The sequence below is a fragment of the Colias philodice genome, chromosome 32 (genome assembly GCF_061535455.1).
Source record: "Colias philodice isolate Cphi_HAF_F1 chromosome 32, ilColPhil1 Martin Lab GWU primary, whole genome shotgun sequence".
In the NCBI taxonomy this organism is placed as follows: Eukaryota; Metazoa; Arthropoda; class Insecta; order Lepidoptera; family Pieridae; genus Colias; species Colias philodice.
The window spans coordinates 1,688,406-1,760,494 of NC_143117.1; the positions used below are offsets into that span (position 1 = coordinate 1,688,406).

At 33.9% G+C, this 72,089-nt stretch overlaps 2 protein-coding genes across 2 annotated transcripts; one reads left to right on the forward strand and one right to left on the reverse strand.

Annotated features, from left to right (window-relative positions):
- Window positions 1–25,261: 25,261 nt before the first annotated feature.
- On the reverse strand, window positions 25,262–26,704 carry LOC149474936 (uncharacterized). Its single transcript, XM_089714050.1, has one exon. The coding sequence runs from the start codon at window positions 26,401–26,403 to the stop codon at window positions 25,558–25,560; it is 846 nt and encodes a 281-aa protein (XP_089570176.1). The 5' UTR covers window positions 26,404–26,704; the 3' UTR covers window positions 25,262–25,557.
- A 16,613-nt stretch (window positions 26,705–43,317) lies between these two features.
- On the forward strand, window positions 43,318–45,395 carry LOC149474937 (uncharacterized). The gene is made up of 4 exons (XM_089714025.1): window positions 43,318–43,497; window positions 43,588–43,786; window positions 44,451–44,631; window positions 45,032–45,395. The coding sequence occupies exons 1-4, from the start codon at window positions 43,493–43,495 to the stop codon at window positions 45,280–45,282; spliced, it is 636 nt and encodes a 211-aa protein (XP_089570151.1). The 5' UTR covers window positions 43,318–43,492; the 3' UTR covers window positions 45,283–45,395.
- Window positions 45,396–72,089: the final 26,694 nt, after the last annotated feature.

A 72,089-nucleotide genomic window follows, 5' to 3' on the forward strand; every position in this document is an offset into this window, starting at 1 on the left:
GTTTTGAGCACTTTGTTGCTGCATTAAATAATTTGTAAGAAAACTGACCTGGGCATATAGTACGTCGATCCGAGGATCGGCGGTTACCTCAGTACTCGTTTTTTGTTTCTTGGTCGTCGGCACGTCGACCTCCGGGTCCGAGTCGCTGTCACTCGAACTTGAAGTACATTTCTTCCGTTTGTTGTCGCTCCGGCTCGCTGACGAGGGCGAAGCAGCAGAACGATGGCCTTCTGAGCCCGTCGGGGCCCCAGAAGGCGCCTCGAAGTCGTTGTTAGGTGGCGAATTCATTACGAACAGTAACGGTTGACTTTGAAAAATTATTAAATTATTCACACACTAGCACTTTTGAACACTTGTACACTAGTAATGCTTATTGAAACGACCGCCTATGGCGAGAGTACACAACGCTATGATTCGAAAAATGAATTTGGTTCCCCCATCACCTTGCTGGTGACAGCGACGACGTCTAGCGGAATAAATTGGAACTAGAGGTTGTATGTAGTCTATGGAAATCATTCCGTATCTATGGTTGAGTATACACTGCTTCTTCATAACAATGCTGTATGTTTTCCAGAGGCACATTAATACTAATATTATATACTTGAATAAAAACTAAAAATAAAATGTTGTTTTTTTTTATTTGCTGACCATACACTACTACAAACGCAAAAATTTCTCCAAGCTAATTTACCTGTAATGTAATAAAATAAAACTGCGTTTTATTGTAATCAATTTTGACATTATTTATTTTCCAAAATTAATGATGAATAAAATAGTTTACGCCAACAAATATGTATAACTTTTATTTTTATAACAATCGTTCATACCGTAGCAGGTAGCGTTTTGAGTCTCACGCAACGTTGCCGCATCGCATGACAGCAGAAATTGCGACGTTGCCATTCCTTTAGTATAAACAAACACTATGGATACCTACGCGTAGGTACGCTCGCGAATGCAAATTCGGTGATTTACTAATTATTGATTTGTCGTAAAATACGTTATTTTGTTATTAATTTGAATAATATTGTAAGGAATCTAATTCAGTGTTAGATTTTCAAAATTAGATTAAGGATAATTTGTAATCATTGAAATAAATATTTTTGGATGTACATACTGGTCTTTTTATTTTATTCCCCTGTGCTCATATTATGTCATGAAACCTTTCAGTAGATACATGGACGAAATCGCAGCCAGCTGCAGCGCCCAGCAGTAATTAGCTATAACATATAGGTAAGGTAATAAATAATAGCTCTATAGTTAATACGCACCTTGATACTTACCGTAGAGTTGTTTGATGTTGAATCCGTAATAAATAAAATTTACACAATTGAATGTTACTTTTGATAGGTTATTCAGATAGAAATAAACGAAAAAAGTTTGGAAAATCCAAAAGTGCACGCCTCATAATTTTTTTTTAATAATTATTTATTAATTATTATTTTTGTTTATTTAATAACAATTAAACCACATCGAATCAGACCCTGAAAAATGAAAGGGTTCTATTCCTGAGCATACTCAAGCGTAAGAGAAAAAAAAAGACTCGATTAGTAAAGTATTTCGGTCGCTATCGTGTTAACAAGAAAATCCTCCGCACATACAGACACACGGACGTCCAAGACAGAACTTTTTTAAACTGTTTTTTAACTAGTTTAAATAACAAAAATGACATCAAAAATATCATGAATGTTAAAAATAGTGTTTTTTTCTTAATATGTGTGTGTATTTATTATCTTACAAGTGCAATGTATGATACATAAAGACATTTTAAGTTTGAAAAATCAGATGTTTTGCGCGAAGTGACAGTAGTACCCACCTCAACGCTTCGCTTATGAGGCGTGCAATAAATAAATAGTTCCCGTTCCCGTGGGATTTACGGGATATAACCTATCCTATTTGTTAGTCCAAGTTACCTGTTGAGTATGAATATCATCGTTTACGCATGAAAATAAGTGGACGCGATCTCCACTTATGTTCATACAAATACAGACTTTACAGGGTGCTCCAAAATTACAACATTTCAAAATTTTTTGCTACTTGTTTTTATTTTTATTTTAATTAAAACTAGATAAAAACTAACAGTAATTTTTACTTTTTGAAAATATTTAGGTTTTTATTAATGTTTAAAAATCGTCTTATTCCTAAATGACGTCATTCTTATGGTGGACTTTGTTCTAACGTCTGTATGTATAACGTCGCCACATCAATTTTAATTTTAATTTATTTTCTCTTAAAATTTGCGATTAAGAAAATATTTTTTGTGGTAACAATAGCATTATGAAGAAATGCTTTTTTTTTTCTTTCATGCTCTTAATTTTATAATAGTACCTATAAAATGAAATGTTATCCAACTTCAAATCGAAAGGCACTGTATCCATACAGAAAAATGTCTAAGCTGTACAAAAGTGAAATCTACATTTAATTATACCATAACTTAATTATAAAACGTTACATAGAACTTATAAATCAAAAATTTCGAAAATTCGAGTTTTAAACATTTTTTATTAAATACAGCTTATGTAAAGGATAAAAATCAATAAACTTAAAGATTCAGAATAAATAAACAATTACACAAATTATGTTTCAGACAGCCGGAGGCCCCAAAAAAAACTACGAATTCACTTAGAAATACTTTAATATAAACTTATTACAATACGTCTTGCTCGATGCAAGTCTTAACAATTAATAACTATAAAGCTAATTGAATATAAAATGAAAACTTAAAATTACGTTGCGCCAATGGAATCTGCAGTGCTATTCTGTAAGGTTATTATAAAAACTCGAACGCGGAATCCGCGGTGAGTTTTCGATTTCGTATTCTGTAAAACTCGACAGTACTAGTGGCGCCACATCGTCGAGAGCGGCGACGCGGACGAGGCGAACTGTGCTAAGTGAGTATTTTGACCAATACGAATTCACCTGTCAGCAATTCACTCGCCTATTAGGTGCCGAGTTCGTGAGTGAGTTAGTGGTTGTGGAACAAATTTGATACAAATTTTATATATTTTTTTACTAAAATGGCGCGTTATTTTATATTAAGTGCTATAATACGAGAAGCTAATGCTGTGGATATAATAGAAAGTCGCCGGCAAAGTACCAGCATTCGGGAAATGCAAATTATTAATCGAAATAAAAATTTTGTTGAATGCTACCGTTTATCGGAAGAACTAGTTTCTCAAGTGATGGAAGACATTAAAGTTTTAGTTAAAAAACCTCAACGTCGACGAAGAGGATTAACTGCTAGAGTCAAGGTATGTATCTAAGTGCTTTATATGTGTATTCATAATGTCATGAAAAGTTACTGTTACAATAGTCATCGGTCCCGTGATTTCATCTGCGGAAGTCCCGATCCCGTGTGAATATTGGGATAACTTTCCCATAACTCTGTAAAACATTCCATTATGTATCAAATCAAATCAATCAAATCAGTTTATTTGCACGTATATGGTCATACAAAGGTGTTAATATACAATATTTATACACATATACTGCCATTATAGATGGCGTGCAAAAATTTTTTTTTTAAAGTACAATTAAATTATATTAAATTATCAATACTTAATATCTTTACACATTAATACATTCAATCAACAAAAAAAAAAACAATCAATTACAAAATACATACAAAAATTACAATTAAATTATATTAAAACTCATATTACATTAATGTCATTATCATTCAAGTATTCCTTAACACTATAATAATTTTTAGCTTGTAGCAGTCTATATACTTTATTTTTAAAAATATTCGATGTTAATTCCCTAATTTTTATTGGTAGGTGATTAAAAATAGTGATTGCCATGCAATACGCATTGTTTCTGTATAGCGCAAGGCGGATTTTAGGTAAGCGCAATCTTTCTCTATGTCGTGTGCTATTTGTTTTGTCATATTTATCAAAGAAGCTAATATTTTTTTTAACGAATAAACATATTTCTAAAATGTACAGACATGGCAAAGGCAAGATTTTTAATTTTTTAAATAGTGGCTTACAGCTATCCATAAAATGAACTCCACACATTGCTCTAATACATTTTTTTTGTATTTTAAATATTGATTGTATTGCTACAGAGTTACCCCATATTATTATACCGTATCTAAGTACCGATGATACGTACGCGTGATAAGCGATCTTGGCGACATCTAAATTAATTGTCTGTTTCAACTTTCTTAACACATACACAAAACGATCTAACTTATTTATAATTTTTGCAATGTGTGGTTTCCAGTTACAGAATTTGTCTAGTGTTATACCCAAAAATACACATTCATTAACAGTAGTCATTTGATTATTTTTGTAATTTATGTCAAGTTGTGAGTTTGTATTGTATGATTGGAAATTAATTATATTTGTTTTAGTCATATTAATTTGGAGATTATTTAGTTTTAACCATTTTATAGCGTCGTCTAGAGCTGTAATTGTATCCCTTTCTAAGTCTTCCTTATTTTTACTTTTTATTATAAGCGTAGTGTCGTCTGCGAAAAGTATACTGTCTACGTTTATTGCGTCTGGTAGGTCGTTAATGTATACCAAAAATAGGAGGGGGGCTAATATGCTGCCTTGTGGTGTACCATAATTGTTGCATGTATATGTAGACCTATACGATTTTTGGTGGGATTTAATGGTTTTAGTGATTTCCACGCACTGTTGTCTATTTTCTAGATAGCTTTTAATCCAATTATAGGCGTTACCTCTTATTCCATAGCATGACAACTTAGACAGCAGTGTTTTGTGACAGACAAAATCAAAAGCTTTTGTCATGTCTAGGAATACACAACTAATGAGTTTTTTATTATTAAGGCATTCTGTAATTTGTTTTATTAATGAAAAGCATGCTACGGTGGTGGAGCTATCTTTTTTAAATCCGAATTGTTCTTTTTTAAGAATATTGCAAGATGTAAAGAAATTCTCAATTTTCTGAAACATAACTTTCTCAAAGACTTTTGATAAAATGGGAATAAGAGTAATTGGTCGGTAGTTGCTCATATCTGTTTTTAATCCTTTTTTGTAGAGTGGCTTTACAATTGAGAATTTTAATTTATTGGGAAATATTCCTTCAGTCAGCGATAGGTTAATTATGTATGTTAGAGGGGTAATTAGGTAAATTGCACACAATTTTAAAACTTTAGTATCTATGTTATCATAACCTACGGAGTTAGTGTTTTTTAACGCCATTAATATTTTATAAATGTCTTCTTCGTTTACCGGTGACAGAAAGATGCTTTTAGAATTTTGAGGGAGATTAGGGTAAGAGTTATCATTGGTTTTATTTGTAATTTTTGATTGTGATGATAATGACGTAAAGTAGTTGTTAAATAGATCGCATATTTCGTTTGGTTTATCATACATTTTGCCATCAACGTGAATCTTATCAATTTCGGTCTTAAATATATTGTTATTCGTATGTCCATTAATTATAGTCCACGCAGCTTTACTTTTATTTTTAGCATTAAGAATATGTCGTTGATTATTTATTTGTTGTGCTTTGTTAATACATTTTTTGAGTATATAATTATATCTATCGTAAATATATTTGTTACGTTTTTTATTATGTTTACATTGGTGATATTTTAAATATAGAATCCTTTTTTTTATACAACATTTTTTAATACCTTTAGTTAATTTTTGGTTTTTTATGTGTTTGCATGTATGTTTTATTTTAAGTATGGGAAAACAAAGATCATAAAATAATGTAATCGTGTCATGGAAATTGTTAAACGCTTCATTGGTTGTATGATAGTTATATACTTCAGAAAACGATAAATTTGAGATACTATCTATGAATTTTGCAACATTTTCATTACTATGATCTCGTATGTTTTTATAATAAAAGGTGGGGTTGTCTTTTATTTGTTTGTTAATTTCTAGATTTACTGAAAGTGACTGTGCTGTCTCATGATCTGAAAGTGCTAAATAGTGTAGACCCGATTGGGCCCCTGGTATGTTGCTTACTATAAGGTCGAGAGAGGCGTTTTTACGTGTAGGTACTTGTATGTGATTATTTAGATTGTTGTTACTGAGAATAGATTGAAGATCATAAGCTTTTTTTGTATTTTTCAGTGTATCGATATTCCAATCACCGCAGATAATAACTTTTTTATTGTTTTTTTTACAAATTTTACTTAATAAATGTTCAAAGTTGTATAAAAATGTAGATACGTCTGGTGTAGGTGTTCTATATATACAAATTATTATGAGGTTAAATTTAATTATTTCAACGGCACAGTATTCAAATTGAAGAACTGTGGGGGGAATGAGGTTATGGATGAGTTTGTATTTGAGGTTATTTTTAATTAAAATGCAAGATCCTCCACGGCGTTGGTTTGGCCGAGAAAAGTATGAAACTAGTCTATAATTACTGATTCTCACATTTGGTTCTGATCCATGTTTCAGGAAGGTTTCTGTGAAGCAAATTATGTCAATATCACCTAAATCAGTATGTAAATTAGATAGAGCCATCTCAATTTGTTCTTGTTTACTGAGAAGTCCGGCTATATTTTGGTGAATTATTGTAAGTTTGGCATATTTATTTTGCTCCACGAAAAAATGTTTTATTCATATTGATATTATTGCCTAATATTTTAAAGTAGTTAGTTATCTTCGTTTGGATTGTTGTGGGTGAGGTTGTTTTATTTTTTTTGTTTGATTGAAATGTGCAGAAGTGTAAGTGGTCAATTTCAGTATTCAATGTATCGGTTAAATTTATTAGGTAATGTGCATGATAGCTTAATTTTTTATTAGTATCATAATATTGTGATGTGTGTATTTTTAGGTATTTACATTTTTTATAATTAGATATTATAGTTTTTAAGTAATAATTAATTAATTTTTCGTTTAAGTAAGGATTGTGTTGCACCTTTGTAACAAATACTGTTTGGTTTCGTAGTTGATGAAGTGTATTACATAAATTTGAGAACAGATTAAAAGGATTCTTGTCATTAGCGCCGATTGCAAGTATTACTATATCTTCTGAAGAGAGAGACTTTAAAAATTCGCTGTGGCAGCTACTTAAGATTCGTTCGCTGGTTGCATAGGGCTTGATGAATGCTGCTATTTTATAGTCATTATTTTCTAATTTTGATCTAGATTCTATTAAAGATTTTGACAATCCACGAGCGCTTTGATCTCCAAATATTATTATTTTCGGTTTTGAGTTTATAGATATTTTATCTTCTATTTTCGTGTTTTCTATACTATCGTTTACTGTAAGATTTTTTGATCCCGAAGCAATATTAATCGATATTATTTTCTTGTCTGGTAAGCCATTTTGGTTGTTGGTTTGGGAGGCTGTAGTATTAACTGGTTGTGTATTTTTCGGGGGATATTTTTGAGAGTGAATATCAGAAGAGCTTTTCTCTTTTTCCGGGGACTTGTTGGAGTTTGGATGCGCACTTTGTTGTTTGAGATGTATATTTTCCGATGTTAAAGACTCAATCTTTTTTAGGGCGTTCTGTAATTCAATATTTAGTTTTTGTATTTCATCTTTAAGAATCTCGATTTCATCGTAGCTGTTTGTAGAGATGTCTTGTAGGCTTCTTGATTGAGAGTTTGGTGTTAGTGATGTGAAAGAAAGGTTTAGGGATTCTGAGGATAAATTTATTCTCCTTTTCCTTAACGTTACGTTGCTGATACACAATTCCTTCTCTGCATTCTCCATTTCTGAGTGTTAATGAGCTTTTATATATATTTGGTTATTGAATTGAAGTTTTTATTGTAATTTATTAATTCATAAATTATTTATTTATTTTAGCGCCATCTACTGGGGAGTGGCTGTGATTCAAGTGTTTAATCTTTTATTATAGCGCCATCTATTGGGGCAGTTCTTATCACATATTACGGGTTTGAGTCTAAGTTTAATAAATAGATCTTCATTCGTTGTGAGAGAAGTTTTCGCTATTCGCCACTAGATGTCTCATTCAGCTATATAGTGTTGGAGGTATTTTGAAAAACTTGAAGAAATAACAGTTTTTATAGGAAATATTGTTTATAATTCACCTGTGAAACACTTCTGTACAACACTTCTTATTCTGGATTATCACACACAGATTTTCCAGTTATTTTTGGGTGTTAGATTCTAGTTATTATATTGTTTTCATAAACATATTTGCATCACAGCAGTAGTATATACGGTATTATAAAATGTTTAATTAATTCGCTTTAGAGTTCACATATTTCGAAGATAACATTTGCACTTGAAAAACACATATTTGTTAACAGTTTAATACGTATACTTTCAAACTTTATCCACTTTTAATATTTTTAATTTTTATTTTTAACGGAGCGTAATGTTTACTTTGCGGCAGCGCCACCTAGGTAGGTAACATAACTTCCTCGCATAGAACATAGAACCACTAACGATAACGTCATCTAATCCCCGATTATTTTTTATGATGTCACCCTTTCAAGTGGTAGGTACCCTATGTTAAAGTCCAAAGTTTCTCTCCCTTACGGTTTCTTTAAAAACGTTTTGAGTTATTAACCGACTTTAATTATGGATGGTTTCCTTATCAGATTAAGTACCTTTTATTTTGATAGTTTCAAGAAATTTCATTAATTTTTTTCAGTTGTTATGTGCACTTTCTTTCTTTGCGACTGGGAGCTATCAAAGGATATGTGGAAAACACATAAATTCGTTTGTGTCGCAGCCATCAGCATCTCGTAGTATCCACGAGGTCATAGAAGCCCTAAGCCATCCAAGTATAGTAAAAAAATACATAAGATTTCCCCAAAATTCTGAAGAAAGACTGAGACTCAAAACAAGGTTTGTGTACCTACCTAAATAAACCTATCATGTTAATGAAAAATATTTAATGATTTTTTTATTTCTTATTGCAGATTCTATGAGAAATTCAGTATTCCTGGGGTAATAGGATGTGTAGATGGGACTTTTGTGACAATGGTGAGACCAACTTGCCATGAAGAACGATACTACTGTCGCAAAGGATATCATGCAAGAAATGTACAAATGGTAAGCCTGATATAATAATGTCTGTATACGCTTTCGCACTTGAACCACAGAAAATCGATTTAATGAAATTTGGACCAATTCCATAGGATCATTAACGAAGCAGTATAAATCACAAGACGCTGCTAGTACCTATATTTTTTTTAACATTCATTAGAACAGCCACATAAAAATAGTTGTAAAATAATTCTTTTTGCAGTTCACAGATGCAGATTTGAACATAATACATGTAGATGCAACATATGGCGGAGCGACTCACGACAGCCTTATTTTTAATAATTGCATCATTCGGGACCACCTCGAACAATTAGTACAAACAGGCGAATCTGTGTACTTGTTAGGTGAGTTACCTCTTAGCTAATTAATTATAAAGACGAATCTTTGTTTGTTTGTAAATATTTAACTCAAAAACTACTGGATTAATTCCTTCAAAAATTCTTTCATCATTAAAAAAACTACTTTATTTCTGAGTAATTTAGGCTTTATTACCGAAGTTCACGGAATTCATAAAAATTGGAGAGCAGGCGAAATCATTGAAAACTCCTAACTCCTAATAAAAATATAATTGTTGATGACAAAACATTTTATTTTTTAACAATATTCATTGTTACAGGTGATTCTGGGTATCCGCAGCGTCAGTACCTAATGGTGCCAGTTCCAAATGCAGACGAGGGAACACCAGAACATCACTATAACTAGCTGCATGCTACTGCAAGAAACACCGTAGAAAGAACAATTGGGGTCCTTAAAGCCAGATTTAGATGCCTATTAGCACATAGAGTCCTACATTATGACCCCGACACGGTTTCGAAGATTGTAATAGCATGTTGCGTGCTTCACAATATTTGTAATCGTGCCGGCCTGCCAGCTCCAGCCATATTCAATTCAGAGCTAGAGGTTGAGGCTGGTTTTCATAGGACCAGACAAAGTGTAGCTTCAAATGAGGATGTACCTAATGAAACTGCACTTGGTCAGCTATGTAGACAAAGATTGATAAATGAATTATGGAGGGCAAGGAACACGCGGTAATTGTAATTAATTCAATCAAAAATCAATGCAAATTATTTATTCCGGAAAATTATATTCATAGGTGTTAGTAACTCAATTAGGGCTTATAAACTAATGTTAGTAAATTAAGAAACTATAAGTAAAACCACAGATAATTTTTTACTACTAAAATAAGTTAAGAACTAATAAATGTATTTAAGTATAAAAGTATTTTATTTTTTTAAATTTTCAGCTAATAATTTAAGACCTTCCCCGACGGCAATCAGGCCCTCTGCTGTCATTCTGTTGGTCTCCCTTTGTGAGTTGACCATCACCTCCTGTAACTCACAGTAGCGACGGTCAATCTCAATCCGTTGCTCTTCCAAGCTAAGAAACCTTTCAGTAAAGGTTGTTAATTGAGATTGCCGCCTTTGTGATGGAGGTGATCGTCTTCTTTGCCGTTGTTGTGGACGACTCGATGACCCTGAAACGTAAAATAAATATTAATTTATTATTATTTCCACCGGTCGCGGTGACGCATTTTTGACAAGTCTTCTGATGTTATTATTATTTCCTTAATTCATTATCAAGTATTATTTAGTTTTATTTGTATGTATTTCCAAATTTTTATTGTTGACTAGCTTTCCGCCCGCGGCTTCGCCCGCGTTTTCAAAGAAAAACCCGTTCCCGTAGGATTTCCGGGATAAAACCTATCCTATGTCCTTTCTCGGGTATCAAAATATCTCTATACCAAATTTCATGCAAATTGGTTCAGTAGTTAAGGCGTGATTGAGTAACAGACAGACAGACAGAGTTACTTTCGCATTTATAATATTAGTATGGATTATAAATATTGTAAATCAATTCATAAATCTCATAATTACTTGTAGTACGACGTGGTGATGGACCCGCGACGTTCAATAATTGACGTCGAGCAGGAAAGTTGCCTGAGCCAGAGGGGGTAACTGCTTGCAGAGGGCTCGTTACCTCCGCTCTCGGTGGTGTATGAGCAGGGGAAGGTTCGGGATTCGGGATACAGTTAACATATTGCTGAATTAGTTGAGGTCTCTGAAAAAAAAAACATAGTATTTCAAATACTGGAATCAATAAAAAAGTACCATTTTCATAATATCTTATTAATATATACCTCAGTATCTGCCATACTAACATTTTCCGTATTTATAGCAGTCTCATCCAAGACTTGGTATTCCTAGAACAATATAAGAAACATTTACTAATAAGTTGTTTATTATTAAGTAATATTTTATTAATACACTAGGTATTTACTTACAATAGTTGTGGTTTCATTTATCATAGATGAAGTCGGCAATGTGGGGCTTTCGTTGGCATCAGTAAGGACGGGGATTTCCTAAAAAAAGAACATGACATTGAATAATTATATTTTACATACATACATGTATCGGATCAACAAAATCGATAACAATAGCTTACTTCAAATGGATTAATTTCCAAATGCCTATCACCAATTGCAAAACCTTCCCCGCCCATTAATGTGAGTATTTTCTCCTCCACCTCTGAAAGCTCCACCACCGATTCACATCCACCACCAGTCTTATTGCGTGCCCGGTATCTTAGGGCAGCTTTTTTCTTCACGGCACTCTTTTTGTCAGACCAATACTAAAGCAAAATTAAAAGTTTATTAATAACTAGCAATGCCCTGCGGTTTCACCCGCATAGATAGCGATATCGTTACAGTGAAAAGTCTACTAATAGGTCGGACTATAAGTTTAATTTTTAAATTGTAATCACATGAAAATCACCTTTACCCCGTCCCGCACTACGGCCTTTTTTTTTTTTAGTGGGGAAATCTTTCATAGATACCCACGGCCTCCGGGGGAGGGGCCGTGGGTTATGTCGGATTCCTACCGACCAAAACCCCACTGTGTTCCGTCAAGACGCATATTGGTAGAATTCCTCCGTGACCCCCGCACTACGGCCTGCTCGAACAGTATACCTACCTACTATTTTCTGTAGATTGACACTTTTAAAAATTCGTTATATCTTTTGAATGGAATATCCAATTCTTTTCATTTAAAAAGTATTTTGCTGGTATTGAAACAGTCTATAATAAAACATCATAATGGGATAAGGATTAATATATATGTGTATGGATAACATGGTTTGATTACTGTCGGCACTTCTATTTACTTTGAAAACGTAATAAAGTTGTTGTAGTAACATAACTACTGAAGATGGACATATGGTATCGCGGACTTTCTTGTAGATATTGATCCATTCTATAATACCGTAGAACATTTTTTTGTTCTATCTTCAATAGATTCCGCAGCGCACGCGATGACAGAAGTTTTATTGAGGATTTTTTTACACCTTGGGTTACATTATTGCATTTTTGGTAAGGATCTCTATTTTTTTTGTAAATGCAATATAGCCTATGTTGCTCAGTAAAGATGCAGCTTTCTAATGGTGAAAGAATTTTTGAAATCGGTCCAGTAGTTTATGCGTGAAAACCATACATACATACATACATACCTACATACATACTTACAAACTTTTCCTCTTTATAATATTAGTATAGATATATAGGTAAGCCAGATACCTACACGGTATAAGATGAATAGTTTTCTATATGCCTATTGCCTACCTTTGTCCACTGTTTCCATGTTTTAGTGCAGCCTCCCAAGCTATTTAATTTGATAGTCAACTCCTCCCATGTTTTTCTAGCTTCGTCTCTAGCGCTCGGGACTTTTGAAAAACCCTTGGCTAAGCTAGGATGTTTGCTAAGATAGTCGACTAGATACTCTACTTGGGCACGGGAGGGATGAGACGACCTTTCCGAGGAGCTACAATGTTTAAGATTTTAAGTTAAATATTTCAATAAGCTTGTTGTATAAGATAATATTTTAGTTAAATACAAGAATCACATTACTCACCTCATAGTTGTTATTTTTGCAGTTTTCTCCTTTAAATAATTTATGCAACACGTTTAACACCAATTACACAACAACTTAATAAAGCCAAACTGAAACATTAACTAAAACTCCGGTTAAATATTTGATTCGATGTCCCCGAATTTCATTATTTTGTGCTGTTTAATCGATAGCTGGTAGTGGATTTTCTTAACAAACTGCTTTTCTTTTCCAACAAAAATGCGTAGTTTTTGTGAAAATCGAAAATGAAAATTATTTTTTTTAAGGTTATTTTTGTACTAAAAACGACACTTTTATACCATTGTCGTATTAAAACTTCTAGTAATCTCGCACACAGGCAATATTTTTAAATATAATGCCGTATTATTAATTTATTTATAACAATTTCTTAAATTATATTACCTGGAAAATGTAAGTTTGTATTTACCACGTATTTACGACATGCCATTATAGATAATAAATGTTATATGACGCGTTCACAATTGTAGATAATAAATATAATTCGAAAGTGATTTTTAAAATAAATTTGTCAAAAATAATTTTAAGGACAGCGCTAGTCGTCCGCTAAACGGATGAATAAAATAAATTAGTTGTCCGATTACCGGATGAATAAAATAATAATTCTTTAGAGAACTGCCGCACGTATTATAGGTTTTTTGTGGGGGGAGGAGAGGGGGGAGGAGGGCACACGTAGGTATTTGATTTTTTTTGCGCGTCGACGGAGCCCCGCTTCGCGGGGCTCCTATTTCTGTGTAGTTTTTTTTTTAAGAAACCTAACCTAACCTAACCTAACGGCTAACCTAACCTAAACTTGATTTTTTTTTGCGCGTCGACGGAGCCCCGCTTCGCGGGGCTCCTGTTTCTGTGTAGTTTTTTTTTTAAGAAACCTAACCTAACCTAACCTAACGGCTAACCTAACCTAAACTTGATTTTTTTTGCGCGTCGACGGAGCCCCGCTTCGCGGGGCTCCTATTTCTGTGTAGTTTTTTTTTTAAGAAACCTAACCTAACCTAACCTAAACCTAACCTAACGAATTGAGGGCGAATATCTCGGCCATTTTTGATTTTAGAGAAAAGTTGTTCCTATAAAACATGCTTATATTAGCGTAATCTTTACGATAAAACAATAATAAATAGGTGTTATAATGACACCAACTCCATCAAAAATTTTCTAAGTCCTGAGCCCCCTTTGCTTTAGTCCAACCCAACTAGCTTTAGTGTTAAAAGGTTATCTAGTAATCCGAATAATCGGACGATTAAATTATTTTATTCATCCGGTAATCGGACGACTAATTTATTTTATTCATCCGTTTAGCGGACGACTAGACACTTCGTAATTTTAATTTAGATAGCATTTGATAATAACAAAAATTTTACGATACATAAATAAAATACAAACAGGTTGTTTAAACCTACGTAGTTTTTTTTTGTTTGAGTGGGAATCGCCCTAAAGTCGCTTCTGGCACTCGCCGGCCGCTGCCGCGGCACGCTCGCTTCGCTCGCTCGGCTCGTGCGGCAGTTCAACAGTTAACCTAACACGCTCGTCGCTTCGCTCCTCGCTACCTATTTGAATACTAAAAGTAAAAGTTAATCGATTTTTAAAACTGAAGCAAGTGAGCTATAAAAAAAACGTTAAAAATTAAAATGTATCATTTATACTCTATGATAAGCTAGTATATTTGTATTGCTAATCTGTGATCTGCGTCATATTAACTAATCTGTGTTATCTGTGGCTTGTTGTGAATACAAAATATGGAACGATTTTTGGCTATACTAAATTGTTAAAATACTATTTTGACAAAATAAATTGTAATATGTAAATAAAGTAATAGGTACGTAGTTAAACTTTGCGGGAGCGATTTGACTTTTTTAAAAAAATAAAATAAAATTAAAATTAAACTTATTTAATTATTAACTATAACAAGTGGACGATTTGGAGTCACAAATGTTAATGCCAGAATTACATGCAATGATACAATCGATACCTTATTACGAAATAAATGTTTTTCAATAACTGCAACGCTTATGCTAAATTGCAAGAACTCTCCGGTGGTCTTGCTGAGGCCAGCGGAAGGCTATTGCTCAACCTAATACAGAGGGTTGGGGTGGATGCGTAACTCCTCCCTCCTTAAGTGCGAAATTATCGGTTTGTTCATTTTTAATAACTATCCGATGATTTCGCAGACATGTTACATTTAATATCTTATAACGAAGTAAGTAAAGTAAAAATAGAATTACAAGTACAAAGATTAAAAATAGAGACGTATAGCCTAAAGTAGCACTGAATCTAAAATTTCTTTCACTGTTAACCATTTCACTATCACTGAACACTGATTGCTTTAATATCGTTGACATATATTTAACTTCGTCCAAGTTGATGCCTCGCATATTGAGTACACGTGTACTGGATAATATTGGAGTTCTATTCACAGGTAATTGCGGCAAAACTATAATTTTTGTTGGTTCTACAGGATCACTCTCAGTGATTACTTGGTGAGGGCGAATCGTTATATTCTGGATCTCGATGCTACATGGTTCGTCGATGGTCATTATGTATGTGCCCACGACAGGATATTTGCTGACATCACCATTGCAAATTTGAGTCAGAGTATTTCTGTATTTTGAGAAAAGTATCCAACTTATAGGTGTGATTCTTTGAATTCTCACATTCTCTATATTGATTAGCTGTTGTTCGCAGTGCATTGGGTTTCCTTCAAATTTAAGCAGTTGTTCTATGCAAGTAGTTTCAGGATATGGCGTTTGATTTTGTTCATCGCATAAAAATTGTTCTCCAGCAGCGAGCGATCGGCACGGTTTTACGACCGGTAAGTATTTCATCCCCTTTGCCAACAGGTAAGGATATTTAGGAAAAATGGAAACGGTATTACTATCGGATTCACGGTACATAGGTATAGAGTATAATTTGTAATAGTTATAAGTATAATTATCTGTAATTGGAACCTCCATTATGAACGTAATCTGGTTTTGTTTAATATACGATTTAACATTAATAGTTTCTTCTAGTTTTACTAAATTTGCCTCACTCGCTTTAAACACTAAATTTTCAGTTTGGGATATAAGAATTAAATGTTGCAACAGCTCAGTAGAATTAATAATACTTTGATGTAATATGGATACTTTACTAAATGCTAGAGCAGTCTCTATTTCTCCTAATTTTATAAAAATAGAACGAAAATTACTAACAAATAAATTTAAAAGGCTTACAACATAAGTAGTATAAACCCAATGATTATCCTTAGATGCTAATTCCTTAATCATAGATTCTACAATTTTTAAACGCTTGTCTAATATATTAGAATTTTGATTTAAGACTTCAGTAGAATTGATAAAACTATCGAGCATTTTAGATATTAAGGTAATTTTATTTCTAATGATAGTCTGATCGTTTTCAAGTTTAGCTGTAAGTTTATCGTATCTAATTGCGTCACTATAGTCTAAATTTCCCGTTATAATTTTAATTAAGGAACCCAGAAGGTTGAGGATACCTCTTTTGACGCGTTTGTGTGGAACTAACTGTTCGTATTTCTGAACCGTTATGTCGCGAATATATTCAGCGTGATATTTTGCCACTTGAAAATCGTGTAAGTATGAAATATTCTTATTAATTAAACTATCGAATTCACTGTATTTGCTAATAATAAAATTTAAGTCATCATTTATCTTATCTAAATTTAAAACCTTAATTATAGTCCAATAGTCTGTTTGGAGATATGCTTGCCCTTCTTTCACAGGATAAATTCCCGGGTTATGTTGAAGAAGTTGTAGTTGAAGGGACAGCGCGGACCTCATCACTATCAGCCAACACCACAACGCGGAAGGCGTTTTACATTTTTAATAGGGACTATGGTCTTCCTTTTACCAATCTCTATCGGTATAACGTTCCTTGAACCTTGACCTATAACCTTAGCTCTATGGAATCGCGGCTTATCCTTGCTTTTTCGCTTATTAACGTCTTTCGCAAATATAATTTTTCCTGAAGGGAGACTGATTTGATCTTCACCACCTCTCCTATCCTTTACTTTTTGCTTTTCACGTGAAAGGCCGTGAACTTGCATTTCGTTCTTAAACCACGTATATACTAAAATTTGATTTGGTTTTGTGTCTATTGCTTCATGTAATATAGGTATACCGGACGATTCTACAATATTAGCTGAATGAACTGTATCCGATTTCGACGTTACAGATGGTGACCTGACTGGGTAGTCACATGTTCTAGGAGAACTCATCGCCGATAGAGTTTCAGAGTCGGGAATAGATATCGTTTCACTAGAATCGCGTTCTGATATAGTAATTGTACTAGAGTCGTTACGCGTTCTTGGCCTATTGTCTCTATCGTCTATATTAACAACCATAGATTCGTTTTCGTTATCGGAATGCGTAGCGTTAACCCTAATTCTAGACAAAGCATCCGCGTTTAGATTTTGCTTCCCTTTCTTATAAACTATTTCATAATCATAGTCTTGGAGTCGAAGTCGCCAACGAGTCAGTTTACTACTTGTATCCTTTTGAGAGTTAAGCCATGATAAAGGTTTGTGATCTGTATATATCATAAATTTCTTACCATAAAGATAAGGCCTAAAATGTTTAATAGCCCAAACAATGGCTAGACACTCGCGTTCTATGGTGCTATAGCGTGATTCGGTGTCACTTAAGGTGCGGCTTGCATATGCAACGGGTTTATCGCCTCCAATGGGGCCCTGTGATAATACTGCCCCTAACGCAACATTAGACGCATCAGTCGTTAAGATAAAAGGTTTTTCAAAGTCTGGGTATTGCAAAAGTGGTGCATTCGTTAAGAGTTCCTTACATCTATTGAATGCGTCTATGTAATTTTTATCTAAAATGATTTTATTCCGTTTTTTCAGGCAAGATGTTAAGGGCTTCGTTACATGTGCAAAATCTTTAATAAACCGTCTATAGTATCCTATAAGACCAAGGAAGGATTTGATCTCAGTAGTTGTTTTGGGTATCGGGTAATTAAGTACCGCAGTAATTTTATCGTCATTAGGTTTCAGTCCGTCTTTAGTAATAGTATGTCCGAGGTAAATTACTTCTTTTCGTAAAAATTCAGATTTGTCTAGTTGTACCTTTAAGTTTGTCTGTCTGAGTCGGTCAAAAATGGTTCTTAATTTTAATATATGTTCATCTAAGCTAGCGGAGAATACAATTACGTCATCCAAGTAGACCATGCAATGTATTCCCTGTAGCCCTCTTAATATATTGTCCATTGCTCTCTGGAATGTAGCAGGAGCTGTTTTTAGGCCAAATGGCATTCTAAGGAATTCATAGTGTCCATACTGAGTGCTGAAGGCTGTTTTCTTAATGTCTCGCTCGTCTACCTCAATCTGATGATAACCACTTGCTAAATCAAGTGTAGTGAAGTAGAGGCTCTTACCAAGTTTGTCCAGTAAGTCAGTAATATTAGGAAGTGGATAACGGTCGTCAACAGTCACGTCATTAAGCCTTCGATAATCAACTACCATACGCCATTTAACTAATCCGGAAGCATCGCGCTTCTTCGGAACTAAATGAACTGGAGCATTCCACGGGGAATGTGATTCTCGTATTACATTGTCTTGAAGTAATTTTTCGACTTGTCTATTAATTTCATCTGCTTGCGCAGGAGCCTGTCTATACGGTCTAACAAAAATCGGGTCTTCGTTTTTGGTATTAATTTTATGTTTAACTTCGTTTGTAAAACTTAATGGGATTTGTTCGCAATAAAATATGTCCCTATATTCGTGACATAGGGCGAATATCTTATTACGCTCTATTTCGCTAGTGTGGTCAAGTCTCAGCTTTGATAAATTATTTTTGAGTAATTCGTCATCTTCGTTGTCGTTGTGTTTGTCGTTATGTACAAAGTTACAATCGGAAGGGTCTGATGTTTGAAGAGGTTCGTTAATTTTCAGAGTCATGGGTGATTCTACGCTATTCTGGATTATTGTTGTCGCATAGCCATTATTACAGTTAACTAGTGCTGAGGGCATTCTTACTCCGGGTTTAAATTCTTTAAAGTCGATTACTGCAACACCTGAGTGATCGGTAGGAATTTTTACCTTCTGTTCACATCGGGGTGGCAAGTGGATAATATAATCTAAGTTATTATTAATGATGGGGATGTCTGTGTTCCTGGTTCTCAGTAGCAAATGTTTCAGGTCAATTATTGCGTCTATTTTTTTCAGTAGGTCATTACCAATAAGTCCGTCATAGCGTTCGTCTACGTCATACAAATGAAATTTGTGGTCGTCAGGGGTATTTAACGTTGGAAAAAGCGGAATTTCTATAACTTCGTCATGTTGACTGGATGCATGGGTGCTTATAACTTTAAAGGGTTCATATTTTATAAAATTCGGAAAATATTGATAGGCAATTCGGGGACTGATGAATGATCGCGTGCTCCCAGTATCAATCATAAATTTGGAATTAATTTCAGGAATATAAATGTGTGGCAATTTCAGATTTGGATCGCAATTTAATTCTATGATTTCTCCTTTGTAGAGGCTTCCGTTTGAAAATTTTCTTCATCAGACGGAGGCACATTAATGTCTTCAGTATCGTCAGTGGGTATATAAATATCATTCTCATCGTATTCGTAATTCGTATAGTCGTAAGGATTATAGTCATAGTAATAATTGTCATATAGTAAATTGTCATTATGTATGTCAGTTTCATTCAGTCTAAAACCTTGCTGAGTTATTTGCGGTCGAGGGGGTGCCGTCCTCATGGAAACGTCAGTAGACTCAAAGCGGTTATTTTGAGGAGGTCCTTGACCGAAATGCTGTGGCTTCATACCAAAAGTTTGAGGGGGCCTATAACCAAGTTGTGGGTTTTGATTAAATGTAGGCCTATAACCAAATTGTGGATTTTGATTTAATGTTGGCTTATAACCAAATTGTGGATTTTTATTAAACGGTTGTTGGGGTGTGAATTTAAAACCAAATTTTTGAGGTACATTTGGTGTCCCAAAATTAAATCTTTGTTGAGGATTTTGTAAAAATTGGGGCACCGTTGTATTATTATGGGTACGATTGCGCGACTGATATTGGTCGTGAAAATTAACTTCTTCTAACACAACTTCTAGAGCCTGTTCTAATGTATTAGGCGATTTCAGTCTAACAATTCGCACCATGCTTTCGGGCAAATTATACAAGAAAACGTTCAGGGCTGTATGATTATAAATCGCAATTTTCGCGCGTTTAATTTCCGTATCTACCGATAAATTAACCTTCGATATTAGTAACGATCTAATATTCTGTATCCTATTACAAAATTCAAGATAACTTTCCCCGGATTTTATTTTACAGGACTCGAGAGAGATTTTTATGCAATCCTCAGTTCGCGGATCACCAAAATGTTGTTCCAGCAATTCTTTTAGCGCGGGCCAAGTATTAATATCTTCGCGCTCGGATAATAACGCGGCGGCATCGCCTATTAATCTACTAGTTATGGCATGTAAAACGTAAATATTCTGCTCTTCATGCCCTCTAAATTTATTAATTATATATTCGCATTTTCGAAAGAATAAATTCAAAATTCTTTTGTCTCCACCAAAAAGAGGAATAAGCTTTAACATATCACTCGGAATTGTTATTACGTTTACGCTTTCCATGTTAAATAAGTACAGAGTAATTAAAGTTCTGAAGTCTTTAACCAATTACAATAATTTCGAATTATAGAAATCACACACACAGAAATCAATTTAAAACACAATATAAGTAATAAAAATTCTTAAAATATAGCACAATAAAAGAAATATATGTTATCAATTACTATAAAAATTAAAACTTGAAATAAGTTATAAAATCACATATAAAATATAAAAATCATTAATTGAATTACGATCGATTTTGAGATCAATTAAATCAATTAATATTAATATTTCTTTATGCAAAAATCATTTAATTTTCTAATTTAAAACTTTTAATTAAGTTACACTCTATAGTTAATTAGTCTGTGCAGAGTTTTATGCAAGACAATTCTTAGAATTAAATACGATATTTCTTACGTATAACTAACTAATTACTGATTTAATAGAATTTCATATTAAAACCAGATCCGTTATAATGCGAGACGTTCAATCCCAAAATAACAGTTAAAAATAATTAAAAGTCAAAATTACACTCTCGTGAAAAGGATATGGGAATATATCAGAAAGGATGGCAAAAAGTTTTACTCACCAACCGATCGTCGATCCCATTATTCCTCGTCGTGGTCGTTTAACAAATTTATATTTCGGTTCTTTTAGGATAGCACGGCCTTTATAGCAATGTTCTAGGGCTAATTTTGAAGACCTCTAGACATGCAGACCTTATATGGCTATCCTACCGGCTGCGCCAGTTAAACTTTGCGGGAGCGATTTGACTTTTTTAAAAAAATAAAATAAAATTAAAATTAAACTTATTTAATTATTAACTATAACAAGTGGACGATTTGGAGTCACAAATGTTAATGCCAGAATTACATGCAATGATACAATCGATACCTTATTACGAAATAAATGTTTTTCAATAACTGCAACGCTTATGCTAAATTGCAAGAACTCTCCGGTGGTCTTGCTGAGGCCAGCGGAAGGCTATTGCTCAACCTAATACAGAGGGTTGGGGTGGATGCGTAACTACGTAAATATATTTAAAAATAATGCGTGTGAGTGTGATAATTAGACATTTTGATACTATAATGGCTTAAGATTTTACTTTAAGTTGCGTTTTTAGTACAAAAATAACCTTAAAAAATATCATTTTCAATTTCGATTTTCACAAAAACTACGCATTTTTGATGGAAAAGAAAAGCAGTTTGTTAAGAAAATCCACTACCAGCTATCGATTAAACAACACAAAATAATGAAATTCGGGGACATCGAATGTAATATGCAGCCAAAACTCCAACATAACTTTTAGAAAGAATGCAACACGAAACACTTTAAAATTAGGTACAAAAAACCACTTGAGAAATAAACATAAGTCAAACGAACCACAGACAAGCGTCCTTTTTTTTCAGTGACGCTAGAATTATTTTGATTTTAAAGAATTTATCAGTGTAAAATTGCAATTTTAGTTTAATTCCACCCACGGTACAATACTAAAGTGTTATTATGTCTTCAAAATGTGTTAAATTGCCGCATTTTAAAGATAATAACAATGTCGATAAATTCAAATCTATAAGATCCCTTCACTAGGCAAGTGAGTTTCGAAGTGAGACTCACTTCGCTTCGCCTCTGCCGAGCGGATGTTTACAGAATGCGAAACCAAAAACTCGAACGTTCGAAAGTGAAGTGAGTCGACTCACTCAGGTGAGATGCGAGTTCGGGCGCGTTTTTTACAGAATAGCCTAGCTGCTACGTCCGTACAATACGTTCCCGTGAGAAACGTCGACGCAGCAATGTCTTGGGGATCCGTTGGCGTAACTCCTCCCCCCGAAGACCAGCAACTATTTGAGCACGGTGTGATAAAATGTTGCTGGAAACTGTGGTCCTGGCGAAGATTCGGTACAATTTTGACTGTCTTGATCTTCCGTCTTTGTATTAGGGTCGTCTTGATTCTTCCAGCACGTAACGTTCTTATAACGGATTACTTTGTAAGTTGCGAAAAGTAGCAAAGTGCCCAAAAGGAATGTATAAATTGGGACAGTGGTATGGTATATCGTCGATGTATTCTTTTCTAGTTCAATCGGTGCTTGCATCAGTACCTTAGTATGAATCTTATGCAGATCTTCCAAATTTATTGAATTCAACTTTACATGATTTTCAGGGCTGTGGTTGAAGTGTATTTCATTTAAGTCGATATTACTTATTTTCAGTGGTTGTCCTCGAATTCTATCTTGAACGTTATTGACTTTAAATTTATCTGATTCCAGGATACAAATATCCCGTTTGATAAAATATGCTAAATTTGCCCAAATCCTTAGCATAATGACAGAAAATGTAGATGATATATTGCAAGAATTGGTTAGAATTGAAAATACATTAGCTTTCATTCGTACGTCCTCAACACATCATTCTATGTTAAGTTCAAATGTGTTAAAGGATATATTAATAAAATTAAATACTATATATGGTAAGGATAGAATTTTAGAGTTAGAATTAAGACAATATTACGATATAATAAAACCAGGATATTATTTTAATGGAAAAAAGATTATAATTGTTCTTAAATTTCCGATAGTGTCTAAGGATTCATTTACTTAAGCTTCACAATATCTTTTTTGACTGATATGCTCTAGAGACCTAGAGTGTCATGAGACAAGTGGTGTGATGACTGGTACTTAAAACCTACTGAGTTATTTTTTTAGTTTTTAAGATATTACCTACATTATTAAAATCTTATTCTATACTTAATATTGTAAAAAGGAAAGATTTGATTGTGTATGCACAAAAAGACCTCAAAACTACTGGTCTAATTTTTTTAATTCTTTCGTTGTTGGAAAGCTACACTATCCATAAGTATAATACACTATGTTTGTTCAATAAATGCTTTTAATAAAAAAAATACTAAAAGTTTTACAATTTACCAAACATTGAGTCCATGTTTCTGTAGCAATCTATTTATTATTACTTGGGACCATATCCAATGTTATAAGTAACATTTTTATCTCTTTCAGGCAGACCATCCATCTCAATTTGCCTTAATTGACATATCAAATACTACTGATCAACCATCATGCTCAGGTTATCCACATCCACAAGATGCCAAGGATCTTGAATTGGTAAGAGCAGTTCTTGAATAGAAAACCTATATGAAATAATTCTTGTTTAAGGTGGATGTTCCGACCGTCCCTCCATACATTTTTGATGACGACTAAACACTTAACACAGACACTATTTCTTTAAAACTAATCATTTTATCACTTCTCTACAATGAAATGTGTCCGCGTTCGACCTTTTTAATCAATAACTTACATTATTTACTTAGAAAAACAACAGTGAAATACCGGCAAAATTTGACACTTCTACAGTAGTGTGCGTGACTTTTGCCAAGCGAAACACGACATAAAGCACGACATCTAGCGCGTCAATGTCTAAACGAATGGCGATGTTTAGACATTGACGCGCTAGATGTCGTGCATTCGCGTTCGTTATCTTATACATAATTCGCATAATTCTAATAAATCAAAGTTCTATGTGTAATAATTGAGTAATTTCATTTCCAATCGTTCAAAGAAAATAACAATAAAATAAAATAAAACTAATGACCTTAGAAACTATGTTTTTTTTTGTAAACAATTTATTACTCATTATTGTTCGTCCGTCGTAGGTCTGTAAACTGTATTGTACACTGAAGGTAAATGGTACTGTAGGTACTTTAGTTCGGCGTCGTCGTCGGCTTGATATAAAATTACATTCTTGATTTCATTGACACGCGCTATGATTTGCGCGCGGAATTTCTTGTGTTGTGAATTTATTTTTGTATGCTATGCATTTTTTGATTCAAATTGCAATATTTCTCTAGTATGCATTTGAGACTATATTGTAAATTGTAATAATTGATCGTGGGTATAGTAATTAATTATTCTAATAACGCAATTAGTAATATGTATATGTATTTTCGGTGGGATTCAAAACAAAAAATTGGCCCGTGATTTTTATGAAATTTCACCACATTGCAAATCACATCAATCATGGTTCATACACATGTATGACGAAAGTGATTAGTATTGTGGCTAACATTGACTCATCAGTTCATCACTGAAACCAGTGATAAATCAGTACCTATATCATATTGTGTTTGAATATTTTTAAACAATGATATAAGTATACAATTATTATAAATCGATAAACTATCAAAGTAATCACAAACTTGCAAACATTGGTAAAATATGCTTGTAGGGGCTTGTTATGTGCGGGTGTAATAAAAGATGAATAACTACGCAAAGGTTATATTTCGTTAACTACATATATTTATTCGTATGTAATTAATATTCGACCTAAGCGACCAACCCGCGTCCCGACAAGCCCGTGACTGTCTGTGCATAGCGCACGAACTGTTTATATATGAGTTACCGTGTGAACTTTCTTAGCGTTACACTTGAAATTCGATAACTCATAAATTGGCTTGTCGTCGCTACATCATTCCCCCCTTAAAAATAAAAAGGGTATACAAGTAAAAAAAACTTACAATAAAAGTAAACTAAACAATAAACAGATGGGTGTATATAAAAAGTGTCGCTATATAAGGTTACAAAATGTTTACAATATAAAGTTTAAAAAATGTTCACAATATAAATCAATCATAACGTATACAAGTGGTGAAATTGATGAGTTTCCTCAACTGTTGTCACAGACGGTTGATTAACCTTAATAACACTAGCTACTGATTTTAACTTAGTTAAACTATCAATTAATCGACATGATCTTAAATCAACAATCAAACCATGATGTGCTAAAAAATCTGCACCTAATATAGGTTGAGTTACCTCGGCGATAATAAATGACCATTTATACGGTCGCCGTAAACTAAGATCTAAAGTCATTAATTTAGTACCGAATGTCTTAATTACACTACCGTTTGCCGCGTATAGTTTATAGTCACTACACTCACTCGCGAATCGGTTATTTTTCGACACTGGTAAAACTGAAACATTAGCGCCGGTGTCCACTAAAAACTTAAGATTACTTTTCCTATCTTTTATACACAGGCGTTTATTTTCGGTGGAACAGACATCCGCCTCTGTCTGCACCGTATTTAGTTTTTTTGTTGTCTCTCCTGCTGCTTCTGCCACGCACAAGGTTGAATGCACTTGCTGGCGTTGTGCTTATAGCGGTAATGGTAATAACATATCCAATTGGAATTTTTGTGTTTTGATATTCCTGTACGATCGCGACTTCGCGATGCGGAGCGATGCGTGCGATTTCCATACTTTCCACCACTAAACGATCTGCCTCTCGAGCCTGCAGATTCCAGCTCGTTTAAGCGCTGCGTTAACTGTGTAATCTGCTCAACTAGCGTAGGTTGTATTGCGGATATTTTATCTCTGGCACTCGATACCTCCTGTATCTCCGCGAAACGTGTCGTTTCTATGACTTTATCTGCCATATTAGCTAATTTCTCTGTATCCTTTAATTCGCTAACTGTGAGGACTGCTTGTACGGCTGCGGGTAAATGTCCCATCCACAGCATCGTCAATGTCTCCTCCGAGAATTTTTTTCGAGCCAGATCTCGCATACGCCGTAAAAGTTGAGAAGGCTTCTGTTCGCCCAACTCAAGTTCCTTTAATAATCTCTGGACCTGACGCACTTCCGATTCTTCATAGACTACGAGCAACCGGTTTTTCAATGCTTCGTATTTCTTTGTATCGGGTGGTGCCAATACAATGTCACTCACCTGCTCAACGTGTTTGCGACTTAATTTCGCTACCACCAGGTTATATTTCGATTCGTCCGCCAGCTTCTGATTCGCCACCACTGCTTCAAACTGCGCGAACCAAAGTCGTGGTGATTCTTTCCAGAAGTCTGGAATTCTACTCGACACAGTGATCTGCGCGAGAGCATTTTCACTCTCGTCCGCTCTAATTGGAACTGCCGGATTCATTTTGAATTAAATTTTAAACAAACGATATCTATGCAATTCACTATATGTTCACATCACGTCGGGGTCACCAATGTAGGGGCTTGTTATGTGCGGGTGTAATAAAAGATGAATAACTACGCAAAGGTTATATTTCGTTAACTACATATATTTATTCGTATGTAATTAATATTCGACCTAAGCGACCAACCCGCGTCCCGACAAGCCCGTGACTGTCTGTGCATAGCGCACGAACTGTTTATATATGAGTTACCGTGTGAACTTTCTTAGCGTTACACTTGAAATTCGATAACTCATAAATTGGCTTGTCGTCGCTACATGCTTTAGCGAATTTTCAGACAGACACACAATTTTATTACTTAGTTTGTTTTAGCAAAGTAGGTACCTACTCTGTTTACGTCACGCGTCGGCCGTCGCGTCGTCGAAAACGGTGCACCCAGAAACAAACATACCTAATTACCTAATTCAGTTACAATCCTTCTTTTGTTCCAATACGATTTTTTTTCCTGATAGCTAATAGCAAAACCATATGTTACTTTGTTTTCGTAAATATGTTTTTCACCTTCCTGGTTATTTTCACATAATGAAATATAATAAAATAATAAATAGTGTATTAGATTTGTTATTGTATCTTGTATACGAATTATTCTTACTTGTTGGTTATGAAATGTTCAAATACCTATTGAAATAATTTACTGTTACAAATCATTAGTGTTATTAGTTTTGAGTGAATAGGCATGGATCAGAAATTCAGAATATTATATGCTGCTAACTACTCAAATACATACATGTTTTGATAAAAAAAAACAATAGTGTACAGTGAAATTAGTCTCGAGAAATTTTTGCATATGTAGTGGTGTGTATATTACTCAGATCTTAGAGCGCGTTTCCATTATATCGTTCTAGCCTATACAAAAATGTTTCGATATCCTAACATTACTATTTAATTTTATACTTATCCCTAGCAATACTCTGATTTATGTTTTAAAGAAAATGGTTTTGACTTTATAAAAAAAATAATATATCATTCAATTTTACGTCCTTGAGCCAATGACAAGGCGAATACCGTGAAACAATAAAATATCTTGTTCATAATAATTTGTTTCGTAATTAATATTTGACCATAATAATTACGAAACAAAACAAATAAATAAATCGTCACTTGATAGTGGAAAGTGGAAACACGCACAAAACCAGAATAAACCAGTTTACGCTGTCCGCAGGTGCCTCGTGCAGTCCGGCGTCAGTCGCTTGGTACCGTTAGAACATAAAGCACACATTTCATTCGAAAATTATAATTATTACGTAGTTTAATTGTTAAATTTTGTATTTGTTGATTGTTGTTATTGTTTGTTATTGTTGTTATTGTTTGTTATTAAAGTGAAACTTTTATTACATCGTCTCAAACTTTTTGGTCTGTGTAGCGCATGTCGCGTGTATCGCGGCTGCCGAGTAGGTATACCTACTCGGCAGCCGACCGTCACGCGACATGCGCTACACAAAGCAGTGTTCGGAACCGTTCGAACAGTTTCACTTTTACCGTGGTTTACATTTTTGGCCGGAGAACACCTAATTTATACACGTCTTCACTGAAGTAAAAATCGGCACTGCTTGTAATGTTTGGAACTAATAAAATATTAATAATACTAATATTATATACTTGAATAAAAACTAAAAATAAAATGTTGTTTTTTTTTTATTTGCTGACCATACACTACTACAAACGCAAAAATTTCTCCAAGCTAATTTACCTGTAATGTAATAAAATAAAACTGCGTTTTATTGTAATCAATTTTGACATTATTTATTTTCCAAAATTAATGATGAATAAAATAGTTTACGCCAACAAATATGTATAACTTTTATTTTTATAACAATCGTTCATACCGTAGCAGGTAGCGTTTTGAGTCTCACGCAACGTTGCCGCATCGCATGACAGCAGCAATTGCGACGTTGCCATTCCTTTAGTATAAACAAACACTATGGATACCTACGCGTAGGTACGCTCGCGAATGCAAATTCGGTGATTTACTAATTATTGATAATCATTGAATTCGTTTTGAAATAGCCTGTACTTTGTAATTTTTAGTGTTATAGACATTTATAAAATGTGGTGCTCATTTTTTTTTGTAATAAATTATCCCGCTACGCTATTGTATTTTCGTTGTTTTATTTCAAGTGAACACCCATACAATTTTGTCACGAGCCGCCTCTGGCCTCTGGGTGAAATCAACCAGTCAAATGATTTTTGTTCTAATTGTATTTTGGTAGTAGTTTGTTTAGAATTTACATTACCATTGTTTAATTTTTATTTTGTATTTGCAGTAAAATAAAAAGATGAAAAACTTCATTAGGTATATTGTCTACTGTATCCTCCACAGTTGTGTGACCCCGACGTGCATTGAACACGCAGCTTTCTGATACTAGTAGCTAAAATCAAAACCACAGATATGTCTGTGATCAAAACCATAATAATATTTTTACCTACCTATTATTTTACTAAAAGTCGAGTGCATCGAAATCGTAAATATATGTTTTTCACCTTCCTGGTTTTTTTTCCATAGTAAATAGTGTTTTTGATTTGTTGTATTTTCCTAGCCAAATTATTACAAACAATATTTTCGCTCCAACTCCAAGGTATCGTATTACGAGTACGAGTTAATTGTGTCTTTAAGAAGTATAGTAATAAAACAAACAAAATAAATCTTGTGTAGAGCAATTTAAATCTCGATAATTATTTCTATTAATATTATACAAACTTTTTTAACCGCCTCATTCAGTCGTAGAGCTGTCAAATGTCGATTGCGCGGCAAATTTGTATTTTTTTTTTCATTTTGAAAATTTCATCATCTGTTGTTTTACAGTATTTTTTTATCAAAATATGTAATGCAGTTTACAATAAAAACAACGTATATCGAAACAATACAGCTTTGTGTGAATATTAAATTATGTTCTCAGTTCAATTACTTATTAAGTACTATTTTTCGTACATTTTGATATCAGTTGAAAATATTATACTTATTATCATATAAAATTTTTGGTTAATGCAGCTGGTATAATAAGGTAATGCGCTTTCGTGTTTTAACTACATAATTAGTTCAATATTAATTTGTCGTAAAATACGTTATTTTGTTATTAATTTGAATAATATTGTAAGGAATCTAATTCAGTGTTAGATTTTCAAAATTAGATTAAGGATAATTTGTAATCATTGAAATAAATATTTTTGGATGTACATACTGGTCTTTTTATTTTATTCCCCTGTGCTCATATTATGTCATGAAACCTTTCAGTAGATACATGGACGAAATCGCAGCCAGCTGCAGCGCCCAGCAGTAATTAGCTATAACATATAGGTAAGGTAATAAATAATAGCTCTATAGTTAATACGCACCTTGATACTTACCGTAGAGTTGTTTGATGTTGAATCCGTAATAAATAAAATTTACACAATTGAATGTTACTTTTGATAGGTTATTCAGATAGAAATAAACGAAAAAAGTTTGGAAAATCCAAAAGTGCACGCCTCATAATTTTTTTTAAATAATTATTTATTAATTATTATTTTTGTTTATTTAATAACAATTAAACCACATCGAATCAGACCCTGAAAAATGAAAGGGTTCTATTCCTGAGCATACTCAAGCGTAAGAGAAAAAAAAAGACTCGATTAGTAAAGTATTTCGGTCGCTATCGTGTTAACAAGAAAATCCTCCGCACATACAGACACACGGACGTCCAAGACAGAACTTTTTTAAACTGTTTTTTAACTAGTTTAAATAACAAAAATGACATCAAAAATATCATGAATGTTAAAAATAGTGTTTTTTTCTTAATATGTGTGTGTATTTATTATCTTACAAGTGCAATGTATGATACATAAAGACATTTTAAGTTTGAAAAATCAGATGTTTTGCGCGAAGTGACAGTAGTACCCACCTCAACGCTTCGCTTATGAGGCGTGCAATAAATAAATAGTTCCCGTTCCCGTGGGATTTACGGGATATAACCTATCCTATTTGTTAATCCAAGTTACCTGTTGAGTATGAATATCATCGTTTACGCATGAAAATAAGTGGACGCGATCTCCACTTATGTTCATACAAATACAGACTTTACAGGGTGCTCCAAAATTACAACATTTCAAAATTTTTTGCTACTTGTTTTTATTTTTATTTTAATTAAAACTAGATAAAAACTAACAGTAATTTTTACTTTTTGAAAATATTTAGGTTTTTATTAATGTTTAAAAATCGTCTTATTCCTAAATGACGTCATTCTTATGGTGGACTTTGTTCTAACGTCTGTATGTATAACGTCGCCACATCAATTTTAATTTTAATTTATTTTCTCTTAAAATTTGCGATTAAGAAAATATTTTTTGTGGTAACAATAGCATTATGAAGAAATGCTTTTTTTTTTCTTTCATGCTCTTAATTTTATAATAGTACCTATAAAATGAAATGTTATCCAACTTCAAATCGAAAGGCACTGTATCCATACAGAAAAATGTCTAAGCTGTACAAAAGTGAAATCTACATTTAATTATACCATAACTTAATTATAAAACGTTACATAGAACTTATAAATCAAAAATTTCGAAAATTCGAGTTTTAAACATTTTTTATTAAATACAGCTTATGTAAAGGATAAAAATCAATAAACTTAAAGATTCAGAATAAATAAACAATTACACAAATTATGTTTCAGACAGCCGGAGGCCCCAAAAAAAACTACGAATTCACTTAGAAATACTTTAATATAAACTTATTACAATACGTCTTGCTCGATGCAAGTCTTAACAATTAATAACTATAAAGCTAATTGAATATAAAATGAAAACTTAAAATTACGTTGCGCCAATGGAATCTGCAGTGCTATTCTGTAAGGTTATTATAAAAACTCGAACGCGGAATCCGCGGTGAGTTTTCGATTTCGTATTCTGTAAAACTCGACAGTACTAGTGGCGCCACATCGTCGAGAGCGGCGACGAGGCGAACTGTGCTAAGTGAGTATTTTGACCACAGACATGTATCAAGATAGACTAAGCGAGTGTATGTACTTATAAAACATGCTTATATTAGCGTAATCTTTACGATAAAACAATAATAAATAGGTGTTATAATGACACCAACTCCATCAAAAATTTTCTAAGTCCTGAGCCCCTTTGCTTTAGTCCAACCCAACTAGCTTTAGTGTTAAAAGATTATCTAGTTATCCGAATAATCGGACGATTAAATTATTTTATTCATCCGGTAATCGGACGACTAATTTATTTTATTCATCCGTTTAGCGGACGACTAGACACTTCGTAATTTTAATTTAGATAGCATTTGATAATAACAAAAATTTTACGATACATAAATAAAATACAAACAGGTTGTTTAAACCTACGTAGTTTTTTTTTGTTTGAGTGGGAATCGCCCTAAAGTCGCTTCTGGCACTCGCCGGCCGCTGCCGCGGCACGCTCGCTTCGCTCGCTCGGCTCGTGCGGCAGTTCAACAGTTAACCTAACACGCTCGTCGCTTCGCTCCTCGCTACCTATTTGAATACTAAAAGTAAAAGTTAATCGATTTTTAAAACTGAAGCAAGTGAGCTATAAAAAAAACATTAAAAATTAAAATGTATCATTTATACTCTATGATAAGCTAGTATATTTGTATTGCTAATCTGTGATCTGCGTCATATTAACTAATCTGTGTTATCTGTGGCTTGTTGTGAATACAAAATATGGAACGATTTTTGGCTATACTAAATTGTTAAAATACTATTTTGACAAAATAAATTGTAATATGTAAATAAAGTAATAGGTACGTAAATATATTTAAAAATAATGCGTGTGAGTGTGATAATTAGACATTAATGTGCCTCTGGAAAACATACAGCATTGTTATGAAGAAGCAGTGTATACTCAACCATAGATACGGAATGATTTCCATAGACTACATACAACCTCTAGTTCCAATTTATTCCGCTAGACGTCGTCGCTGTCACCAGCAAGGTGATGGGGGAACCAAATTCATTTTTCGAATCATAGCGTTGTGTACTCTCGCCATAGGCGGTCGTTTCAATAAGCATTACTAGTGTACAAGTGTTCAAAAGTGCTAGTGTGTGAATAATTTAATAATTTTTCAAAGTCAACCGTTACTGTTCGTAATGAATTCGCCACCTAACAACGACTTCGAGGCGCCTTCTGGGGCCCCGACGGGCTCAGAAGGCCATCGTTCTGCTGCTTCGCCCTCGTCAGCGAGCCGGAGCGACAACAAACGGAAGAAATGTACTTCAAGTTCGAGTGACAGCGACTCGGACCCGGAGGTCGACGTGCCGACGACCAAGAAACAAAAAACGAGTACTGAGGTAACCGCCGATCCTCGGATCGACGTACTATATGCCCAGGTCAGTTTTCTTACAAATTATTTAATGCAGCAACAAAGTGCTCAAAACATAATTGAGTCTGATAATAATGTTGAAGTACCCGCAACCGAAAATATCGAATTTTTGTCGAATCCATCAACGAGTGCAAACAAATCAATAGATTTAGGCGTATGTAAAACGGTTTTTGACGAGAAAAAAGTTCTTAAGCCCGCAAATGAAAAATTATTACGTCAATTAATCGAGCTTCAACAATTTAATTCGCCAACGTGGCCTCACATTCGCTATTCCAAAGCATTAACGGACATGCTAGCCGCGCCAGGTTTTTGTAGTTTAAAAATTAATGACGAAATGTGTTCTTTAAACAAGGGTAAAGATTTCTTATCATCAACCGAAGAAATTATGGCCGCGATTACAAATGCATTATTACAGCAAAGGGAACTATTACAATCGGGCTTACAGGAGCTCATTAATTGGGCCCACAATTCTCAATCAGAACTTAATCCAGATAATCTTTTTAAAAAAATTTCTGACGCGTTTGGTACTACATCTCCGTCATATAAGCTATCGGAACAAACATTACAAATTGTGTGCGGTAAAAGAGCGGAGTGTATCGAAATTAGGAGAAAAAGATTATTAGATGGAATTAGGGATAAAAATATTCAAAGCGCGCTTAGGAATATCCCTCCGAGCGAAGAACATTTATTTAATAAGACCAAACTCTTAACGTTTATACAATCGCTAGGCGGTCCTCACTTTTGGTTACTACCCTCACAATCACAAATTTATAAAAAAACGGAACCACTTAAAAAGAAGTACAAGAATTCGTTACCTTCTACTTCCAAGGCTCAATACCGTTCGAGCAAAAACGTTACTCCAGATACATATAAAAATTCGCAAAGTACTTTTAAGAAAACAAATAATTTTAAACAAACTAAAAATAATTCCTTTCGAAACAAAGAAGAGAGGAAGTGACTATCCGACACACTTCAGGGGGGGTTGTTTAAAAGCTTTCAAGAGCCGTTGGCAAGCTTTGGGCGCGAACAAGTTTATAATTTCGGCAATAACACACTTTCGATTGCCCCTGGTAAAAAAACCGCCATTAATAAGGCCAACAAAGGAAATTATGAAACAGTATTCAACAACCCCGTCCCCTGCAATGTCTCAATCAATACAGGAGCTTCTGGATCAAGGTGTACTGCAGATCGTCACCAAAAGAACTCCCAGTTTTATTTCAAAGCTTTTTCTGAGGAAGAAAAGCGACGGCACTATGCGTCCGATATTCGACCTGCGGGAGCTGAACAAATTTATAAAGGCAAAGCACTTTCGCCTCATTTCGCACTCCACGGTTCCCGAGTTTCTCCAGCCTGGGGACTGGATGATAAAGCTAGACATCTCGTCCGCCTATTTTCACCTGGCCTGCGCCAAGTCTCACCGGCCTTTTATGAGAATAAGTTACCAGCTCCAACTTTACGAAATGACGTGCCTACCCTTTGGTCTAGCGTCAGCACCGTACCTTTTCTCTTCAGTAACATGTTGGGTCGCGGAGACCTTGCGTGCAAAAGGTTGTCGAGTTCTAGTGTATCTGGACGACTTCCTTCTGGTCAATCAGGACCAGTCCAAGTTATGTCGTCAGGCTGCGGAAGCCGTGCGGCACTTGGAATATCTGGGATGGCAGATAAACTACCAAAAATCGGTTTTGACCCCCACTCAAGACTTGGAATATTTAGGCATACGATGGCAGACTGCAAAAAATGTTATGTCACTACCAGAGAAAAGGAGAGACAAGTTAGACAACGCCATAGCTCAGGTTCTGAAGATACAACAGGTAAATCTTCGAGAACTACAATGCCTTTTGGGTCAACTGAATTTTGCAAATTTCGTTATCCCGCGGGGCCGATTACATTGTCGCAGAATGCAGATCTTTCTGCGACGCTTCAACAAGAAGAGATCGCGACAGAAACTGCCAGTCCCAGCTATTGTGGCACAAGAGATGACGTGGTGGCGCGGAGCTACCCGGCACAGCATGCCAATACACAAAAACCTGCCACCCATTTCCTGGCGACGGACGCTTCGGACTTTGGTTGGGGAGCCCAATTGAATGGGAAGACTATGTCAGGAGTCTGGTCAGTCCGTCAAAGAAGGTGGCATTGCAACAAAAAAGAGCTATACGCAGTAGTAACGGCTATAGAAAAGAATGTAGAACTGTTGCGCAATGCACACGTTCTAATTCAGTCGGACAACAGGACACTGATTGCTTATATTCGGAAAGAAGGGGGGACGAGATCGATAGGCTTGTTAACACTAACTTCCAAGTTGTTACAAATAGTGGACCGCTACAAGATAACGGTGAGCGCACATTACCTACCGGGACGGTACAATATAATAGCGGACAGGCTATCACGAGGAAAACGTCCAGCAGAGTGGCATCTATTACCAAGAGCGACAGCGAAAGTGTTCCAGAAGTGGGGACAACCCCAAATCGACCTGTTTGCCACAAGAAAGTCTGCAGTAGTACAGGAATACGTGTCGATAGACTGCAGAGATCTATCAGCAAGTTATATAGATGCCTTCAGCAGGCCATGGAAGTATCAGCTAGCATGGGTATTCCCACCGCCAAGCCTCATACCACGGGTGCTAGCACATCTAAACAGTGCAACGGGAACGTATCTTGTAGTGGTTCCAGAATGGCCGAAGGCGTTCTGGCTCCAGGATCTGAAGGCCAGAGCCCTGGATCATCCGTACCAGATCAGGAACCTGCCAGAAGTGCTGATAGATGTAACAACACTGTTACCCCCACCACAAGTGCAGACATTAACCCTGAAAGTTTGGAGGATTGGGGGTGGGGCGAACAAATAAAAGATTGGTCTGAGCAGGAAAAGAGCCTGTTAAAGAAAAGCTGGCGAGTTTCCACATTATCAACATATACGCCAGCCCTCAGAAGATGGCTATCCTGGTGTGTCAATTGTTCAGTAAATCCAAAATGTCCAAAGCCAGCGGATATCGCCCGTTTTTTAATACATCTTAACGTCAAAGAGAATTTATCATACAGCACGATATTGGTCCATAAATCAGCTATTTTAACATTCTGCGGTCCTCATATAGAAAAAGAGTCATTTTCAAATTTTATTATTAAACATACCCTTAAAGCAATTGGTGCCTGTAATCCTAAGGCTGTTAGACCGTTGATTACATGGGATCCGAGAACTGTTCTTGAATGGCTCTCGTCTAACCCGCTAAAGGATACCCTATTTGATATTTCTCGTAGAACAGCTACGATATTATTACTGGCTTCGGGCCGACGGGTTCATGACCTTACATTGTTAAATATATCAGATAACAGTTTCTTTGATAATGGTGAAAACATCTACCTAATACCAGCTTTTGGTTCAAAAACAGATACTCATAGTTCTCGTCAATCAGCTTGGAAACTTGCGAAACATCCGGATAAAAACATCTGTCCAGTTACTCTTGTACGGCTTTTAATACAAAAGAGTTATTCAAAACGTAGTGAAGCTAATAATTTAAAAAACCTATTCATAACATTCGGTAATAAAACTAAAGCTGCTTCCCGTACAGTCATTGGGAATTGGGTACGCTCTGTACTCAGAGACAGCGGAATAAATGCTTCTCCAGGCAGCTGTAGATCGGCGGTAGCATCATTAGGATGGCTGGAGAATCAGCCTATAGACGAAATATTATCACGAGGAAATTGGAAATCCTCCAATACATTTTTTAAACATTATTGTCGTGAAATTGAACTATCTAATGAAAATAATCGAAATTTGATTTTTAATACTTTTACATTATCATAGAATATAGATTCAATGAAAATTAATAAACAAATAAATTGTGTATATTTTTGTAGAATATTGTAACGTTATATTGATTGTATATTGATTCAAAGTTAAAGGCTACTTAAAATAGTATATTATTTGAATTTAATTAAACTTAAAATATTGTGCATATTTATGTGACATGATTTAGTGATTACAAGTAAGAAAACATTTAAAATACTATATATTGTTTGAATGTTAGAAAATAAAAATAAGAACATAAGTAGGAGTTTTATTTTATATTTATATTCATCATAGCGTTGTGTCTTTTTATTTCACCAGCAGATAACAAACACGTCTTCATAACAATGCTGTATGTTTTCCAGAGGCACATTAATATAACGGTTTTACATTACAATAAAACCGATATTATGTGCCGAAAAGGAAAACATACAGCATTGCAGGAAGTCCTTCCTGGTGAAGACTATGATTCGAAAAATGAATTTGGTTCCCCCATCACCTTGCTGGTGACAGCGACGACGTCTAGCGGAATAAATTGGAACTAGAGGTTGTATGTAGTCTATGGAAATCATTCCGTATCTATGGTTGAGTATACACTGCTTCTTCATAACAATGCTGTATGTTTTCCTTTTCGGCACATAATATCGGTTTTATTGTAATGTAAAACCGTTATATTATTAATATTTTATTAGTTCCAAACATTACAAGCAGTGCCGATTTTTACTTCAGTGAAGACGTGTATGAATTAGGTGTTCTCCGGCCAAAAATGTAAACCACGGTAAAAGTGAAACTGTTCGAACGGTTCCGAACACTGCTTTGTGTAGCGCATGTCGCGTGACGGTCGGCTGCCGAGTAGGTATACCTACTCGGCAGCCGCGATACACGCGACATGCGCTACACAGACCAAAAAGTTTGAGACGATGTAATAAAAGTTTCACTTTAATAACAAACAATAACAACAATAACAAACAATAACAACAATCAACAAATACAAAATTTAACAATTAAACTACGTAATAATTATAATTTTCGAATGAAATGTGTGCTTTATGTTCTAACGGTACCAAGCGACTGACGCCGGACTGCACGAGGCACCTGCGGACAGCGTAAACTGGTTTATTCTGGTTTTGTGCGTGTTTCCACTTTCCACTATCAAGTGACGATTTATTTATTTGTTTTGTTTCGTAATTATTATGGTCAAATATTAATTACGAAACAAATTATTATGAACAAGATATTTTATTGTTTCACGGTATTCGCCTTGTCATTGGCTCAAGGACGTAAAATTGAATGATATATTATTTTTTTTATAAAGTCAAAACCATTTTCTTTAAAACATAAATCAGAGTATTGCTAGGGATAAGTATAAAATTAAATAGTAATGTTAGGATATCGAAACATTTTTGTATAGGCTAGAACGATATAATGGAAACGCGCTCTAAGATCTGAGTAATATACACACCACTACATATGCAAAAATTTCTCGAGACTAATTTCACTGTACACTATTGTTTTTTTTTATCAAAACATGTATGTATTTGAGTAGTTAGCAGCATATAATATTCTGAATTTCTGATCCATGCCTATTCACTCAAAACTAATAACACTAATGATTTGTAACAGTAAATTATTTCAATAGGTATTTGAACATTTCATAACCAACAAGTAAGAATAATTCGTATACAAGATACAATAACAAATCTAATACACTATTTATTATTTTATTATATTTCATTATGTGAAAATAACCAGGAAGGTGAAAAACATATTTACGAAAACAAAGTAACATATGGTTTTGCTATTAGCTATCAGGAAAAAAAATCGTATTGGAACAAAAGAAGGATTGTAACTGAATTAGGTAATTAGGTATGTTTGTTTCTGGGTGCACCGTTTTCGACGACGCGACGGCCGACGCGTGACGTAAACAGAGTAGGTACCTACTTTGCTAAAACAAACTAAGTAATAAAATTGTGTGTCTGTCTGAAAATTCGCTAAAGCATATTTTACCAATGTTTGCAAGTTTGTGATTACTTTGATAGTTTATCGATTTATAATAATTGTATACTTATATCATTGTTTAAAAATATTCAAACACAATATGATATAGGTACTGATTTATCACTGGTTTCAGTGATGAACTGATGAGTCAATGTTAGCCACAATACTAATCACTTTCGTCATACATGTGTATGAACTATGATTGATGTGATTTGCAATGTGGTGAAATTTCATAAAAATCACGGGCCAATTTTTTGTTTTGAATCCCACCGAAAATACATATACATATTACTAATTGCGTTATTAGAATAATTAATGACTATACCCACGATCAATTATTACAATTTACAATATAGTCTCAAATGCATACTAGAGAAATATTGCAATTTGAATCAAAAAATGCATAGCATACAAAAATAAATTCACAACACAAGAAATTCCGCGCGCAAATCATAGCGCGTGTCAATGAAATCAAGAATGTAATTTTATATCAAGCCGACGACGACGCCGAACTAAAGTACCTACAGTACCATTTACCTTCAGTGTACAATACAGTTTACAGACCTACGACGGACGAACAATAATGAGTAATAAATTGTTTACAAAAAAAAACATAGTTTCTAAGGTCATTAGTTTTATTTTATTTTATTGTTATTTTCTTTGAACGATTGGAAATGAAATTACTCAATTATTACACATAGAACTTTGATTTATTAGAATTATGCGAATTATGTATAAGATAACGAACGCGAATGCACGACATCTAGCGCGTCAATGTCTAAACATCGCCATTCGTTTAGACATTGACGCGCTAGATGTCGTGCTTTATGTCGTGTTTCGCTTGGCAAAAGTCACGCACACTACTGTAGAAGTGTCAAATTTTGCCGGTATTTCACTGTTGTTTTTCTAAGTAAATAATGTAAGTTATTGATTAAAAAGGTCGAACGCGGACACATTTCATTGTAGAGAAGTGATAAAATGATTAGTTTTAAAGAAATAGTGTCTGTGTTAAGTGTTTAGTCGTCATCAAAAATGTATGGAGGGACGGTCGGAACATCCACCTTAAACAAGAATTATTTCATATAGGTTTTCTATTCAAGAACTGCTCTTACCAATTCAAGATCCTTGGCATCTTGTGGATGTGGATAACCTGAGCATGATGGTTGATCAGTAGTATTTGATATGTCAATTAAGGCAAATTGAGATGGATGGTCTGCCTGAAAGAGATAAAAATGTTACTTATAACATTGGATATGGTCCCAAGTAATAATAAATAGATTGCTACAGAAACATGGACTCAATGTTTGGTAAATTGTAAAACTTTTAGTATTTTTTTTATTAAAAGCATTTATTGAACAAACATAGTGTATTATACTTATGGATAGTGTAGCTTTCCAACAACGAAAGAATTAAAAAAATTGGACCAGTACAACAGTAGGACAACTAAAAAAATAACTCAGTAGGTTTTAAGTACCAGTCATCACACCACTTGTCTCATGACACTCTAGGTCTCTAGAGCATATCAGTCAAAAAAGATATTGTGAAGCTTAAGTAAATGAATCCTTAGACACTATCGGAAATTTAAGAACAATTATAATCTTTTTTCCATTAAAATAATATCCTGGTTTTATTATATCGTAATATTGTCTTAATTCTAACTCTAAAATTCTATCCTTACCATATATAGTATTTAATTTTATTAATATATCCTTTAACACATTTGAACTTAACATAGAATGATGTGTTGAGGACGTACGAATGAAAGCTAATGTATTTTCAATTCTAACCAATTCTTGCAATATATCATCTACATTTTCTGTCATTATGCTAAGGATTTGGGCAAATTTAGCATATTTTATCAAACGGGATATTTGTATCCTGGAATCAGATAAATTTAAAGTCAATAACGTTCAAGATAGAATTCGAGGACAACCACTGAAAATAAGTAATATCGACTTAAATGAAATACACTTCAACCACAGCCCTGAAAATCATGTAAAGTTGAATTCAATAAATTTGGAAGATCTGCATAAGATTCATACTAAGGTACTGATGCAAGCACCGATTGAACTAGAAAAGAATACATCGACGATATACCATACCACTGTCCCAATTTATACATTCCTTTTGGGCACTTTGCTACTTTTCGCAACTTACAAAGTAATCCGTTATAAGAACGTTACGTGCTGGAAGAATCAAGACGACCCTAATACAAAGACGGAAGATCAAGACAGTCAAAATTGTACCGAATCTTCGCCAGGACCACAGTTTCCAGCAACATTTTATCACACCGTGCTCAAATAGTTGCTGGTCTTCGGGGGGAGGAGTTACGCCAACGGATCCCCAAGACATTGCTGCGTCGACGTTTCTCACGGGAACGTATTGTACGGACGTAGCAGCTAGGCTATTCTGTAAAAAACGCGCCCGAACTCGCATCTCACCTGAGTGAGTCGACTCACTTCACTTTCGAACGTTCGAGTTTTTGGTTTCGCATTCTGTAAACATCCGCTCGGCAGAGGCGAAGCGAAGTGAGTCTCACTTCGAAACTCACTTGCCTAGTGAAGGGATCTTATAGATTTGAATTTATCGACATTGTTATTATCTTTAAAATGCGGCAATTTAACACATTTTGAAGACATAATAACACTTTAGTATTGTACCGTGGGTGGAATTAAACTAAAATTGCAATTTTACACTGATAAATTCTTTAAAATCAAAATAATTCTAGCGTCACTGAAAAAAAAGGACGCTTGTCTGTGGTTCGTTTGACTTATGTTTATTTCTCAAGTGGTTTTTTGTACCTAATTTTAAAGTGTTTCGTGTTGCATTCTTTCTAAAAGTTATGTTGGAGTTTTGGCTGCATATTACATTCGATGTCCCCGAATTTCATTATTTTGTGTTGTTTAATCGATAGCTGGTAGTGGATTTTCTTAACAAACTGCTTTTCTTTTCCATCAAAAATGCGTAGTTTTTGTGAAAATCGAAATTGAAAATGATATTTTTTAAGGTTATTTTTGTACTAAAAACGCAACTTAAAGTAAAATCTTAAGCCATTATAGTATCAAAATGTCTAATTATCACACTCACACGCATTATTTTTAAATATATTTACGTACCTATTACTTTATTTACATATTACAATTTATTTTGTCAAAATAGTATTTTAACAATTTAGTATAGCCAAAAATCGTTCCATATTTTGTATTCACAACAAGCCACAGATAACACAGATTAGTTAATATGACGCAGATCACAGATTAGCAATACAAATATACTAGCTTATCATAGAGTATAAATGATACATTTTAATTTTTAATGTTTTTTTTATAGCTCACTTGCTTCAGTTTTAAAAATCGATTAACTTTTACTTTTAGTATTCAAATAGGTAGCGAGGAGCGAAGCGACGAGCGTGTTAGGTTAACTGTTGAACTGCCGCACGAGCCGAGCGAGCGAAGCGAGCGTGCCGCGGCAGCGGCCGGCGAGTGCCAGAAGCGACTTTAGGGCGATTCCCACTCAAACAAAAAAAAACTACGTAGGTTTAAACAACCTGTTTGTATTTTATTTATGTATCGTAAAATTTTTGTTATTATCAAATGCTATCTAAATTAAAATTACGAAGTGTCTAGTCGTCCGCTAAACGGATGAATAAAATAAATTAGTCGTCCGATTACCGGATGAATAAAATAATTTAATCGTCCGATTATTCGGATTACTAGATAACCTTTTAACACTAAAGCTAGTTGGGTTGGACTAAAGCAAAGGGGGCTCAGGACTTAGAAAATTTTTGATGGAGTTGGTGTCATTATAACACCTATTTATTATTGTTTTATCGTAAAGATTACGCTAATATAAGCATGTTTTATAGGAACAACTTTTCTCTAAAATCAAAAATGGCCGAGATATTCGCCCTCAATTCGTTAGGTTAGGTTTAGGTTAGGTTAGGTTAGGTTTCTTAAAAAAAAAACTACACAGAAATAGGAGCCCCGCGAAGCGGGGCTCCGTCGACGCGCAAAAAAAATCAAGTTTAGGTTAGGTTAGCCGTTAGGTTAGGTTAGGTTAGGTTTCTTAAAAAAAAAACTACACAGAAACAGGAGCCCCGCGAAGCGGGGCTCCGTCGACGCGCAAAAAAAAATCAAGTTTAGGTTAGGTTAGGTTAGGTTTCTTAAAAAAAAAACTACACAGAAATAGGAGCCCCGCGAAGCGGGGCTCCGTCGACGCGCAAAAAAAATCAAATACCTACGTGTGCCCTCCTCCCCCCTCTCCTCCCCCCACAAAAAACCTATAATACGTGCGGCAGTTCTCTAAAGAATTATTATTTTATTCATCCGGTAATCGGACAACTAATTTATTTTATTCATCCGTTTAGCGGACGACTAGCGCTGTCCTTAAAATTATTTTTGACAAATTCATTTTAAAAATCACTTTCGAATTATATTTATTATCTACAATTGTGAACGCGTCATAATATAACATTTATTATCTATAATGGCATGTCGTAAATACGTGGTAAATACAAACTTACATTTTCCAGGTAATATAATTTAAGAAATTGTTATAAATAAATTAATAATACGGCATTATATTTAAAAATATTGCCTGTGTGCGAGATTACTAGAAGTTTTAATACGACAATGGTATAAAAGTGTCGTTTTTAGTACAAAAATAACCTTAAAAAAAATAATTTTCATTTTCGATTTTCACAAAAACTACGCATTTTTGTTGGAAAAGAAAAGCAGTTTGTTAAGAAAATCCACTACCAGCTATCGATTAAACAGCACAAAATAATGAAATTCGGGGACATCGAATCAAATATTTAACCGGAGTTTTAGTTAATGTTTCAGTTTGGCTTTATTAAGTTGTTGTGTAATTGGTGTTAAACGTGTTGCATAAATTATTTAAAGGAGAAAACTGCAAAAATAACAACTATGAGGTGAGTAATGTGATTCTTGTATTTAACTAAAATATTATCTTATACAACAAGCTTATTGAAATATTTAACTTAAAATCTTAAACATTGTAGCTCCTCGGAAAGGTCGTCTCATCCCTCCCGTGCCCAAGTAGAGTATCTAGTCGACTATCTTAGCAAACATCCTAGCTTAGCCAAGGGTTTTTCAAAAGTCCCGAGCGCTAGAGACGAAGCTAGAAAAACATGGGAGGAGTTGACTATCAAATTAAATAGCTTGGGAGGCTGCACTAAAACATGGAAACAGTGGACAAAGGTAGGCAATAGGCATATAGAAAACTATTCATCTTATACCGTGTAGGTATCTGGCTTACCTATATATTATTAATAAACTTTTAATTTTGCTTTAGTATTGGTCTGACAAAAAGAGTGCCGTGAAGAAAAAAGCTGCCCTAAGATACCGGGCACGCAATAAGACTGGTGGTGGATGTGAATCGGTGGTGGAGCTTTCAGAGGTGGAGGAGAAAATACTCACATTAATGGGCGGGGAAGGTTTTGCAATTGGTGATAGGCATTTGGAAATTAATCCATTTGAAGTAAGCTATTGTTATCGATTTTGTTGATCCGATACATGTATGTATGTAAAATATAATTATTCAATGTCATGTTCTTTTTTTAGGAAATCCCCGTCCTTACTGATGCCAACGAAAGCCCCACATTGCCGACTTCATCTATGATAAATGAAACCACAACTATTGTAAGTAAATACCTAGTGTATTAATAAAATATTACTTAATAATAAACAACTTATTAGTAAATGTTTCTTATATTGTTCTAGGAATACCAAGTCTTGGATGAGACTGCTATAAATACGGAAAATGTTAGTATGGCAGATACTGAGGTATATATTAATAAGATATTATGAAAATGGTACTTTTTTATTGATTCCAGTATTTGAAATACTATGTTTTTTTTTTCAGAGACCTCAACTAATTCAGCAATATGTTAACTGTATCCCGAATCCCGAACCTTCCCCTGCTCATACACCACCGAGAGCGGAGGTAACGAGCCCTCTGCAAGCAGTTACCCCCTCTGGCTCAGGCAACTTTCCTGCTCGACGTCAATTGAACGTCGCGGGTCCATCACCACGTCGTACTACAAGTAATTATGAGATTTATGAATTGATTTACAATATTTATAATCCATACTAATATTATAAATGCGAAAGTAACTCTGTCTGTCTGTCTGTTACTCAATCACGCCTTAACTACTGAACCAATTTGCATGAAATTTGGTATAGAGATATTTTGATACCCGAGAAAGGACATAGGATAGGTTTTATCCCGGAAATCCTACGGGAACGGGTTTTTCTTTGAAAACGCGGGCGAAGCCGCGGGCGGAAAGCTAGTCAACAATAAAAATTTGGAAATACATACAAATAAAACTAAATAATACTTGATAATGAATTAAGGAAATAATAATAACATCAGAAGACTTGTCAAAAATGCGTCACCGCGACCGGTGGAAATAATAATAAATTAATATTTATTTTACGTTTCAGGGTCATCGAGTCGTCCACAACAACGGCAAAGAAGACGATCACCTCCATCACAAAGGCGGCAATCTCAATTAACAACCTTTACTGAAAGGTTTCTTAGCTTGGAAGAGCAACGGATTGAGATTGACCGTCGCTACTGTGAGTTACAGGAGGTGATGGTCAACTCACAAAGGGAGACCAACAGAATGACAGCAGAGGGCCTGATTGCCGTCGGGGAAGGTCTTAAATTATTAGCTGAAAATTTAAAAAAATAAAATACTTTTATACTTAAATACATTTATTAGTTCTTAACTTATTTTAGTAGTAAAAAATTATCTGTGGTTTTACTTATAGTTTCTTAATTTACTAACATTAGTTTATAAGCCCTAATTGAGTTACTAACACCTATGAATATAATTTTCCGGAATAAATAATTTGCATTGATTTTTGATTGAATTAATTACAATTACCGCGTGTTCCTTGCCCTCCATAATTCATTTATCAATCTTTGTCTACATAGCTGACCAAGTGCAGTTTCATTAGGTACATCCTCATTTGAAGCTACACTTTGTCTGGTCCTATGAAAACCAGCCTCAACCTCTAGCTCTGAATTGAATATGGCTGGAGCTGGCAGGCCGGCACGATTACAAATATTGTGAAGCACGCAACATGCTATTACAATCTTCGAAACCGTGTCGGGGTCATAATGTAGGACTCTATGTGCTAATAGGCATCTAAATCTGGCTTTAAGGACCCCAATTGTTCTTTCTACGGTGTTTCTTGCAGTAGCATGCAGCTAGTTATAGTGATGTTCTGGTGTTCCCTCGTCTGCATTTGGAACTGGCACCATTGGGTACTGACGCTGCGGATACCCAGAATCACCTGTAACAATGAATATTGTTAAAAAATAAAATGTTTTGTCATCAACAATTATATTTTTATTAGGAGTTAGGAGTTTTCAATGATTTCGCCTGCTCTCCAATTTTTATGAATTCCGTGAACTTCGGTAATAAAGCCTAAATTACTCAGAAATAAAGTAGTTTTTTTAATGATGAAAGAATTTTTGAAGGAATTAATCCAGTAGTTTTTGAGTTAAATATTTACAAACAAACAAAGATTCGTCTTTATAATTAATTAGCTAAGAGGTAACTCACCTAACAAGTACACAGATTCGCCTGTTTGTACTAATTGTTCGAGGTGGTCCCGAATGATGCAATTATTAAAAATAAGGCTGTCGTGAGTCGCTCCGCCATATGTTGCATCTACATGTATTATGTTCAAATCTGCATCTGTGAACTGCAAAAAGAATTATTTTACAACTATTTTTATGTGGCTGTTCTAATGAATGTTAAAAAAAATATAGGTACTAGCAGCGTCTTGTGATTTATACTGCTTCGTTAATGATCCTATGGAATTGGTCCAAATTTCATTAAATCGATTTTCTGTGGTTCAAGTGCGAAAGCGTATACAGACATTATTATATCAGGCTTACCATTTGTACATTTCTTGCATGATATCCTTTGCGACAGTAGTATCGTTCTTCATGGCAAGTTGGTCTCACCATTGTCACAAAAGTCCCATCTACACATCCTATTACCCCAGGAATACTGAATTTCTCATAGAATCTGCAATAAGAAATAAAAAAATCATTAAATATTTTTCATTAACATGATAGGTTTATTTAGGTAGGTACACAAACCTTGTTTTGAGTCTCAGTCTTTCTTCAGAATTTTGGGGAAATCTTATGTATTTTTTTACTATACTTGGATGGCTTAGGGCTTCTATGACCTCGTGGATACTACGAGATGCTGATGGCTGCGACACAAACGAATTTATGTGTTTTCCACATATCCTTTGATAGCTCCCAGTCGCAAAGAAAGAAAGTGCACATAACAACTGAAAAAAATTAATGAAATTTCTTGAAACTATCAAAATAAAAGGTACTTAATCTGATAAGGAAACCATCCATAATTAAAGTCGGTTAATAACTCAAAACGTTTTTAAAGAAACCGTAAGGGAGAGAAACTTTGGACTTTAACATAGGGTACCTACCACTTGAAAGGGTGACATCATAAAAAATAATCGGGGATTAGATGACGTTATCGTTAGTGGTTCTATGTTCTATGCGAGGAAGTTATGTTACCTACCTACATAATGGAATGTTTTACAGAGTTATGGGAAAGTTATCCCAATATTCACACGGGATCGGGACTTCCGCAGATGAAATCACGGGACCGATGACTATTGTAACAGTAACTTTTCATGACATTATGAATACACATATAAAGCACTTAGATACATACCTTGACTCTAGCAGTTAATCCTCTTCGTCGACGTTGAGGTTTTTTAACTAAAACTTTAATGTCTTCCATCACTTGAGAAACTAGTTCTTCCGATAAACGGTAGCATTCAACAAAATTTTTATTTCGATTAATAATTTGCATTTCCCGAATGCTGGTACTTTGCCGGCGACTTTCTATTATATCCACAGCATTAGCTTCTCGTATTATAGCACTTAATATAAAATAACGCGCCATTTTAGTAAAAAAATATATAAAATTTGTATCAAATTTGTTCCACAACCACTAACTCACTCACGAACTCGGCACCTAATAGGCGAGTGAATTGCTGACAGGTGAATTCGTATTTGTAAATACTCGAACTCGACGTTCGAGATGTAAAATTACCTTACAGAATGCCGAATTCATACTATAAACGTCAAAATCACAGACATGTATATTTAAGTAGACAACGCAAGTACCGCGATCTGTATGAAAACCAAGCGTGTCATATTTTTTGTACTGACCTTGACGCGTTATGACGTCACGAGCGCTTTTTAGTGATGTTAATTTCATTTTACGCTAAATCGATTAGGCCGCCACTCGCGCGGCGATTCTAGTATCGTCCTATCCCATCGAAGTAAATCGAAAGAAATCAGATCAAACTAGATCTATGTCTAAGAGGTAGTCAAATAAATGAATCGTAATCGATTACTAAATCGATTCAAGACAGAAAAATGATAATTACCATAGACAGAGGGATGATAAAATAAAGTTATAAACCTTTTAATATTCTAACAAGTAAACTAATGTGTTTTAGCTTTTTCTTACATATGCCCATTGAGTTACCATGTACTACGTACTAGAGAGGCCATCGAAAGAAAGTAATGAAACTGTCAATCAATCAATCTTTATGTCCCGTTGCATCGATCCATTTTCCTTTTATGTTCGGGTTACTTGGAAAACTGAAAAAACAAACATAGTCTAAGCAATAAGGAGTTTTCTTAAAAAACTCCCAAGATGACACTTTATAACTAATGGCGTCCATGTCATAATATTTATTTTTAGTACCTTTGTATTAAAATACTTAAAAGTTCTAGGTCAAGTCGTATTAAATGACAAAAAAAATCTATGCCTTTTTTTCTGAAAAATTGCTCCTTCAAATTATCATTTTTCTGTTCGATTATAAAATCGATTAGAATCGAGAACTGTTGCATCAAATGAACATCACTAACCACAAAATTGGACAGAAAAATGAGAACAGAAAAATGAGAAGACGCTATTCATTGCTTGTTATCATACGACGCGATCTTTACCGTGCCAAGTAAAAGCCGCAATGTATTCCGAATCATTTCGTATGATTTGGTATCCGTGTTTGTCACGATCGTTTTCCACAGATATTCTTTATTTGATTTTAAAATAAATAGTGCATATTCTGATTAGAAAATTACTTACCGGTGGAAGGAAACATCTATGCTAACTCGGCCACTCACAGCTGTGGAGTTTCTACAGTTTATAACGGCGCAATTCGGCATTTTACTTTATTCAGCTTCACGTCTTTCCTTGGCGAACTGCAAGCGCGGACTGAGTGTAGGCCAGCGTCAAGTAAGTTTCATAAACTTAGTTTGGACACGGGAAGTACATACACTCGCTTAGTCTATCTTGATACATGTCTGTGGTCAAAATACTCACTTAGCACAGTTCGCCTCGTCGCCGCTCTCGACGATGTGGCGCCACTAGTACTGTCGAGTTTTACAGAATACGAAATCGAAAACTCACCGCGGATTCCGCGTTCGAGTTTTTATAATAACCTTACAGAATAGCACTGCAGATTCCATTGGCGCAACGTAATTTTAAGTTTTCATTTTATATTCAATTAGCTTTATAGTTATTAATTGTTAAGACTTGCATCGAGCAAGACGTATTGTAATAAGTTTATATTAAAGTATTTCTAAGTGAATTCGTAGTTTTTTTTGGGGCCTCCGGCTGTCTGAAACATAATTTGTGTAATTGTTTATTTATTCTGAATCTTTAAGTTTATTGATTTTTATCCTTTACATAAGCTGTATTTAATAAAAAATGTTTAAAACTCGAATTTTCGAAATTTTTGATTTATAAGTTCTATGTAACGTTTTATAATTAAGTTATGGTATAATTAAATGTAGATTTCACTTTTGTACAGCTTAGACATTTTTCTGTATGGATACAGTGCCTTTCGATTTGAAGTTGGATAACATTTCATTTTATAGGTACTATTATAAAATTAAGAGCATGAAAGAAAAAAAAAAGCATTTCTTCATAATGCTATTGTTACCACAAAAAATATTTTCTTAATCGCAAATTTTAAGAGAAAATAAATTAAAATTAAAATTGATGTGGCGACGTTATACATACAGACGTTAGAACAAAGTCCACCATAAGAATGACGTCATTTAGGAATAAGACGATTTTTAAACATTAATAAAAACCTAAATATTTTCAAAAAGTAAAAATTACTGTTAGTTTTTATCTAGTTTTAATTAAAATAAAAATAAAAACAAGTAGCAAAAAATTTTGAAATGTTGTAATTTTGGAGCACCCTGTAAAGTCTGTATTTGTATGAACATAAGTGGAGATCGCGTCCACTTATTTTCATGCGTAAACGATGATATTCATACTCAACAGGTAACTTGGATTAACAAATAGGATAGGTTATATCCCGTAAATCCCACGGGAACGGGAACTATTTATTTATTGCACGCCTCATAAGCGAAGCGTTGAGGTGGGTACTACTGTCACTTCGCGCAAAACATCTGATTTTTCAAACTTAAAATGTCTTTATGTATCATACATTGCACTTGTAAGATAATAAATACACACACATATTAAGAAAAAAACACTATTTTTAACATTCATGATATTTTTGATGTCATTTTTGTTATTTAAACTAGTTAAAAAACAGTTTAAAAAAGTTCTGTCTTGGACGTCCGTGTGTCTGTATGTGCGGAGGATTTTCTTGTTAACACGATAGCGACCGAAATACTTTACTAATCGAGTCTTTTTTTTTCTCTTACGCTTGAGTATGCTCAGGAATAGAACCCTTTCATTTTTCAGGGTCTGATTCGATGTGGTTTAATTGTTATTAAATAAACAAAAATAATAATTAATAAATAATTATTAAAAAAAAATTATGAGGCGTGCACTTTTGGATTTTCCAAACTTTTTTCGTTTATTTCTATCTGAATAACCTATCAAAAGTAACATTCAATTGTGTAAATTTTATTTATTACGGATTCAACATCAAACAACTCTACGGTAAGTATCAAGGTGCGTATTAACTATAGAGCTATTATTTATTACCTTACCTACCTATATGTTATAGCTAATTACTGCTGGGCGCTGCAGCTGGCTGCGATTTCGTCCATGTATCTACTGAAAGGTTTCATGACATAATATGAGCACAGGGGAATAAAATAAAAAGACCAGTATGTACATCCAAAAATATTTATTTCAATGATTACAAATTATCCTTAATCTAATTTTGAAAATCTAACACTGAATTAGATTCCTTACAATATTATTCAAATTAATAACAAAATAACGTATTTTACGACAAATTAATATTGAACTAATTATGTAGTTAAAACACGAAAGCGCATTACCTTATTATACCAGCTGCATTAACCAAAAATTTTATATGATAATAAGTATAATATTTTCAACTGATATCAAAATGTACGAAAAATAGTACTTAATAAGTAATTGAACTGAGAACATAATTTAATATTCACACAAAGCTGTATTGTTTCGATATACGTTGTTTTTATTGTAAACTGCATTACATATTTTGATAAAAAAATACTGTAAAACAACAGATGATGAAATTTTCAAAATGAAAAAAAAAATACAAATTTGCCGCGCAATCGACATTTGACAGCTCTACGACTGAATGAGGCGGTTAAAAAAGTTTGTATAATATTAATAGAAATAATTATCGAGATTTAAATTGCTCTACACAAGATTTATTTTGTTTGTTTTATTACTATACTTCTTAAAGACACAATTAACTCGTACTCGTAATACGATACCTTGGAGTTGGAGCGAAAATATTGTTTGTAATAATTTGGCTAGGAAAATACAACAAATCAAAAACACTATTTACTATGGAAAAAAAACCAGGAAGGTGAAAAACATATATTTACGATTTCGATGCACTCGACTTTTAGTAAAATAATAGGTAGGTAAAAATATTATTATGGTTTTGATCACAGACATATCTGTGGTTTTGATTTTAGCTACTAGTATCAGAAAGCTGCGTGTTCAATGCACGTCGGGGTCACACAACTGTGGAGGATACAGTAGACAATATACCTAATGAAGTTTTTCATCTTTTTATTTTACTGCAAATACAAAATAAAAATTAAACAATGGTAATGTAAATTCTAAACAAACTACTACCAAAATACAATTAGAACAAAAATCATTTGACTGGTTGATTTCACCCAGAGGCCAGAGGCGGCTCGTGACAAAATTGTATGGGTGTTCACTTGAAATAAAACAACGAAAATACAATAGCGTAGCGGGATAATTTATTACAAAAAAAAATGAGCACCACATTTTATAAATGTCTATAACACTAAAAATTACAAAGTACAGGCTATTTCAAAACGAATTCAATGATTATCAATAATTAGTAAATCACCGAATTTGCATTCGCGAGCGTACCTACGCGTAGGTATCCATAGTGTTTGTTTATACTAAAGGAATGGCAACGTCGCAATTGCTGCTGTCATGCGATGCGGCAACGTTGCGTGAGATTCAAAACGCTACCTGCTACGGTATGAACGATTGTTATAAAAATAAAAGTTATACATATTTGTTGGCGTAAACTATTTTATTCATCATTAATTTTGGAAAATAAATAATGTCAAAATTGATTACAATAAAACGCAGTTTTATTTTATTACATTACAGGTAAATTAGCTTGGAGAAATTTTTGCGTTTGTAGTAGTGTATGGTCAGCAAATAAAAAAAAACAACATTTTATTTTTAGTTTTTATTCAAGTATATAATATTAGTATTATTAATATTTTATTAGTTCCAAACATTACAAGCAGTGCCGATTTTTACTTCAGTGAAGACGTGTATGAATTAGGTGTTCTCCGGCCAAAAATGTAAACCACGGTAAAAGTGAAACTGTTCGAACGGTTCCGAACACTGCTTTGTGTAGCGCATGTCGCGTGACGGTCGGCTGCCGAGTAGGTATACCTACTCGGCAGCCGCGATACACGCGACATGCGCTACACAGACCAAAAAGTTTGAGACGATGTAATAAAAGTTTCACTTTAATAACAAACAATAACAACAATAACAAACAATAACAACAATCAACAAATACAAAATTTAACAATTAAACTACGTAATAATTATAATTTTCGAATGAAATGTGTGCTTTATGTTCTAACGGTACCAAGCGACTGACGCCGGACTGCACGAGGCACCTGCGGACAGCGTAAACTGGTTTATTCTGGTTTTGTGCGTGTTTCCACTTTCCACTATCAAGTGACGATTTATTTATTTGTTTTGTTTCGTAATTATTATGGTCAAATATTAATTACGAAACAAATTATTATGAACAAGATATTTTATTGTTTCACGGTATTCGCCTTGTCATTGGCTCAAGGACGTAAAATTGAATGATATATTATATTTTTTATAAAGTCAAAACCATTTTCTTTAAAACATAAATCAGAGTATTGCTAGGGATAAGTATAAAATTAAATAGTAATGTTAGGATATCGAAACATTTTTGTATAGGCTAGAACGATATAATGGAAACGCGCTCTAAGATCTGAGTAATATACACACCACTACATATGCAAAAATTTCTCGAGACTAATTTCACTGTACACTATTGTTTTTTTTTATCAAAACATGTATGTATTTGAGTAGTTAGCAGCATATAATATTCTGAATTTCTGATCCATGCCTATTCACTCAAAACTAATAACACTAATGATTTGTAACAGTAAATTATTTCAATAGGTATTTGAACATTTCATAACCAACAAGTAAGAATAATTCGTATACAAGATACAATAACAAATCTAATACACTATTTATTATTTTATTATATTTCATTATGTGAAAATAACCAGGAAGGTGAAAAACATATTTACGAAAACAAAGTAACATATGGTTTTGCTATTAGCTATCAGGAAAAAAAATCGTATTGGAACAAAAGAAGGATTGTAACTGAATTAGGTAATTAGGTATGTTTGTTTCTGGGTGCACCGTTTTCGACGACGCGACGGCCGACGCGTGACGTAAACAGAGTAGGTACCTACTTTGCTAAAACAAACTAAGTAATAAAATTGTGTGTCTGTCTGAAAATTCGCTAAAGCATATTTTACCAATGTTTGCAAGTTTGTGATTACTTTGATAGTTTATCGATTTATAATAATTGTATACTTATATCATTGTTTAAAAATATTCAAACACAATATGATATAGGTACTGATTTATCACTGGTTTCAGTGATGAACTGATGAGTCAATGTTAGCCACAATACTAATCACTTTCGTCATACATGTGTATGAACTATGATTGATGTGATTTGCAATGTGGTGAAATTTCATAAAAATCACGGGCCAATTTTTTGTTTTGAATCCCACCGAAAATACATATACATATTACTAATTGCGTTATTAGAATAATTAATTACTATACCCACGATCAATTATTACAATTGTAATGTAGGTATTAGGTATAGGTGAGTACTTATACCTATATATAAATATAATGTGACTCCTATCAGATATCACTAAGGAATTTAGGTCACACGTGTCTTTAAAAACTATAAAGAATATCATATTTAATTATTTTAATTGTTACTGGAATATCATATTATTTTTCCTTAATTAGTAACTAGAGACTAGCAATCCGACGCCTGTAATCGGATAGATATTTAGTTTAAGTACCTATTTACATTTTAATATAAAAAGGGGTAATTTCTCTAATAAAAGTCAGTGTATAACCAACCATCAATCGTTTTATTTCTCTCCACGCACACCACACATCACATGGCGACCCTGCCAGCGCGGGCGCGTCGGATAACAGTGTTCTAGAATTACGTTCCGTATTTGGCACCGAAATCGGAGTTTCATCTTCATACGGAGAGCCGAAGGCTTCATAATAAATTATTATGGAGAATTACGCCAGTCGCACCGATAATCGGACGTACTTGCAAAGATGGAAGTCTTTTCATATATCGATTTTATTAAAAGCAGACTATTAATAGTATGCCAGATATACGAAGTTAAATTTCAAGCCATTCGCTTAATTCAAGACCAACATCGTGACAAAATAGAGGCTTACGTAGAGGGTCACATTAATCAAAATACATCCCCTACAAAAATAAGCCTAATGCAAAAAATATCATTAGAATGCAGCTTGGATGTGGACTTCCCCGACGGAACGAGAGCTATTGCAAAGATTGAAGAAGTTTATAGCGGTAGCGTGTTATTTTTATACAAAATAAGTTGGGAAAGAGATTCTACATACGCAGATTGGTAAAGACAAAATGGGCAAGCAGCAATCTAAAGAAGTCGAAAAAGAAGAAGTATTTATAACACAGAGCGGACAGAACAACTACGCACCAAACAACATCGCACCCTGGGAAAAATCAGAAACTATGTTCAATTTGATCGTGGTAATAGCAGTCATTTGTGGAATAATATTTGCGTATTCTGTTTACAAGAAGATGCACAAGCGACTTACAAAGAAGATACAGCGGCAAGCTACAGAAATAGTTTTGAAGTCACGTCGCGCCTCGGTTTAAAGGGACATAAAAAGTAAAACAGAACTTGAAAACCCAGTTCAAAAGTGGCAATTAGTGTGTGCAGTGACTCGCAGTATACTTAAGTAAGTGGCAATTTTTCCTTTCTCTCTAATCTATTTTTATTTAATCACGTTTATCCTTTATGTAGAAATATAATTAACATATTAATTAAACTTATGTTTAAAAAAATATATATATATATAAATATATAAACATAAATGTCTAATATAATATTACAAAAATATTTAAATGATTTGCTAGAAATTAAGCAATATTTAGTTAAGTTTGGAATTAAACGTCTTAAAAGTGAAACAGCATTCGAAAAATACGAAGTAGCTAAACAAGTATATAAGGAGTATAAAAACTATATACAAGTGGTAGAAATTAAAGTAGAAGAATTAAGTGTAACATTAGAAATAGATAGTCTTTTTGATAAAATCAAAAATCTTATGACAATCATGTCGACAAAACCAGAATTTGAGTTAAAAACGGCAGTTTCTCTGTTGCCCGTAATGGACGACACAGAAAATGTCACTCTGCAGTTAATAGATGCTATTGAATTATATGTGACAATGATTTCATAAGAAAGTATTACAAATCTTATTCAATTTGTTTGCAAGACACGGTTGTCACGAAACGCTAAATTAAGATTAAAAGATACCTATAGTAGCGTAGAAGAAATGGTTAGTGACATGAAAAAGCACCTCCTAACTACTAAGTCAGAAATCGCCTTGCAGAAAAAATTATTAAATTGTTATCAAGGAAATCGGTCGATAGATAAATTTGGAACAGAGCTCGAGCAACTGTTTGTTAACCTTACCATCTCACAATCAAAAGGAAATTCAGACACGTTCAGTATTCTGAAATCCATAAATGAAAAACAGGCAATACATAAATTCGCCGATGGTCTACGGAATGACAGATTGAAAACTGTTATAGCTGCACGAAATTACAATTCGTTAAAGGACGCTATTCAAGGCGCAAAGGATGAGGAAGTAACGATGACTTCTCCATCATCTAACCAAGTATTCTTTGCAAAAGGAAGACCCTATCATCGGGGACTCCAAGGATCTAAACACTGTGGAAAATCATATTCCTATACTAATTCAAGGTCACCAAAAACACAATTTAAGAATACATTCACCAACTATTCATGTGGTAGGAATCAAGGGAATTTTCAAAGAGGTCGAGGTAAAACAAACGGAAGGAATAAATCAAATACCCGTAGTACTCAACCATATACTCATAAAAACAGAAACCAGCATCAGCAGGTAAATTTGGCCCAAAGTTCGCAAAACGAAGAGGACGAAGATGAGCAAAGCTCGATACCGAAGTGGTTTTTTCGACAATAATGAATACGTATTAAGTTATAACAACATGAATTCAGTAAAATTTTATATAAATCATAAAAAACTAAATTTTCTATTAGACACTGGAGCATCCTTATCTATAATTAAAGATATTGCTATACAACATACTAAACACAAAGTTACCCAAAAAACAACACAAATTAAGGGCATTGGTGGAAAAATAACCTCAGACAGATATACAAAATTAACATTGAAATATAAAAATGAAAAATTTGAACATAAATTTCATATATTTAAAACATTAGGTACCATTAAACATTGACGGTATACTCGGGCAAGACTTTTTGTCGAGATACAAATCATTACTAAATTTTGAAAACCAAACATTAACGCTTCAAACAGATTCAAAGTATACAACAATACCAATAGACATGTTTTCAACAGAAGATATAAACACAACAAGCATAAAACTGCCACCCAGATGTGAAAAAATAATTAATATAAAAACGAACCATACTAGCAACTGTGTAATAACTTCAAAAGAGGTGTGTGATGGAGTATTCATAGCTAATACTTTGAATAAAGCCAGAAATGGAAAAATATCGATACATATTATGAATACTAGGGAAACAGAAGTAGTTTTACATTGTTTCACACCAGAGATAATACCTTTAGACGAGTTTGAGTGCTTCACATTTGAAGAAGTAACAAACAATGGAGAAAGAGTTAAAAGGTTATTCGATTTACTGAAACTAGAAAACATGAACGCAGAAGAACAGAAAAGTATTGCAAGTATATGTGCTAAGTTTGCAGATATATTCCACTTGTCGGGTGATCGACTGAACACTTGCAATTTATACGAACAGAAAATACACCTAAAAGAAAATACCAATCCAGTTTACTCTAAACCTTACAGACTACCTCATTCACAGAAAGCGGAAATTAGTAAACAAATACAGGAAATGATAGACAACGATATTATCGAGGAATCAACTTCAGAATGGTCCAGCCCATTACTGATAGTGCCTAAGAAAATAGGAGCAAATGGTGAAAAGAAATGGAGAGTTGTACTAGATTACAGAAAACTAAATGATTGTATCAAAGACGATAAATTCCCATTGCCAAATATTACCGAAATATTGGACTCTTTATCAGGAGCTATGTATTTTAGTCACTTAGATCTCAATCAGGGCTATTATCAAATGAAATTAGATGCAGAAAGCCGAAAATATACAGCATTCGTAGCTGATAAACATTATCAAATGAAACGTTTACCAATGGGTCTAAAAACAAGCCCTAGCGCATTCAGTAGAGCGATGACAATTGCATTATCAGGATTAAATTATGAAAAATGCATAGTCTACCTGGATGATATTATTGTGATGGGAAGAAATTTAAATCAGCATAATAAAAATCTTATTGATGTATTCTCACGTTTAAGAAAAGTAAATATGAAATTAAACCCATTAAAATGTAATTTTTTGAAAAAAGATCTTTTGTACCTAGGTCACATCGTTACACCAGAAGGTATAAGACCAGATCCAGAAAAGATTAAAGTCATGCAAAATTATCCAACTCCTAAAAACGCAGATGAAGTCAAAAGGTTTGTTGCGTTTGCCAATTATTATAGAAAGTTCATACCAAATTTTGCAAACATTACAGCAAGTTTAAATAATTTAACCAGAAAAAATGTTAACTTCAATTGGACTACAGATTGTCAAAATTCTTTTGAAACTTTAAAACATACACTATGTAACCCGCCTTTATTGCAATATCCAAATTTTGAAGAAAGTAATGAGTTCATTATTCATACAGACGCTTCAGGGTTAGCGATTGGAGCTGTTTTATCAAATCAAGACAAAAGACCAGTAGCATATGCCAGTCGTACTTTAAACAAAGCTGAAAGAAACTATCCTGTGATAGAAAAGGAACTTTTAGCAATTGTGTGGGCTATCAAATATTTTCGACCATACATTTATGGAAGAAAGTTCAAAATTTGTACAGATCATAGACCATTGATATACTTATTCAACATGAAAGACCCATCGAGTCGACTTACCAAATTCAGGCTATGTTTAGAAGAATACGATTTTGTAATAGAATACACGCGAGGAAAAGATAATGTCGCTGCAGACGCTTTATCTCGTATAGTATTAACAACGGACGACCTAAAGTCTATTAATAATAAAGTCAATTGCCTCATGGTTATGACTAGAAGACAAAGAAAAATGATGGATGAAACGGAAAATAAGAAGAAGGATAACGATGAAAAAGCTGACGATTGGACTGATCACCCAAGAGTCGTAGAAATACTTAAACGGACAAAAAATTCGATAGAATTCAATTTTGAGACTAACGAATATACGAAGAACGAGACATGTTCAGAAAATGTCCATAGTAAAGAAAAAACATTTATGTATACACCTTCAAGGAATATGGTTACAATGAATCCTAATTCTAGATCATGGTTGAAACGAGCTTTCGCAGTGAGAGAATTAGAACAATTCTGTAACAAAGAAAATATTCAAGAATTATGCATAATAGAAAATGAAAGAAATGAAAAATTAATAAAAGAGCTAGCTCAGGAAGTAAAAAATATAAATAAGTGGCAAGGACCACGGATATGCATAATAAAAGGTGTAGTAAAAATAGAAAATATGGATGACAAAAAGGTCATACTAAATGATTTTCATATATTACCAAGCAGTGGACATGCTGGTATAAGAAGAATGACGAATAACATAAAGAAACGTTACTACTGGACAAATATGGACAATGACATAACTAACTTTGTGAATAAGTGTGAGCAATGTCAAAAGCAGAAATTTCATAAGCAAGTGAAGCAACCTATGTGCATTACTAGCACTGCATCTTCAGCTTTTGAAAAAATATTTCTTGATACAGTTGGTCCAATAACACGAGATGTTAATGGAAATGCCTATATACTAACACTACAATGTGAGTTGACGAAATACGTGGAAGCATACCCAATACCAAATAAGGAAACAGACACAGTAGCTCGTGCTTTCGTTGATAATTTTATTTTACGTTACGGTATTCCGCAGACGATTGCAACTGACAGAGGTACTGAGTTCATTTCAGCAACTATGAAAGATGTTTGTAGATTGTTAGAAGTAAAGCAAATACAATCAACAGCATATCACCACGAAAGTATTGGTTCTTTAGAAAACTCGCACAAAACATTGGGAGCGTTTCTAAGGATTCAAACTAACAACCAAACTCAAAATTGGAGCTCTTGGTTACAATATTGGTGTTTTGGATATAATACAACGGTTCATAGTGAAACACAATATACACCTTATGAACTTGTATTTGGTAAATTGTGTGGTATACCAAGTAATCTTGTAAATAAAATTGATCCAATTTACAATTTTGATAACTACCCTATTGAATTAAAATACAGGCTACAAAAATCCCAGCAAGAAGCAAGAGAAAATTTAATACAGTCCAAATTACGCAGAAAAATCAATTATGATAAAACAACAAATTCAATAAACTATAAAGAGGGAGATCTATTACTTGTTAAAAAAGAAAATAGAGAAAAGTTGGATCAAGTTTATATGGGACCATACAAAGTAATAAGTGATATGGATTTCAATGTAAAAATATTACAAAATGGTAAAGAAAATATAGTTCATAAAAATAGAACAATACCGTATCATATACATATAAAAAAAAATGTATTAGATATTTTTTTTTTTAAAAAAAGGAGAGAGATGTAATGTAGGTATTAGGTATAGGTGAGTACTTATACCTATATATAAATATAATGTGACTCCTATCAGATATCACTAAGGAATTTAGGTCACACGTGTCTTTAAAAACTATAAAGAATATCATATTTAATTATTTTATTATTAATTAATTATATTAATTTAATTATTTATTTATTTCTCTCCACGCACACCACACATCACAAAATTTACAATATAGTCTCAAATGCATACTAGAGAAATATTGCAATTTGAATCAAAAAATGCATAGCATACAAAAATAAATTCACAACACAAGAAATTCCGCGCGCAAATCATAGCGCGTGTCAATGAAATCAAGAATGTAATTTTATATCAAGCCGACGACGACGCCGAACTAAAGTACCTACAGTACCATTTACCTTCAGTGTACAATACAGTTTACAGACCTACGACGGACGAACAATAATGAGTAATAAATTGTTTACAAAAAAAAAACATAGTTTCTAAGGTCATTAGTTTTATTTTATTTTATTGTTATTTTCTTTGAACGATTGGAAATGAAATTACTCAATTATTACACATAGAACTTTGATTTATTAGAATTATGCGAATTATGTATAAGATAACGGACGCGAATGCACGACATCTAGCGCGTCAATGTCTAAACATCGCCATTCGTTTAGACATTGACGCGCTAGATGTCGTGCTTTATGTCGTGTTTCGCTTGGCAAAAGTCACGCACACTACTGTAGAAGTGTCAAATTTTGCCGGTATTTCACTGTTGTTTTTCTAAGTAAATAATGTAAGTTATTGATTAAAAAGGTCGAACGCGGACACATTTCATTGTAGAGAAGTGATAAAATGATTAGTTTTAAAGAAATAGTGTCTGTGTTAAGTGTTTAGTCGTCATCAAAAATGTATGGAGGGACGGTCGGAACATCCACCTTAAACAAGAATTATTTCATATAGGTTTTCTATTCAAGAACTGCTCTTACCAATTCAAGATCCTTGGCATCTTGTGGATGTGGATAACCTGAGCATGATGGTTGATCAGTAGTATTTGATATGTCAATTAAGGCAAATTGAGATGGATGGTCTGCCTGAAAGAGATAAAAATGTTACTTATAACATTGGATATGGTCCCAAGTAATAATAAATAGATTGCTACAGAAACATGGACTCAATGTTTGGTAAATTGTAAAACTTTTAGTATTTTTTTTATTAAAAGCATTTATTGAACAAACATAGTGTATTATACTTATGGATAGTGTAGCTTTCCAACAACGAAAGAATTAAAAAAATTGGACCAGTACAACAGTAGGACAACTAAAAAAATAACTCAGTAGGTTTTAAGTACCAGTCATCACACCACTTGTCTCATGACACTCTAGGTCTCTAGAGCATATCAGTCAAAAAAGATATTGTGAAGCTTAAGTAAATGAATCCTTAGACACTATCGGAAATTTAAGAACAATTATAATCTTTTTTCCATTAAAATAATATCCTGGTTTTATTATATCGTAATATTGTCTTAATTCTAACTCTAAAATTCTATCCTTACCATATATAGTATTTAATTTTATTAATATATCCTTTAACACATTTGAACTTAACATAGAATGATGTGTTGAGGACGTACGAATGAAAGCTAATGTATTTTCAATTCTAACCAATTCTTGCAATATATCATCTACATTTTCTGTCATTATGCTAAGGATTTGGGCAAATTTAGCATATTTTATCAAACGGGATATTTGTATCCTGGAATCAGATAAATTTAAAGTCAATAACGTTCAAGATAGAATTCGAGGACAACCACTGAAAATAAGTAATATCGACTTAAATGAAATACACTTCAACCACAGCCCTGAAAATCATGTAAAGTTGAATTCAATAAATTTGGAAGATCTGCATAAGATTCATACTAAGGTACTGATGCAAGCACCGATTGAACTAGAAAAGAATACATCGACGATATACCATACCACTGTCCCAATTTATACATTCCTTTTGGGCACTTTGCTACTTTTCGCAACTTACAAAGTAATCCGTTATAAGAACGTTACGTGCTGGAAGAATCAAGACGACCCTAATACAAAGACGGAAGATCAAGACAGTCAAAATTGTACCGAATCTTCGCCAGGACCACAGTTTCCAGCAACATTTTATCACACCGTGCTCAAATAGTTGCTGGTCTTCGGGGGGAGGAGTTACGCCAACGGATCCCCAAGACATTGCTGCGTCGACGTTTCTCACGGGAACGTATTGTACGGACGTAGCAGCTAGGCTATTCTGTAAAAAACGCGCCCGAACTCGCATCTCACCTGAGTGAGTCGACTCACTTCACTTTCGAACGTTCGAGTTTTTGGTTTCGCATTCTGTAAACATCCGCTCAGCAGAGGCGAAGCGAAGTGAGTCTCACTTCGAAACTCACTTGCCTAGTGAAGGGATCTTATAGATTTGAATTTATCGACATTGTTATTATCTTTAAAATGCGGCAATTTAACACATTTTGAAGACATAATAACACTTTAGTATTGTACCGTGGGTGGAATTAAACTAAAATTGCAATTTTACACTGATAAATTCTTTAAAATCAAAATAATTCTAGCGTCACTGAAAAAAAAGGACGCTTGTCTGTGGTTCGTTTGACTTATGTTTATTTCTCAAGTGGTTTTTTGTACCTAATTTTAAAGTGTTTCGTGTTGCATTCTTTCTAAAAGTTATGTTGGAGTTTTGGCTGCATATTACATTCGATGTCCCCGAATTTCATTATTTTGTGTTGTTTAATCGATAGCTGGTAGTGGATTTTCTTAACAAACTGCTTTTCTTTTCCATCAAAAATGCGTAGTTTTTGTGAAAATCGAAATTGAAAATGATATTTTTTAAGGTTATTTTTGTACTAAAAACGCAACTTAAAGTAAAATCTTAAGCCATTATAGTATCAAAATGTCTAATTATCACACTCACACGCATTATTTTTAAATATATTTACGTACCTATTACTTTATTTACATATTACAATTTATTTTGTCAAAATAGTATTTTAACAATTTAGTATAGCCAAAAATCGTTCCATATTTTGTATTCACAACAAGCCACAGATAACACAGATTAGTTAATATGACGCAGATCACAGATTAGCAATACAAATATACTAGCTTATCATAGAGTATAAATGATACATTTTAATTTTTAATGTTTTTTTTATAGCTCACTTGCTTCAGTTTTAAAAATCGATTAACTTTTACTTTTAGTATTCAAATAGGTAGCGAGGAGCGAAGCGACGAGCGTGTTAGGTTAACTGTTGAACTGCCGCACGAGCCGAGCGAGCGAAGCGAGCGTGCCGCGGCAGCGGCCGGCGAGTGCCAGAAGCGACTTTAGGGCGATTCCCACTCAAACAAAAAAAAACTACGTAGGTTTAAACAACCTGTTTGTATTTTATTTATGTATCGTAAAATTTTTGTTATTATCAAATGCTATCTAAATTAAAATTACGAAGTGTCTAGTCGTCCGCTAAACGGATGAATAAAATAAATTAGTCGTCCGATTACCGGATGAATAAAATAATTTAATCGTCCGATTATTCGGATTACTAGATAACCTTTTAACACTAAAGCTACATAGTTGGGTTGGACTAAAGCAAAGGGGGCTCAGGACTTAGAAAATTTTTGATGGAGTTGGTGTCATTATAACACCTATTTATTATTGTTTTATCGTAAAGATTACGCTAATATAAGCATGTTTTATAGGAACAACTTTTCTCTAAAATCAAAAATGGCCGAGATATTCGCCCTCAATTCGTTAGGTTAGGTTTAGGTTAGGTTAGGTTAGGTTTCTTAAAAAAAAAACTACACAGAAATAGGAGCCCCGCGAAGCGGGGCTCCGTCGACGCGCAAAAAAAATCAAGTTTAGGTTAGGTTAGCCGTTAGGTTAGGTTAGGTTAGGTTTCTTAAAAAAAAAACTACACAGAAACAGGAGCCCCGCGAAGCGGGGCTCCGTCGACGCGCAAAAAAAAATCAAGTTTAGGTTAGGTTAGCCGTTAGGTTAGGTTAGGTTAGGTTTCTTAAAAAAAAAACTACACAGAAATAGGAGCCCCGCGAAGCGGGGCTCCGTCGACGCGCAAAAAAAATCAAATACCTACGTGTGCCCTCCTCCCCCCTCTCCTCCCCCCACAAAAAACCTATAATACGTGCGGCAGTTCTCTAAAGAATTATTATTTTATTCATCCGGTAATCGGACAACTAATTTATTTTATTCATCCGTTTAGCGGACGACTAGCGCTGTCCTTAAAATTATTTTTGACAAATTCATTTTAAAAATCACTTTCGAATTATATTTATTATCTACAATTGTGAACGCGTCATAATATAACATTTATTATCTATAATGGCATGTCGTAAATACGTGGTAAATACAAACTTACATTTTCCAGGTAATATAATTTAAGAAATTGTTATAAATAAATTAATAATACGGCATTATATTTAAAAATATTGCCTGTGTGCGAGATTACTAGAAGTTTTAATACGACAATGGTATAAAAGTGTCGTTTTTAGTACAAAAATAACCTTAAAAAAAATAATTTTCATTTTCGATTTTCACAAAAACTACGCATTTTTGTTGGAAAAGAAAAGCAGTTTGTTAAGAAAATCCACTACCAGCTATCGATTAAACAGCACAAAATAATGAAATTCGGGGACATCGAATCAAATATTTAACCGGAGTTTTAGTTAATGTTTCAGTTTGGCTTTATTAAGTTGTTGTGTAATTGCTGTTAAACGTGTTGCATAAATTATTTAAAGGAGAAAACTGCAAAAATAACAACTATGAGGTGAGTAATGTGATTCTTGTATTTAACTAAAATATTATCTTATACAACAAGCTTATTGAAATATTTAACTTAAAATCTTAAACATTGTAGCTCCTCGGAAAGGTCGTCTCATCCCTCCCGTGCCCAAGTAGAGTATCTAGTCGACTATCTTAGCAAACATCCTAGCTTAGCCAAGGGTTTTTCAAAAGTCCCGAGCGCTAGAGACGAAGCTAGAAAAACATGGGAGGAGTTGACTATCAAATTAAATAGCTTGGGAGGCTGCACTAAAACATGGAAACAGTGGACAAAGGTAGGCAATAGGCATATAGAAAACTATTCATCTTATACCGTGTAGGTATCTGGCTTACCTATATATTATTAATAAACTTTTAATTTTGCTTTAGTATTGGTCTGACAAAAAGAGTGCCGTGAAGAAAAAAGCTGCCCTAAGATACCGGGCACGCAATAAGACTGGTGGTGGATGTGAATCGGTGGTGGAGCTTTCAGAGGTGGAGGAGAAAATACTCACATTAATGGGCGGGGAAGGTTTTGCAATTGGTGATAGGCATTTGGAAATTAATCCATTTGAAGTAAGCTATTGTTATCGATTTTGTTGATCCGATACATGTATGTATGTAAAATATAATTATTCAATGTCATGTTCTTTTTTTAGGAAATCCCCGTCCTTACTGATGCCAACGAAAGCCCCACATTGCCGACTTCATCTATGATAAATGAAACCACAACTATTGTAAGTAAATACCTAGTGTATTAATAAAATATTACTTAATAATAAACAACTTATTAGTAAATGTTTCTTATATTGTTCTAGGAATACCAAGTCTTGGATGAGACTGCTATAAATACGGAAAATGTTAGTATGGCAGATACTGAGGTATATATTAATAAGATATTATGAAAATGGTACTTTTTTATTGATTCCAGTATTTGAAATACTATGTTTTTTTTTTCAGAGACCTCAACTAATTCAGCAATATGTTAACTGTATCCCGAATCCCGAACCTTCCCCTGCTCATACACCACCGAGAGCGGAGGTAACGAGCCCTCTGCAAGCAGTTACCCCCTCTGGCTCAGGCAACTTTCCTGCTCGACGTCAATTATTGAACGTCGCGGGTCCATCACCACGTCGTACTACAAGTAATTATGAGATTTATGAATTGATTTACAATATTTATAATCCATACTAATATTATAAATGCGAAAGTAACTCTGTCTGTCTGTCTGTTACTCAATCACGCCTTAACTACTGAACCAATTTGCATGAAATTTGGTATAGAGATATTTTGATACCCGAGAAAGGACATAGGATAGGTTTTATCCCGGAAATCCTACGGGAACGGGTTTTTCTTTGAAAACGCGGGCGAAGCCGCGGGCGGAAAGCTAGTCAACAATAAAAATTTGGAAATACATACAAATAAAACTAAATAATACTTGATAATGAATTAAGGAAATAATAATAACATCAGAAGACTTGTCAAAAATGCGTCACCGCGACCGGTGGAAATAATAATAAATTAATATTTATTTTACGTTTCAGGGTCATCGAGTCGTCCACAACAACGGCAAAGAAGACGATCACCTCCATCACAAAGGCGGCAATCTCAATTAACAACCTTTACTGAAAGGTTTCTTAGCTTGGAAGAGCAACGGATTGAGATTGACCGTCGCTACTGTGAGTTACAGGAGGTGATGGTCAACTCACAAAGGGAGACCAACAGAATGACAGCAGAGGGCCTGATTGCCGTCGGGGAAGGTCTTAAATTATTAGCTGAAAATTTAAAAAAATAAAATACTTTTATACTTAAATACATTTATTAGTTCTTAACTTATTTTAGTAGTAAAAAATTATCTGTGGTTTTACTTATAGTTTCTTAATTTACTAACATTAGTTTATAAGCCCTAATTGAGTTACTAACACCTATGAATATAATTTTCCGGAATAAATAATTTGCATTGATTTTTGATTGAATTAATTACAATTACCGCGTGTTCCTTGCCCTCCATAATTCATTTATCAATCTTTGTCTACATAGCTGACCAAGTGCAGTTTCATTAGGTACATCCTCATTTGAAGCTACACTTTGTCTGGTCCTATGAAAACCAGCCTCAACCTCTAGCTCTGAATTGAATATGGCTGGAGCTGGCAGGCCGGCACGATTACAAATATTGTGAAGCACGCAACATGCTATTACAATCTTCGAAACCGTGTCGGGGTCATAATGTAGGACTCTATGTGCTAATAGGCATCTAAATCTGGCTTTAAGGACCCCAATTGTTCTTTCTACGGTGTTTCTTGCAGTAGCATGCAGCTAGTTATAGTGATGTTCTGGTGTTCCCTCGTCTGCATTTGGAACTGGCACCATTGGGTACTGACGCTGCGGATACCCAGAATCACCTGTAACAATGAATATTGTTAAAAAATAAAATGTTTTGTCATCAACAATTATATTTTTATTAGGAGTTAGGAGTTTTCAATGATTTCGCCTGCTCTCCAATTTTTATGAATTCCGTGAACTTCGGTAATAAAGCCTAAATTACTCAGAAATAAAGTAGTTTTTTTAATGATGAAAGAATTTTTGAAGGAATTAATCCAGTAGTTTTTGAGTTAAATATTTACAAACAAACAAAGATTCGTCTTTATAATTAATTAGCTAAGAGGTAACTCACCTAACAAGTACACAGATTCGCCTGTTTGTACTAATTGTTCGAGGTGGTCCCGAATGATGCAATTATTAAAAATAAGGCTGTCGTGAGTCGCTCCGCCATATGTTGCATCTACATGTATTATGTTCAAATCTGCATCTGTGAACTGCAAAAAGAATTATTTTACAACTATTTTTATGTGGCTGTTCTAATGAATGTTAAAAAAAATATAGGTACTAGCAGCGTCTTGTGATTTATACTGCTTCGTTAATGATCCTATGGAATTGGTCCAAATTTCATTAAATCGATTTTCTGTGGTTCAAGTGCGAAAGCGTATACAGACATTATTATATCAGGCTTACCATTTGTACATTTCTTGCATGATATCCTTTGCGACAGTAGTATCGTTCTTCATGGCAAGTTGGTCTCACCATTGTCACAAAAGTCCCATCTACACATCCTATTACCCCAGGAATACTGAATTTCTCATAGAATCTGCAATAAGAAATAAAAAAATCATTAAATATTTTTCATTAACATGATAGGTTTATTTAGGTAGGTACACAAACCTTGTTTTGAGTCTCAGTCTTTCTTCAGAATTTTGGGGAAATCTTATGTATTTTTTTACTATACTTGGATGGCTTAGGGCTTCTATGACCTCGTGGATACTACGAGATGCTGATGGCTGCGACACAAACGAATTTATGTGTTTTCCACATATCCTTTGATAGCTCCCAGTCGCAAAGAAAGAAAGTGCACATAACAACTGAAAAAAATTAATGAAATTTCTTGAAACTATCAAAATAAAAGGTACTTAATCTGATAAGGAAACCATCCATAATTAAAGTCGGTTAATAACTCAAAACGTTTTTAAAGAAACCGTAAGGGAGAGAAACTTTGGACTTTAACATAGGGTACCTACCACTTGAAAGGGTGACATCATAAAAAATAATCGGGGATTAGATGACGTTATCGTTAGTGGTTCTATGTTCTATGCGAGGAAGTTATGTTACCTACCTACATAATGGAATGTTTTACAGAGTTATGGGAAAGTTATCCCAATATTCACACGGGATCGGGACTTCCGCAGATGAAATCACGGGACCGATGACTATTGTAACAGTAACTTTTCATGACATTATGAATACACATATAAAGCACTTAGATACATACCTTGACTCTAGCAGTTAATCCTCTTCGTCGACGTTGAGGTTTTTTAACTAAAACTTTAATGTCTTCCATCACTTGAGAAACTAGTTCTTCCGATAAACGGTAGCATTCAACAAAATTTTTATTTCGATTAATAATTTGCATTTCCCGAATGCTGGTACTTTGGCGGCGACTTTCTATTATATCCACAGCATTAGCTTCTCGTATTATAGCACTTAATATAAAATAACGCGCCATTTTAGTAAAAAAATATATAAAATTTGTATCAAATTTGTTCCACAACCACTAACTCACTCACGAACTCGGCACCTAATAGGCGAGTGAATTGCTGACAGGTGAATTCGTATTTGTAAATACTCGAACTCGACGTTCGAGGTGTAAAATTACCTTACAGAATGCCGAATTCATACTATAAACGTCAAAATCACAGACATGTATATTTAAGTAGACAACGCAAGTACCGCGATCTGTATGAAAACCAAACGTGTCATATTTTTTGTACTGACCTTGACGCGTTATGACGTCACGAGCGCTTTTTAGTGATGTTAATTTCATTTTACGCTAAATCGATTAGGCCGCCACTCGCGCGGCGATTCTAGTATCGTCCTATCCCATCGAAGTAAATCGAAAGAAATCAGATCAAACTAGATCTATGTCTAAGAGGTAGTCAAATAAATGAATCGTAATCGATTACTAAATCGATTCAAGACAGAAAAATGATAATTACCATAGACAGAGGGATGATAAAATAAAGTTATAAACCTTTTAATATTCTAACAAGTAAACTAATGTGTTTTAGCTTTTTCTTACATATGCCCATTGAGTTACCATGTACTACGTACTAGAGAGGCCATCGAAAGAAAGTAATGAAACTGTCAATCAATCAATCTTTATGTCCCGTTGCATCGATCCATTTTCCTTTTATGTTCGGGTTACTTGGAAAACTGAAAAAACAAACATAGTCTAAGCAATAAGGAGTTTTCTTAAAAAACTCCCAAGATGACACTTTATAACTAATGGCGTCCATGTCATAATATTTATTTTTAGTACCTTTGTATTAAAATACTTAAAAGTTCTAGGTCAAGTCGTATTAAATGACAAAAAAAATCTATGCCTTTTTTTCTGAAAAATTGCTCCTTCAAATTATCATTTTTCTGTTCGATTATAAAATCGATTAGAATCGAGAACTGTTGCATCAAATGAACATCACTAACCACAAAATTGGACAGAAAAATGAGAACAGAAAAATGAGAAGACGCTATTCATTGCTTGTTATCATACGACGCGATCTTTACCGTGCCAAGTAAAAGCCGCAATGTATTCCGAATCATTTCGTATGATTTGGTATCCGTGTTTGTCACGATCGTTTTCCACAGATATTCTTTATTTGATTTTAAAATAAATAGTGCATATTCTGAATAGAAAATTACTTACCGGTGGAAGGAAACATCTATGCTAACTCGGCCACTCACAGCTGTGGAGTTTCTACAGTTTATAACGGCGCAATTCGGCATTTTACTTTATTCAGCTTCACGTCTTTCCTTGGCGAACTGCAAGCGCGGACTGAGTGTAGGCCAGCGTCAAGTAAGTTTCATAAACTTAGTTTGGACACGGGAAGTACATACACTCGCTTAGTCTATCTTGATACATGTCTGTGGTCAAAATACTCACTTAGCACAGTTCGCCTCGTCGCCGCTCTCGACGATGTGGCGCCACTAGTACTGTCGAGTTTTACAGAATACGAAATCGAAAACTCACCGCGGATTCCGCGTTCGAGTTTTTATAATAACCTTACAGAATAGCACTGCAGATTCCATTGGCGCAACGTAATTTTAAGTTTTCATTTTATATTCAATTAGCTTTATAGTTATTAATTGTTAAGACTTGCATCGAGCAAGACGTATTGTAATAAGTTTATATTAAAGTATTTCTAAGTGAATTCGTAGTTTTTTTTGGGGCCTCCGGCTGTCTGAAACATAATTTGTGTAATTGTTTATTTATTCTGAATCTTTAAGTTTATTGATTTTTATCCTTTACATAAGCTGTATTTAATAAAAAATGTTTAAAACTCGAATTTTCGAAATTTTTGATTTATAAGTTCTATGTAACGTTTTATAATTAAGTTATGGTATAATTAAATGTAGATTTCACTTTTGTACAGCTTAGACATTTTTCTGTATGGATACAGTGCCTTTCGATTTGAAGTTGGATAACATTTCATTTTATAGGTACTATTATAAAATTAAGAGCATGAAAGAAAAAAAAAAGCATTTCTTCATAATGCTATTGTTACCACAAAAAATATTTTCTTAATCGCAAATTTTAAGAGAAAATAAATTAAAATTAAAATTGATGTGGCGACGTTATACATACAGACGTTAGAACAAAGTCCACCATAAGAATGACGTCATTTAGGAATAAGACGATTTTTAAACATTAATAAAAACCTAAATATTTTCAAAAAGTAAAAATTACTGTTAGTTTTTATCTAGTTTTAATTAAAATAAAAATAAAAACAAGTAGCAAAAAATTTTGAAATGTTGTAATTTTGGAGCACCCTGTAAAGTCTGTATTTGTATGAACATAAGTGGAGATCGCGTCCACTTATTTTCATGCGTAAACGATGATATTCATACTCAACAGGTAACTTGGATTAACAAATAGGATAGGTTATATCCCGTAAATCCCACGGGAACGGGAACTATTTATTTATTGCACGCCTCATAAGCGAAGCGTTGAGGTGGGTACTACTGTCACTTCGCGCAAAACATCTGATTTTTCAAACTTAAAATGTCTTTATGTATCATACATTGCACTTGTAAGATAATAAATACACACACATATTAAGAAAAAAACACTATTTTTAACATTCATGATATTTTTGATGTCATTTTTGTTATTTAAACTAGTTAAAAAACAGTTTAAAAAAGTTCTGTCTTGGACGTCCGTGTGTCTGTATGTGCGGAGGATTTTCTTGTTAACACGATAGCGACCGAAATACTTTACTAATCGAGTCTTTTTTTTTCTCTTACGCTTGAGTATGCTCAGGAATAGAACCCTTTCATTTTTCAGGGTCTGATTCGATGTGGTTTAATTGTTATTAAATAAACAAAAATAATAATTAATAAATAATTATTTAAAAAAAATTATGAGGCGTGCACTTTTGGATTTTCCAAACTTTTTTCGTTTATTTCTATCTGAATAACCTATCAAAAGTAACATTCAATTGTGTAAATTTTATTTATTACGGATTCAACATCAAACAACTCTACGGTAAGTATCAAGGTGCGTATTAACTATAGAGCTATTAT

Bases quoted from the DNA above. Each gene is read 5' to 3' on its own strand.
- LOC149474936 (XM_089714050.1), bottom strand. From the start codon at position 26,403: ATGAATCCGGCAGTTCCAATTAGAGCGGACGAGAGTGAAAATGCTCTC.
- LOC149474937 (XM_089714025.1), top strand. The intron at 43,787-44,450 runs GTAGGCAATAGG...TTTTTTTTTCAG, and splicing joins CATGGAAACAGTGGACAAAG to AGACCTCAACTAATTCAGCA. The intron at 44,632-45,031 runs GTAATTATGAGA...TTTACGTTTCAG, and splicing joins ATCACCACGTCGTACTACAA to GGTCATCGAGTCGTCCACAA.